This window comes from Homo sapiens, chromosome 3 (assembly GCF_000001405.40).
Source record: "Homo sapiens chromosome 3, GRCh38.p14 Primary Assembly".
Lineage (NCBI taxonomy): Eukaryota > Metazoa > Chordata > Mammalia > Primates > Hominidae > Homo > Homo sapiens.
In genome coordinates this window covers 146,847,018-146,919,106 of record NC_000003.12, presented here as the reverse complement: position 1 = coordinate 146,919,106, position 72,089 = coordinate 146,847,018, and positions in this window count along the sequence as shown.

The following is a 72,089-nucleotide window of genomic DNA, read 5'->3' as shown; positions in this document are numbered from 1 at the left end:
ATTCTTGTGCCTCAGCCTCCCAAGTAGCTGGAATTACAGGTACATGCGACCACACCTGACTAACTTTTTTGTATTTTTAGTAGAGACCAGGTTTCACAATGTTGGCCAAGTAACCCCAAGTGATCCGCCCACCTCAGCCTCCCAAAGTGCTGGGATTACAGGCATGAGTCACTGCCCCCAGCCCCAGCCCAATGGGTTTTAATAAATATATACCTCTGAAAGCCACACTCATATCAAGATATAGAATATTTTATTATCTAAAAAAATCACTCACCACTCATTTCCAACCAATCTTCTTTTCCAGGAAACTGATGCTTTGATTTCTACTGCCAGGGACTAATTTTGTTACAGTTTCATATCAATGGAATCGTACAGCATTTACTCCTGTGTTTGGTTATTTTACTCTGGATAATGTTTTGGGATTCATTCACATTGTTATGTGAATCAGTAATTGTCTCTTTTCTGTTGCTGAATAGTACAGATGCTCCTCAACTTATGATGGGGTTATATCCAGTAAACTCATCTTAAGTTGAAAAGAATGCATTTAATACACCTAGGCTATTGAACATCACTGCTTAGGCTTGCCTATCTTAAACATTCTCAGAACATTTACACTAGTCTACAGTTGGGTAACGTCACCTAATACAAAGTATATTTTATAATAAATCATTGAATCTTTCTTTTAGTTTATTAAATACTGTAGTGAAAGTGAAAAGCAGAATGGTTGTATGGGTACTCACCACTTAGGTACACAGCTGAAAGCACGCTGCTCCTGAAGATTGTTTGAAGCATTGAATAAAAATTAATTGCCGAATGACGGGATGCGACAGTGACAGGGTCATTAATTTCTCTTTGAATGAGGCTTGAGAATAGCTGACAGAAGCCATCAATACTTGACGGATTAGCAGGCATAGTGTTCTTCAGGACGATACCAAATTTTGACTACAGTTTTCTTATTTTCATTATATATTTCTCTATAGCAAGCATTAGCACCTGTAACTGCCTGTCAATTATGAGTCCCTCATACTTGGCATCCATTTTGTCTAACACCCATAAGCCACTGATGATAGTAGCAAATGCCTCTGCTAGTTTCCTTGTTGTGAGCTTTCTTGGTGCCTCAGGTGTAACTTCTTCTTGTGCTTCAATTTCTTCTTTCTTCCTCTAGTTCAATTAGCTCCTCACTGCAGAGCTCTTCAGCCTCAGTGCAAACAAACTCACGAATATCCTCTTCATCAATATCCAATTCTAGCTGGTTCCCAAGCACTAATATCTTGTTACTTACTATTTCATCAACAGCAGAATCTATATTAAAGCTTTTGCATATGTTCATATATGCATTCAAAACTTTCTTCCAAATGCCATCTATGCATTGCTGTGTGAATTCTTCCTATGCTGCAGCGATGTCCTGGATAACATTTAGAATGTGTAAACCTTTCCAGAAATCTAGGATCATTCAATCACATTCAGTTGTTTCAACAGCCTGTGCAAATGTATGCTTTGAATGCTGCTATTGCACCTTGGTCCATTGGTTGAATGAGTGTGATGATGTTCAGCTGCAAATATATAACCTTTACATCAGAATGTATGTTTCTGTTATGCTGTGGATACCCTGGAGCATTGTTTAAGATCAGAAGAATCATAAATGGGATGTTGTTTTTCCTACAATAATATCTTGCCTGCAGAATAAAACAGTTCAAAAACCAGTTTTCAAACAAAGCTGTTGTCATCCAATGTATGCTTGCTCACATTCTTGAATGCTCTAGGGTTCTCTGAGTGGTAGATTAGAAAAGGCTTGAATTTGAACCCTATGGTATTTCCCATTTCCATCCCAAAGCAAGGTCAAACAATCTCTCAATGTCTTGAATCCTCTCACTGTCTTGGACTCTTGAGGAATGTGTGTATCCACTGGCATACACTTCCAAAATAAGCTTGTTTTATTGATGTAAAATATTTGTTCTGGAAAGTATTTCTCATCCACAATTATTCTATGCTGCTCTTCCTTAAAAAGGTCAAGACCTTCAGTATCTGCACTTACTGCCTCATTGCTGACCTTCATATTAGGAAAATTATAAGCTACTTGAAGCAATGGAACCACTATGACTTGCTATAAACATTTGCTTATAAGTAGGACCATTGGCACACTCTTTTATTATATTGAAAGACACTGTCTTACTCTGGATTGTCAGAAGGCTTAGAGTATACTGTATTAGTTCATTTTCATGCTGCTGATAAAGACATACCCAACACTGGGAAATTTACAAAAGAAAGAGGTTTAATGGACTCACAGTTTCACATGGCTGGGGAGGCTTCACAATCATGGCAGAAAGTGAAAGGCACATCTCACATGGTAGCAGACAAAAGAAGAGAACTTGTGCGGGGGAACTCCCCTTTAGATCTCATGAGACTTATTCACTATTATGAGAATAGCTTGGGAAAGATGCACCCCCATGATTCAATTACCTCCCACTGGATCCTTCCCACAACATGTGGAAATTGTGAGAGCTACAATTCAAGATGAGATTTGGGTGGGGACACAGCCAAGCCATATCCTATATACTTCTGTTATCTGGTTTTCCATCCATGTGACAAGTAATTTTTTTCTTATCATTAGCTGGCCCAGCTTTTTTCTTTGTGTTGGCAGTGGATTTAACTGATGCTGATGATTTCATCGCATCATTGATCCACTTCTTGTCATGGTGGCGTGTGCCTGTAGTCCCAGCTACACGGGAGGCTGAGGCAAGGGAATCGCTTGAACCTGGGAGGTGGAGGCTGCAGTGAGCTGAAATCGGGCCACTGCACTCCAGCCTGGTGACAGAGCAAGACTCCGTCTCAAAAAAAAAAAAATGATGAACAAGATCGTAGATTGCAAAAGTCCTAACTCATGTGTGATGGCCATTATTGGTTTGCCAGCTTCATGCTGGGAAATTATCTCAAGTTTGTCTCAAGAGTAATTGCCTTCCTCTTCTTCTTCTTCCCACCAGAAGGAGGAGAAACAAACTGACATTTTGTAGACGAGATCAGATGCAAAAACACAAAACACAATATCCGAAAACTGCTGGCAACTCAGGACACTGTAGAGTATTGGTAGTCTGCCCTAGTGATTGTGTCACTGACTGGGAGCTATAACTCATGGTCACTACCCAGCATCACAAGAAAGAATATTGTACTGTATAATGCTAGCCTGGAGAAGATCAAAATTCAAAATTCCAAGTATGGTTTCTACTTTTGTATCATGGTAAAGTTGAAAAATCCATCACAGAGCAAGAACTGATGTGGGGAACTCTGATGTTAAATAATTGAACTAATCGCAATCAACAATTCTTGGCTCAGGTGAGTTGCAGCTTCTTGTCCCTAGGTATGCAGTTTCATCCAACCGCTATTAAATCACTATAGGAAGCCAGTCAGACATGATCTCCACTCATATTTATCTAGCCTGTTTGGTATGGTAGAACAGGGTTGTTATTGGAAACAGAAATGCCTAGCTCATGTATCCACATGTGAAGAGGTAAATTTCCACCCTCATCTCAGACCATATCTAAAAATTAACTCAAGTGAATAATAGACTTAAATATAATATCTTAAAAATACAAATTGTAGAAGGAAATATAGAAAATCTTTATGACCCGAATGAGGCAAAAATTTCTTATATACCAGCAAAGAACATGGTCCACAAAAGAAAAAAAATGCTAAATTTGACATAATAAATTTCTAAACTTTTGTACTTCAAAAAACACCATTAAAACCTAATAAGACAAGCCACATACTGGGAGAAAATATTTGCAAAACAAATATTAAGTTAAGAACTTGTATCAAGAATTTACAAAGACCTCATAGAACTCAAGAATACAACCCAATTAAGAAATGGGGAAAAATATGCCAAATGTATCACCCAAGAAATTACATGAATGGTTGAGAAGCACTCAGAAAGATGCTCAAATCATGTCATTAGGAAAATGCAAAATAAAACCACAATGAAATATCATTTCATACCCACTAGAATGGCTATAACCAATAAAGCAGACAAGAAAAAATTATTTTGGAGGATTTAGAAAATAGGGACCCTCATGCAACGCTGGTGACAATGTAAAATAATACAGCCATTTTGGAAAACAGTTCATCATTTTCTCAAAAAGTTAAACATAAAACTACCATATGTTTCAATAATTCTACTCCTATGTATATACCCAAGAGAAATTAAAAATATGTCTGTTCAAAGATGTGTGTGTGAATGTTCATAGCAGCATTATTTTTAATAGCAAAAAGTGAGGGAAAAGTGAAATACCCATCAACTAATGAATGAATGAACAAAATGTGCTATGCTCATACAACAGAATGCTATTCAGCAATAAAAAGTAATGAATTATCAATGCATGTTACATCATGGGAGGACCTAAAACATTACATTAAATGAAAGAAGTCAGACACAGGAGGCCACATAGCATAAGAGTGCATTCATATGAAATGTCCCGAAAAGGCAAATCTGTCAAGAGAGAAAGTTGATAGTGGTCGTCTGAGACTGTGGTTGAAAATGAGAACTAAATGTACATGAACATGAGTAATCTTTTTAGAGGAAAGAGAATGTTCTAAAACTGATTTATGGTGATGGCTGTTAAATTTTTACTTGAGTAAAATTCAAAAACCATTGAATCATTCACTTGATTTTTTTGATATGTAAAACATTCCTCAAGAAAACTGTTAAAAAATGAAAAACAGAACATCTGGGTTCAAAAGTTAGTTCCTTGTTTTACTAACATCTATCTTTCGGCAGGTTTAAAATAGTAAAATCTGTATCTACATCATACAGTTGGATGAGGTTGACATAAGATAAATATGTCATGGACCTTGAAAAGAATAGAAGTTTAATTAGTAATAATTATTATTGTTTGCAATACTATGAAATTATTTTTCTTTCCACCTTCTGTTCACATCTCTGAGGTCTCTAAAGTTCTGATTAAACGTTAATAAAGTAACTGGTAGACTATATACACACAGAAAGGTATTTGCTGGTAATTTTAGGCTAAGCTTATAGATTTTAAAACAACTGAAAGAAAATTAAAGGTATAAGAATTTTGTGTGATATCTACTTTTATCCTAGGATAGCCTATGTGCTAGTCCTCTCTGGAAGAGAAGAGTTGGAGCAGTGAGATGGATAAGATTTACTTGAGGGTCTGCCCTTGAGGTTAGATGGCACCTCACAGACTCCTCTTAAATCTTTTTACCTGGCTAGCACTGAGCAAATAGGAGTAAGTATGGTAGACCAATATGTGTAAAATCTAATTCAATTACATATGTTAATTTAATTAAAAGCTTTAAAATAGGTGATAATTTCCTTTAGCTGAGAAGAGATGATTATAAAATCCATAAAAGAATGAACTTTCACTTATAGTTATAAAATTTTTTTTTAATATTTTACATTTTGATTCATGAGAAAACATTAGTTCACATTAGTTCAATTCTATTGTCTGAGTTTTCCATACCTGCTACAATATAAACCTAGTTTTTAAAACGACACTTAGAGATTTGCATGGGAATATATTAATGTCTTCTTCCTCAGGCCTTTCCTAAACAGATTTTGTTTTCTTTAGCTTTCAACTTTTACTTTTAGGAAGTTTTCACAACCATCATTGGTACACTATTCATTGAATGACAATCCTCCCATTATCAAACTGTTTATTTTGAATCTCCAATATTCTTTAGTGGCCTTCCGTGGATTGCTTTGCCTGTATTATAGGCTTCTACTCTAGATATATATTTACTAATGTGCTAAATGGCACATTATTTTTCAGAATTTTCCTAAGCCATCAAATCTGTTAGCATTCCTCAGGGTCACACTTGATTTTTCTACCTTCTGCCATCTCTTTTCTAATATGGCACCATAAAATATAAGCTGCAAACTACTCTATTCCTTGCACTAATTAAAAATTTATTGTAAATCCCACATCTTCTAAGAGTCTCCCACCACTCCCCTTCACCCCACACGTAATCAGTCAAATGTATAAAGTGTTTCTTCTGAGGTCCCGTTCTTCTTGGATCTAATATTTATTGAGATTATTATGTGCAAGATATCAGGCTGAGCACATTGACTGCATTATCACATTTTTCTCACAATAATTTTAGGAAGTAGGAATGCTACTGACTTCATTTTGTGATAAGGAAATGGAGGCTTAGCAAGAATAAGCAACATGTATCTACGAGATCGTTTCTGACATGTGACTCTATTATGTTTAATGTGAGAACCACACTATCAACACAAAATAAACTGCCTAATTGTTCTTACAGGATGTTCTTGACGAAGTTCTCAGCCTCTGTTGGTTTAAACAAAAAATCTTTGTCCTCTGTGGTTAGACACAAGACAGGAAAAGCCAGAAATAATGAAATTCAGCAACCTCTGGGGTGCTGGGATGGAGACATTTCCATGAGGGGCTTCATTCAAAGAACAAGTTGGTAAATCGTCAGATATCCAAATTTAGGGGGGTGGCTCAAGCATGAGTGAAGAAAAAGTATCAAGTATCACTTGTTATATATTGGGGAGAAAGAATTGGGTAGGTTGCAAACCTCAAACTGAAAGAGACAGAACAGACTCTCACAGACAAGTGCCAAGACTAATTTTTCTCTGCATGCCTTCCAATACAAGTAAAAACTGTTGTCAAGTGGCTACTGCTCTCCAGGGTGAGGAATGGTTTTATCGACGGCAGCAGTGTTTGCAGTAAAAGTATCACTGAAAAGGATCCAAAGTTCTCACAGCTTGTTCCAATTTTTCATGCACGTAGCCTCCAAGTTTCAAATTTTCAATCGGTTTTTTGATGCTCTTTTCTAAAAGACCTCCAATTTAACTCAAAGAATATTCAAGAAAACAATAGCTTCAAGGGACTCCAAATACTTATGGTTACTCAGTTTCAATATAAAACATTTTGTCTTAGCTCTTAATTGGTTTGAATTATTTACAATCAGTTTGAATCAGTTGGAGCCAGTATCCAAACATAAAAAGAAAGTATCTATTTTGAACTTTCTTAACAGCTTTTTATTCCAACAGTTTTGAACCAACTTCAAACACTTCAATACAGTTTGAATCAATTAGCATGTACCTAAAAACACTTAATAAATAAGAAGTTGATAGGTTCTTTGAATTGCATTACTGATTTATTTCACTGGTATCCTAACTGAGTATATTATCCCACCACTCTAATTCACAGTGCAAGTTATTACCAAGTTAGTTTCTTTAAGATGCATTGTTCATTAAGGGCATATGAGGTACCAGGTACTTTGCTAGGTGCAGGTAACAGTTTTTTCCCCAAACATCAGCTTTGATTCCTCATAGGTTTCAGAACTAAAATACAAACTCATTGGCTCATCAAATTTTTGTCACATTCTAAATTTGGTCTTTATTTTCTTATAGTTTTATGTCAAACTCTTTATGATTTCTGTCTATTCTGACCTATTATCTATTCTTTAAACATACTTGAACTTTTTTCCCTTTGAACTCATAATTTGATTAGAATGGAAGGCCATTCTATAAGTATTTGCCCTGCCAGAGTTGTTCTTGATGAAGAGAACATTTATTGCATATTTAGTTGCCTACCATTGATTCCCCACTTCTTTTACTAATATATCCAGAGTTCATTTCATAGCAGCACTACCTATGTCACTCTTAATCCGTTTCCTGCCATAATAATTGGTTCATGGATAAATATATGACCCAATCAGAGTAATTAAAAAGTAATCCAGGATCTAGCCTGGAGGGAAAGGTATTCCGTTTTACTCTTGATTGAACCTGGAAGAATATGGTTAGTGTTACTCTGAATAAGAAAAGAGTCTAGCCAAGGAGGAGTAGACAGATGAAGAAAAAAGAAACCTGATGTCAGTATGTAATCCTTTAATCAAATATTTTCCACTATGAGAGGCAATATTTTTATCCCTTTTCCCCCAAAGACAATTTACATTGAATTTTCTTTTATCTATATTTGCCTCATCTGTTTATTTCATTCTGTACTTCTATAGAGGTAAGAGTTTAGGGCACTACCTATGCATGACATCTTATATGTTCTGCTCCTTCTTTTAAAATTTGTCTCCTCATCCACTAAAGAAATTCATTGGGAAATTTAGAATATGCTGTTTCCATAGGGATAATAGCTGTTTAAATGTATATGATATCTATTTTAAAGAAAGCAAATACATATAACAATATATTTTGCATCTTTCCTTATAAGAAAATACAGATTTGTATGTGTGTGTATGTGTGTGCTTTAAAAAGGCCAGTTGGTCTAAGAGGTTTCCTTTTAACTCTACGTACAAGTGCAAATCCAGTTAATTCTATTAATGACTAAAAGAACAATGAAAGCAAATTTGTAAATGGATTTTATGTCCTAGTATGTATAAAGCACTTTAAGAATGTCTCGTAGCTCTCAGAATCTTCCCTGACCTCAGATCAATGCTAGAGGTGATCTTTACGTTATGTCAACATTTCCACCAGTGATGTCACAGTCTATCTGCTGGGCCACCAAAAGAATGCCAGGGGAGAGAGTAGTTACTGGTAACTATTTTCTCGTAGTGTGTATCAAAATGGACAGCATTAAGGTGTCATCTACAAAGAGATCATCTTCCATACAAGAACCAGAGATTGATTTGCTGGGATAGTGTATTTCATCCACTAAAAAGAATTATTGTACTACATGACTTTTAAAAATACACTGTTTTCCTTCTGATATTTCTTTGAAAATTTCCTAACAGATAATTACAAAGCAAGAGTATAATGACTTTTAAACTTTTTGATTGTGTGTATGATAAAATGTACAGCTTTCCTGAATCATTCCAGTAAATTTTCCTAAATCATTCTTTTACTTCAGAGCAAAGTTGGCAAGGAAAAGTGTTCCTGATTAAAAAATAACCTACTGATGTTGTTATGTGGCCATTTTATGTTATATATGTTTTATATGTTAATAGGTTATATGGCCATTCTGTTATGTAGCCATTCTTGTGTGTGTGTGTGTGTGTGTGTATGTTTATGTGTAGTTGAGCTAAGTGTGGAAAACCTGTGTTTAAGATTTTTCTGACTTACAAACTCATTAATATTGTCATTAAAGACGAAAAAAAGGTTTTCTACTGAAACCTCAGTCATTTCTCTGACCACTGGTTTCTGAACAAAGAAACCTCATTGAACATGGAGCATCCTGAATCACCATCTTTTGACTCTTGCACATTTCAACTCCTGAAGGCAGAATTTATAAAGACACCTCACTGCTTTGTATACCCTACACTTGTCAGTTTCTAAATTTAATCTTTATGTAATTGACATTTATAACTAGCTTTCATTTTCAAGTTTAGAAGATACCTCCTGTAAACATATATGGAGAAGGTTTGAAAATTTTACCTTTCTGTTGCTGTTTATTTATTTTTAGAGGCAAAGTTTCACTCTGTGACCCAGGCTGGAGTACAGTGGCACAATCAGCTCCCTGCAGCCTTGAACTCCTGGGCTCAAGCAATCCTTCCACCTCAGCCTCCCAAGTTGCTGAGACTACAGGTGAGCACCATCTCGTCCCTCACCCGGCTAATTTTAAATTTTATTTTATTTTTTCAATTTTTTTATAGAGATGGGGGTCTCTCTATGTTGCCCAGTCTGGTCTCAAACTCCTAGCCTTAAGCCATTCTCTTGTCTTGGCATCCCAAAGTGCTGGGATTACAGACCTGAGCCACCATGCCCAGCTTGTTACTGTCTTCATTAAAACTTGCAAATTTCAGAGAAAAATATATTAATCAAGTCTCAGAATATCATCAAAATTATTAAGGCAAGCTGTCTTTCAAACTAAATTCCAAGACATTTTTCCTTTAAACTGCCTTAATTTGTTTTCTTTGTAAACCTGTACAACTTAATTAGAATGTGTTTGACTAAACATCTGGATAAATGTCACATTTTCCCAAATTGGCCTACATGGACAAAAAAGAAATATGTTATTAGTATATTACACAATAACTAAGTCGTATGTGGTTTTAAACAACAGCCAGGGGAAACATGCCTGTCATAAAAGCATCACATACATTACTTCTACTGCTTGGCTAGCAGATATTCAGACACCAGAGTTAAATATTTTTAAGTAGTTTCTCATGAGAACAATTTCTCCTGAGATAAATATATAAAAGAAGAACTAAATAGTGAAGAAAAACTAGTAATAATTTTGCAATAAATCTGTAATTTTTGTAAAAATTAGTAATAAGTTTGTATCTACTATTTATGATACTAAGTTTCTGTTTGCTGTTGAGTTCTGTTGAGGATTTGATGACATTAAAGAAGCCATTTGCCTATGGAATCGCTCTCATCCTTTCTCATATGCTAATCTCCCGGGAGAGTTCTTCTTCTGAACATCTTTCATCTCCAGTCTAATAGCCACAATAATATATATCACAGGGGATGCTTAGAAAAAAATATTGAGACAAGTATAAAAAAGTCTACCATAGAGTCTGACTTCTATCAAATTCTAACTTATTATTTTCTTTTTTCCTCTTTCTAACAAAAAAGATAATGAGAGAATTGCTGGCTATTTGGAAGAGAGAAAAATCATATAATTTCAAGACTTCTAAATTTAACAGTAATAAAGTAATTTTTTCTAGATTAATTGCTTCTGAGTTTTATGAATGTTTGAATTCATCAGTATTTATTGTTTTTACTGCAAAATTCCCATATCCTAGATGTTTTAACTTTAAGTAGAAAAATAAAATTTGATTCCCATGTTTTGTTTATAATATAATTTAATTAATGGAATTGCATTAAAATGGTGCACAATTTTAGGCAAAAAATACAATAAATATTAATGATATTGTTGTATGGAAGTAACATTAACTGACCTGAAGATACTATCAGTGAACATTTAGATTAGTTAACAAAGGGAATGAACATGAATGGGCTACCTTCTACGAACTACACCGTATGCTAGGTCTTGTGTAACCAGTATCTCCTATTAATCATTGTGGTAACTGTTTGCACTAGATGTTATTATATACATGGTAAGCCAAATATTTATTTCCTATTCTTTTCTTTTCTTTTCTTTTCTTTCTTTCTTTCTTTCTTTCTTTCTTTCTTTCCTTCTTTCTTTCTTTCTTTTTCTTTCTTTCCTTCCTTCCTTCTTCTTTCTTTCTTTCTTTCTTTCTTTCTTTCTTTCTTTCTTTCTTTCTTTCTTTCTTTCTTTCTTTCTTTCCTTTTCCTTCCTTCCTCCCTCCCTCTCTATCTCTCTCTCTCTTTCTTTTTTTTTTTTTTTTTTTGGCAGAGACTCACTCTGTCGCCCAGGCTGGAGTGCAGTGGCACAATCTTGGCTCACTGCAACCTCTGCCTCCCAGGTTCAAGCAATTCTCTGTCTCAGCCTACCGAGTAGCTGGGATTACAGGCACCCGCCAACATGCCCAGCTAATTTTTGTATTTTTAGTAGAGACAGGGTTTCACCATCTTGGCCAGGCTGGTCTTGAACTCCTGACCTCGTGATCTGCCCACCTCGGCCTCCCAAAGTGCTGGGATTACAGGCATGAGCCACGGCACCCAGCTGGTAAACCAAATATTTCAAGTTAGGAAGTTCGAGGCTTGAAGAGATGAACAATTTACGGAAAGGCACATGGGTAATAAGGGAGAAATCTGATTTCTAAACCAAGTTCCTTTCCTCCAAAGTCCATGCCTTTCTCAGCTACCCTGTCTCCACATAGGACCACAGAGTTCCTCACTGCCATTGCCTTAGAAGTGGTGATTCCCTTACCACGGGTGTTTGTGCAGATTTCCCCACCATGCAGATAATGAATGGGTTGAGAAGAGCTATATTGACCAATGACTACCATTTGAGTAACAGAGGTGTCTATATACTTGAGTTGTGAGGTATGTAAAGAATGGATTCTTCTATATATTCAATTTAAGTGGCAATTTGCTTCTAAAGCCAATACCCCAGAGCCCATTTAGCTTAAAATATGGCAAAATTATTTTACTAATGGTGATATTTCAACCACTGATGGTCTCCATTTTTCTCTATTACCCCTTTTGAACACTTGCTCTATATTGAATCCCGAGTGATCTCTTTAAATCTGATGACATATTTCTTTTGCTTCTTTGATGGCTTTCCTTTGCTGTGTTTGAAGACCCCAATTCTTCCTCTAACCTTCAAGGCACTCCATAAGCTGGTTCCCACATCTCACATCTGCAGCATCATCTCAAATCTCTCTTCCCCTGAGACCATGCCCTCTAGTTACACTGGCCTTATCTCAGATGCTTAAAATACATCAGGACTTACATGTATGCTTTCTCTCTCTCTAGAAAGATATTTCTTCCTTCCTCCAAATTTTTTGTTTAATTAATTGCTGTAGAGTACAGCTCTATATCTCAGCTCAAATATCACTTTAGGGGAAATCATCCCTGATCCTCTGTACCAGATCTTCTGTGTGCCTCCTTAACTCCATGCTCTTTTTCTTCATAGGACTTATAAGAATTTAAATCATATGTTTGTGCAATTATTTAACTAGTGTATACCCTCCTAAACTGTAAACTCCTTTAGACCAGTGTTTATTTTGCTCAGCATTATTCACTTTTGGATTACCTTGTTGTTTTGCTCAACATTATATCACCAAGCATGTAGTAGAGTACTAAGCATAGGTAATCAATAAATATTTGGGGAATAAATAACGCATATTCTTCTAAACTGCCTTCTTTTTCATTTTTCTTATTTGGATGGATATGATGGAACTTAAAAAAATACAAAAAGTTTAGTGATAGAGGACAAAGCACGTGGATAAATACTATGATCTGAATGTTTGTATGCCCCCAAAATTGATGTGTTGAAATTCTAACTTCCAATGTAATGGTAGTAGAAGGTGGAGCCTTTGAGAGACAATTAGGTTATGAGGTTGGAACTCTCAGGAATGGGATTGGTGCCCTCATAAGAAAAACTCTGGAGACCCAGACAGTCCCTTCCACCAGGTGAGGAAACAGCTAGAAGGCACTGCCCACAAGGAAGTGTGATACCATTGGCACCTTGATCTTGGACTTCCCAGCTTCCAGAACTGTGAGAAATAAATTTATGCTATTTATAAAATGCCTAGTTTTTGATATCTTTGTTATAGCAGCCCAAACAGACTAGAAAAATAAGCCTGTTGAAAAAAAGCAAAGATATTTGCATCTCATAATTTCATTTGCAAAAGAACACCTGTTACAGAGAAAATCATTAAGAGAGAGACAATGATTCTCTCTATACACGTTAGTTGACCTTTCTTTCCCCAATACCTCTGCATTTGCCCAATGGATTCAGTACAGAATGACCATGGCTGCATAAAAAAGAGATTATGAATGAGCTCAGCAACACCTATCCGTATTCAATGAGACTTCTCTGACAATTGCCACTAAGAAGTGCCCAACTTGCCACTAGCAAAAACTAAAGCTAAATTCCAAACCTGACCTCTGAATTACAGGGGATTATCTGTCCATCTGGTAGCAAAGTGGCTTCACTGGACAGTTTCATCATGAAGAGGACAGCAATTTATCCTCACTGGAATGGATATTTATTCTATTTAAATCTTTTCTTTTCCTCTTTGCTTTAGTTTTGCTAGCACTGACATCCATGAACTTACTAAAGACCTTATTCTCTACCATGATGTTTCACATAATGTTTCTGACTAAGGAACTCATTTAGTGAAAAGAGTCATGCAGCAATCTTCTCATACCTATGATATTTACTCCTCTTAAAATGTACTCTACCAAAGTCAGGTGTCCTTACAGAGCAATAAAACAGTAGAATTACTTGCTGAGAGCTGAAAGTCAAAATCTTGAAAATTTAGGCACTGTCATACAAAATTCAGGGCATGCTTTGAACCAACAGACATCCATAGCTCGTGTATATAGGTCCAAGAATTGAAAGATAGAAGTAAAAATGTCTTCTCTCTCGTAAAGTTAATATTTCCTTTAAGTTTTTTTTTTTTTATCTTTTGCTTTCTGTCCTGAAACTCTTGGGTTCTGCTAGTTTAAAAGTCTTCATTTAAAATAGAGAAATCATTTCAATAAAGGACTAAAAGTGATTTTGGGAATTGAAAGTTGTGATAGCCACTTGGCTGTTTAAGGTTTCTCCTGCCAACAGGCAAAGAAAAGGGTGCTCTGCTCTGTCATGACAGATATCCGTTATTATGAGGGAGAGAGAGAGCTCTTTGTATAGACCCCAAGAGATTATTTGTGATCTCCTTTATTTTAATATTTAGAAGACTGTATGTAAACCAATAAAGGGTAGTATTACTTAGAAATTAGACATTGAGAAACAAAGGTTTAGGTTTTAAGCTATCTTACTGGGGAAAATTCTGGCTAGCTTAGGCTAAAAGAACCACAGAATGGATAGTGGAGAAAGGAAATCATAAATGGAAAATACTGTCTGTGATCAATTACAGAAACTAGGATGCAACCAGCTATGCATACGTTTTGTTGCCTATTTTGTAATTTTACACACACACACACACATACACACCATTCTGTTCTTTTTACCTACCTTTTTTCTAATTATTTTAAATAATAAATATAGTGAATAAAACTGTGACTGAACTAGAAGAGCAATTAACATCAAATTAACATCCACAAAAATGGTTACAGTGAGTGATAAGATTTTTCTTCTATTTTTAGGGGAAAGAATGAAAATATCATCATTTATATGTGAGATAGTTGCATCATGACAGTAGAAATATTATTTTGCATTATTGTCACTATTTAGAAGTTTAAATATAGTAAGAGAGCATATGGATACTGAATAATAAATATTGGAAATTACTAGACATTATTCATTGGCACTTGAGCCTGCTTATATCCCTGTCTTCTATACTGTCCTTTGTACAAAGCTAGCGTTAAAATACTCTCTTGCCAGCTGGGTTCTGGTTACCTTCTATCAATAGGGACACTTGTGAAAGATGGGAAGGCTGTCAGTGATTTAACACCATTCCCTTCTGGCAGCACTCACTGAGCGACCATAAATTCCTGCAAAAGTACAGGTGGTTCCAGCATTTGTGCCAGGGTTCCAAATGTAGCCGAGTTAGTGGTAACATTGGATGATTCTGGGCCACTGAAGGTTATTGCAGGCTATTTTAATAGCTCTGGGGATCTGGCAGAGATCCATTGCTATTGTGAATTTGGACTCTTTAAGAGGCAATATCCTTCAAACAACAGAGACTTGTGAAGCAACTACAGAGAACATTGTGGGCTTAGACAAGCTTTTGATATTTTGCTATTGTGGAGACCTTAATATCTTTCTGTAGTAACTAATCTTTAGGAAACAGGACCTTCCTCTTTTTTCATTTTTCTGCCCTCTCACAAAAACATGTAAAATCATTTCTCATGTTATCTTTCTATTCAAAAACACTAGAATAGATTCTATTTTCCTTATCGGACATTGGTTCATTCTCTTCTTTCCTACCTCTTGATATTGCCCCCAAAACTTAGTAATTCATACTCATCTTTCATCTATCTACACACACTCCCTCTGTGATCTAATCCAGCCATAATCCTCCTCCAGATTCACATGTCCAGTTGCCCACTGAACATGTCCACTTGGATGTGTAATAGACATTTCAAACTTGCTGTCTACAAAAAATGAACTTTTGAACTTTCTTCTCACAAGTGTTTCCATCCTACAATCTTTCTGATCTCAGTTGATGGAAACCACCCTTTCATAACCTTAGATCCCTCTCCAAAACTTCTTTTTCATTCATATTTTATACCATCAGGGAAATCTATTTTTTTTCTGTCTTCAAAATATTTCTAGGACCACATCAATTTTTATCACAACCTCTGCTATCACCATGGTCCAAGCCTCCATTATCTTTCACCTGATTTACTGTAATTGTGTCCCAGATAGACCATCCTTCTATCATTATTCCAAATACTGCAGAATGCTACTTTAAAAATATTAGTGAGAGGTCCTATAACACCTTTGCTCAGAATCTGCCAATGATTCTCCTCCATTCAAAAGAAAATATAAATTTATTATAATAGATTACAAAATTTGCTTCACTCATATTAGTATCTCTTTGACCTGAATTCCTGAAAGTTTACTTTCAATCCACCATCCTGACCTTCTTGCTGTATTTTTTTTCTTTTTTCTCGCATGTGCCATGCTTTCTTTCACTTCAGAAAATTTGTTCTACCCATTCCTTCTGCCTCAAGCTCTCTTCCCCTACAACATCTACAAGGCTAACCCACTCACCTCTATTAAGTGTTCTCTCAATGTTACCTTCTTAACTAAGCCTATCCTTACTACCTGCGCCCTCTCCCAGCACTATAGATTCTATTTTCCTTACTTTTTTTCTCAATATGACATATATTTAAAGAATACTATACTTTTACTGTTTATTATTCATTGTCTCACACACAAGAATGTAAGTTTAACGAGGGCAAAGATTTATTTTTAACTTTTTTAAAAAAACCTTACATATCATCCCAAGTACCTGACATGTTCTAGGCATTCAGTGAATATTTGTTGAATGAAGAAATAAATTTCTTTCCTGGCATATCTTTTCTCCCCTAAATCTAGGAGAATTCTTTTAGAATAAAGACTGCTGAAATATAAAAGCAAAACAAGCTTCCTTTTTCTATCTTCTTAGCATATTCTTTCTCTTTTTCTCTCTCTCACACACACAAATACACACACAAACAGACATATTCAGGTACAGACAGACACATGTGCATGCAGACACACACAGAAGAAAAACATGCTAAGCATGACTTAAAATGTAGAAGGTTTATGTTGCAAGTGGGAGTAAAAAAATATTATGTGAAATTGACTTTCTGATGGCACAAGAAGTAGAATAAGGTTCTAAGCGCCACTTGAATCGTGCACAGTATGCTTTCATTATTATTCACCCTCAATTCTTCTCATACTCAAAGAAGGAAATTAAGATAATACCAAAACAATCATCCTACAAGAGAATGTTTTTATTTTTGGAGATGCTTTCAGCAGCTAATGAATGATATTACTTAATTTGCATCAGAGTAGATTATTATTCTGTATCTTGGAAACCTCTCTTAAATTTTTTTCAGAGCTTGTATCATATTGTGATAGTCAAGTGAATGATAGGAAGAAATAGTAATTTAATGGTACATTGCATCATTCTTCCTCTATGCTTCTCCATTATTTTTTCCTGCTCCATCAAAGAGCTTACACAGGTTTGGAATTTCCAAAAGAACATAGGTTATCGTGGAAGCAATTGCATTCTCACTATAGTTTAGTTACCAATGATTTTCTTTATATAATAAAGATAACAAATTTTGTCTGTCTATATCCATAAAATATGTTGGTTAAAATCCTTTTGAGAGAAATTAATCTAACAGACAGATGTAAAAATTTTCAGGACAGGCCTGGCGCTGTGGCTCACGCCTGTAATCCCAGCACTTTGGGAGGCTGAGGCAGGCGGATCATGAGATCAGGAGATCAAGACCATCCTGGCCAACATGATGAAACACCATCTCTACTAAAAAATGCAAAAAAATTTAGCCGGGTGTGGTGGCACATGCCTGTAGTCCCACCTACTCAGGAGGCTGAGGCAGGAGAATTGCTTGAATCCAGGAGGCGGAGGCTGCAGTGAGCCAAGATTGTGCCACTGCACTCCAGCCTGGCGACAGAGCTAGACTCCATCATCTAAAAAAAAAAAAAAAAAAAAAAAAAAGACTTTCAGGACAAATGTCTACTGTCTTGTGGATATGAATGTGAATTTCAAAGTTGGGAATATGGATGGATACTGAGAATGCCAATTCTCCTAGCAGTTGGCATAACGACTGTGTAAAGAGAAAGCTACTCAAGTTATCATATTTTCCCTTGACCTTGCCTGAGCTACACATTGTTAAACTCTCTAGAGGCCACCCGTAACCTAGGCTAGAAGGCAACAAAAGTAACCTGGTCACGAACAGGTTTATTTGTTTCAAGGTGGCCAGTATTGGTTTGGTTATGAAAGCCTAAATGGAATGTTTTGGTATTGTGTTGGGCTGTGTAGACTGGAGGGATGAAAGCAGAGGCTTAGGAACTACAAAGCAATTGACATATTACCCTCTACTTGGAAAAGGAAATACATATCTACATTATATAAAATACCTCTCTTTATTCCCCTTTCCCCTCCCTCCTTCTCTCACGTGTGACACCTACACATTAACAATAGGGATAAATGCACAGGCAGTATTGCCCACATTTAGCAGGTTGGCTGGCAATGTAGCACAGCTGAATTGTCATGGTCAGTTTCCAGAAGACTGAGATAGGCAACGTCTGACTCCCGAAAAAGGAAAAAATTCATAGTGTGGAAGAAAATGGAGAGCCCTAGGATAAAACAATAGCTTTACTGATAGACTGAACCATCAATGTCCAAGGATTAAAAGAAGATCAAAGTATATCTATTCTGTTGGGCACCTAAGGTGTTTCATATAGTTGCTCTTTATCTGGTAATTAGCAGTAATATCCAGGTATCCAGCTAAATTGGGGGTAATTACGGGTTTGTAATTATGGGGTTTAGAGTCAGACAGATCTAGGTTACTGTACTAGCCATGCCACTTTTTACCCTGTGATGTTTAATAGATTTTCTGACCTATCTAAGGTTTAATCTTTCATTTGTTAAATGCACACAATGGTAATATGTTTCTGATAGGTTTGCCATAAATATCAAGTAAGATAATGCATATAAAGAACATAACATGTTGCCTAGGTCATAGGAGAGGCATAATAAATATTAGCTTTATTGACCTTGACTATTACAAGTAATTACTTTCTAGGCATTTTGTTCTGAATTGGTTGGAAAGTGAGTCTTATTCTATTTTTTATTTCAGATATTTCCAGTAGTTTCTTTAAAGAGAGATATGCTAGTTAAGACTACATCCTGAAATCTGTGACCTCACAGAAAAATGTGTTTTGTATGTGAATTATATATGCATGCATAATTCTTTTCAAAATGAACCACTTCCCACTTCTGTCTAAATAAATCATAGTCAAAGTTTATTTCCTTTATAATCATGAAAGCATCCATCTGGAGCCCCAGTTAAGATTCTGATACTTTATAGGTAATCATAGAAATTCAGTAGCTCCTGGGAGATAAAAAATTAGGATAAAAATAACAAAAACCCCATTCTATGATCCCTAAAAAGAAAGCATGCCATAGAATGGTTTGTTCAGCTCAATGAGATATTCTCATTATTAGTCTAAAAATTATGAAATTGCCAGTGAGTGTCAAAAATAATCAAATACTAACAATCTGAAGTTTCAAACTAAATATCAGGTGTGTTTATACAAGTAAAGTTAACTACATTTCCTCTTTAGTGAATGCTAATTCTAAACACATACCTTACTTAAGCCATGTATTTATCCATGTCATGCCTAAGCTATCATGGGTGAGGTATGGTATGAGTGGGATTCTTGGGCGTAAATGATGGAAATCACTTTGGCTAACTAAACACAAAAGGGATTTCCTGGAAGGGCACATCATGGTATAGAAAGGAAGTCTTGGAAAACCAGGCTTAGGCAGAAAAGCCAAGACCCTGAAACTTGTCAACTTAAGATACACCATAATTTGGGACCCTCTGCGATCTCTGACATTAACTGTTGTGCTAACTACTCCACGTATCTGCCAGAAATAAGCTCAACTGGATCCTCTTTTTTCTCATACTCTCTAAGTTTGAAACTCTGGAATGGAATGTCTGATTAGCTGCTGTCACATCCTCTTACTCTACCTTCTGGAGATATAACAACTTCCTCACTCAGTCTTTTGTAATGGGCCACAGAGCCCTGCTTCCAACCCATGTTGTTATTCCTGCCAAAGAGGAAGTCTGTTTGTATGCTGGATACATGTACATAGTTCGCTAGAATTCTTTCTCTGGATTTATTGCTGTGTAACATTTTGTTAGGGTAGTAATCTGGGATTGACACAGACTGAAGAGGTTTTGCATTTTCCATTATTTTTGTTTATAAAAAGTACATATATTCATATATAAATATGAAAATAATGTATGAATTTACAATGATGAGCTAAAAATATAGTTTCTAACCATTAAAAGTTGTTAATTTAGAATTTTCCCATATTGCTTTTTCTCATTTTTACTATCAGTATCAATTGTTGGTACATATAGAATATTATGAAAGTAATATGAAGAACCATTTTTTTGTTGTTTCATTGTGCAAAACATACTTAAGGGAGTGCTACCACAGATGTTTTTTACATGTAAGAAAAGTCACACATTTGATCTTTGTGTAGAAGATACAGAAGATCATCAGTTTAACGAAAGGGAAACAAAAATCAATTTTCCCCCAATGCACTTGTATGAACTTAATCAAAATTGAAAAGTAAATAAGCATATTTCCTGATGGTCTTGCTTTCTGTAGGAGGTAAAATGTTTGCATTGTTGTTGGCAAATAAAATTATCTTTTATGACAAACGAATTCATCTTTTTCCAAGGTGAAGAATTCATTTCAGATTAACTTTAAACTTATATGCTATAGGAAAAGTTAAAACTTTATTAAGAGATATTATGACTATATTTAATCACAATTATTTCACACTGGGAATAAAACTGACTGAATTCAACTATCATGTATTTCCCATGATATTTCAGTCTTTGAAAGACTTTTGAGATCTCAGGGGCAGTGTATTCCTTACATGAGCACTTCTTAGCATATTATATTTCCCAATCTCAATTATCTCTCCCTTTACTCACTTAAAAGATGCCTGAGAAAACTCAGTTCTCAGAATACACATTTAAAAGGTGACCTATTCTTTCCGTCGAGTTAACAAATTAAAATCATTTTAATTTTGTCTCCTAAGCTTTGCTGTTTATAAATGCTTTCTTCTTTTCTATAGTCAAAAGGTTTTGTTTTGTTTTGTTTTTTAATCCCGCCCCCTTTTTGTTGGTACGTGGGAGGGGAAGGATGGTGTTTGAAGTAAACATGCTTTCAATGTTAAGGGCAAAATAATTTTATTGACGGACAATGGATTAGAAAGTTACAAAACATTATGAAAGCATAGCCGTAACACAGCAATTAGATATATAAAAAATACTGATGGTCCCTTAGGGCTCTGCTTAAAACACGGTGTTTTTCATTTAGAAAATGAAATAATTTAATTTATTAATTGAAGTAGCTGTACTGGTGAGGCACTTTTCCTGTAATTGGGATGGCTTTTACTCAATCATTAACAACTTGTTTAAAAGTATTCATCTGAAGATGGCTAATGGTCATATTGGAGGGTTAGTTCTTCACCATGAAACAGAACGAGGCAAAAGGGCCTGTACTGAGTATTGGTCTCTGATCTTGGTGCAGCTAGCATAATGTTCAATCACGTTTGGCCATTTTTTCCTATTTAATGCTTAAATGAAGCATATAAATTAGGTATTTGACTTCCCATTTCTGTGAGGAGGAAAACATTTATTTTAGAAAAACCAAAAACTCAAGTTCTAAGACTTTGATTTGTTTTCATTTCCCCTGCAGTCATTTCTACTGAGAACATCCTGTCACAGACACCGGACACATTGCCATGTAAGAGAAGCATTACCAGATACCAAAATGTTGGGTCGTTTTAATTACACAAATAACACAATATTTTTTTCCTAAACATAAGCATGAGTCCATGGTATTTACCTAATAAGAGAAAACTTGGTTGAAAGGGGAAGCTTTTAATATGGTTCCAGGTCTGGTGACAAGGTTATGCATAATAGTTTTTTTCTTCTGAAGAATAGGATAGAAAAACAAAATACAAAGATACCAAAATAGGGAATAAAGGTATCTGTATGTATTTCTGCTTTTGTCTTTAGGTAAATTTAATGTGAAAATATGTGTGTGTGTGTGTGTGTGTGTGTGAGAGAGAGAGAGAGAGAGAGAGCATATTAAATATATATTTTAAGTGACTTCTTTTGAGTTAGAAGAATTTTAGCAATTATTGATTCTCCCTAAGTTACCAATGTTTGCCACTTCATTTGTGTATTTAGAAACAGACAGGCTAAAAAAATGAAGAGAAAGAAAGAAACAAAACCCAACTGTGGCACCTAAGAAGGCAAAGAAGCAAATGGCATAAGACATCCATCTCTTCCCTTTTACTGCTTCCTTGATTCCCATTCTCCCAACTCTGATAAAAGCATTTTTACCTCACAATGGAAGTGAATGGTAAAATATATGGTATCAGCTAATGTGTAATCTTGATCTTGATCTACACCCGGGCCCATGACGTCACTGCTTGTGCAAGAAGAAAAGTCAAAGGTTTCACACCCTGTCTTACTGCATCATATGATAAGCATGAGGTGCCTCATGTTCTGACTGAGACAGCATTTTACTTCACCTCCCTCCTGATTCTGCCACTCAGGGCACTGGATGCAGGCACACTTCTTTGTTCGTTTGTGTAAGATCATACGTCCAGGCAAGACTTAATCATTATTGACTCATTTATTATATATCGATTAAAGAGACAAAATTTAATTAATCTTGAAAGCAGACTTGTACTTCCAGCCAGCTGATGGTGCAAAATTATCTAGGTCATTTGTTCAAAATAGAGAGTTCTATCAAAACCTTATTCAGACTGATTTTTACTTCAGCCATTTCCAAGATGAAATCATTATGAGAATAATCTGAAGAAGAAATTCCCAAACAATAGATATTTGTTACCCAAATTTCCAAAATAAACTAGTCTAGGAGTAAATATAATGACTCCAGAGTAATAAAATAGTATTTTTCTGGTGTTGCCACTATCCATAAGATTTCAGAAGTTTTGACATCTCTCAGATTTCTCCAACAGACTTCAAGCTGTCCCCATGGGGATCGCTGAAAGCATTTATTCAACTGATAAGCAGAGAGTACGATTTCCTCTTGCATACTCTTCTTGGATAACACAAGTAGTCCTCCATTTATCTTTTCTCCTACTCCAGCGATTGTGAGGATATGTCTTTCTTCTAATGCTCTGATGTTTCAGCTCTTATATAGTTATTTTTTTTTCTTCATTGTACACAGAGGCTGGATTGGTTTGCTACTTCAGTAATGTGACCACAGAGGTCAATAATTATCAAAATTATGGAAAGTACTACATTCTGCTACATAGGCTATGATTGCTTATATTTTTTCATGTTTTACAGAGATTTTAGGGAACCAGCTCTACTTTATTCTCTACTCAATTCTCTACTACCTGTCTTTAAGGGGTGAAACAGCTAACATCTGATCCATAGTCAAAAATTTTCATATTTTTTTGAAACTTAAAGCAAGTTTGTGTGCACTTAGCTCTTTTTTCCAAGAGATTTGTTCTTTCCTAGTAAGTTAATTAGCACTTTATGCAACCAGACCAACTTGAACAAACTCATTAAATTTGCTCAAATGTATCTGAATCCTAGGATGAATTCAACACAGTCTCTCAAGCTAAGATCTCTTCACCATACATGTACATATATTCCAATAATAATATTCCATTTGAGAACAGACTGTCTCCATTATTTTATATATAGTAGTCAGTGAATTGAATCCAAGTTAATTTTGTTCTTGGAATTATCCCTGATGTGCCATGACGTATATTTGGAACCAGCTGAACTTTCTAATAGAGGAACAATACGAGCATTACCTCTTAATATCATTTTGGATGGCATAGTGCCAAGGTCACTGATTGAGTTTCCTAGAGTTCTATTGCCAGAAGTAACCACACTGGCCATTGTCAAAAACTCTCAGGAGATTGAAGCACCAGTCGCATCATTTTGACTTGTAACAATAATCTACTTAAAAAGCACTTCTCTAAGAAATTCCTTTTTTTCACCATAATAAGCCTTAAGAGTCAGATTTGTTAGGCTCAGTTACTCCTAAGCCTTGTGTGTAACAATTAAGTAATGGCATATGTCCATGCTGGTCATTCTTACATATTTTCAATGCCATTACATATGAGTGATGCCTTGTCATTTTCACATATTCCGTGGAGATTACATACACATTGTGATGTTGGCTTAGTAAGAGTGCATATTTAAATGAGGCAACTTAGGGTGTGGGGGTGAGATTCCAGAAGCCCTGGTCATTGCATTTCCCAAGAACAATATTTTCTTTTATCTTTTTTGAAAAGCTGTGTCCTTTAAGCTTATGATAGTAAAATGAACCTTAAGATTTAGATATTTAGATCAATTTTATAAATTCTCAAAATTTTCCTCTGTGGAACTATATTAGTTGCCATGCAAACAAAGATTCTGATTAAGAAAACAAAAGGATGATGATTTTGTATTTTTATGATATTTATTGAATTCATTCTTCAGTGGATATTAATCTAATTTATTATAATAATAATACTCCTTTTATCATTCATATAATTATTCCCATATCAAATTTGTAACTTTCTTCTTATGCTCTGATTTTGGACTTATGAATTAGAGTTAGCAAAAGGCATCCCTTAGACTTCTACATGGATGGGATAAAATAAAGAAAACATGACAAAAAAATTTTTTGAGGAATTTCATGTGCATCAACTGTGGCAGGATTTCATGTTTGTTTGTTTTCCCTACTACAATAATATGAGCCAATTTCCTGAGAGAAAAAGTCTCATACAGTATGGTGGATTCTGGAAGTTCCAAAGTATTCACACACCAGGACAGAAATATCATCTCAAAATCTTCTCCAGTGGAAGCTGATTCATAAGACTAAGGAGGGTAAAATAAGAGTATACATGAGGGAAGAAAAGAAAAAGGTCCCTATTGAAAAAGGTCTACGGTAGGACAAGGAAGAAAAGAAACAGCCAGAAGGAAAATCTGTAAAAGATATCTCTGAGAAAGGTCACTTCAATTGATGTAGGTTTTTCTGTTATGAATTCCTTTTTATGTGCTTAGCTGTTAAATGTTAAATCTCCCATTTTAAAATGGACTTTAGTTTCACCATGGAATCAGGCCCTAACCCCTGCAAATGATGGTCAATCTCTACATATGTATTTCATTTTATGTCATGTGCTCTCTGCTCATGCTTCCTATTTTTCTTATTTGGTGCCCTGATATAAGGGCATTTATCTGTCTGAAATGTCATTGTTTGAATGTGTATTGATATCCTCTCGTGTAGGTGCCTCAGGGACATTCTTTTCTGATGGATGTTCCAGATGTCAGAGTTTACACCTGTTCCTAAGTGTAAAATGTATATGTTAACCAACAAAAATAAAGTTTTATAAGACTAAGATGATTGTAAACTGAGAAGCTCATGTAAGTGGATATAGCAAGGTGTAGGAATAGAAAACATCTCATTTGTTTGAAAAATATATAAGTTCTAGAAGAAGGCAAATATGACATTTAAAGGAAAGGTCTGGATTAAGTATCATATGTTTAAGAGACTAAATACAGTACCTTAAGTGAATTATGTACTATTTCCCAAAGTCCAAAAGATTATGACTTTTTTCTTTCTCAGTCATTAAATAGCACATGGTTTGGAGAAAGAGAAAAAAATAAATAAATATTTTCTAAGAAATGTCAATCCTTGAAACAAAGTAGAATTTAATAGCTTCATGAGATTTTTTATATTTAATGTGATCAGCAATGTAGTTAGTGGCAGTGTAATCATTAACAGAGAGAAGCCTAGATTATATTCCCCACTTATCACTTATTAGTATTAGTCATTCAAACATTCATTCTATTATTATTTAAGTCTTTATAATGTGCCATGCAGTGTTCTTAGAAAACACTTTAACTCTTTTTGCCTCTACGGCCTTATCTGTAAAATGGATAAAAATTTTCCCCAACTTAGTGAAGATAGGGGTTAAAAAGGTCTTTTGAACTTAAATAACAGATTTATAATTTTTTATACTGGGTAATATTTTCTATTTGGACCTGAATCATTCCCTCTTTTACTTCTCTTCTCTCTCTCTCTCTCTCATAGAAAATAAAAACAGAAGCAACAGTAAACAACCAAAATAACACAACCTAGAAAAGACATTCCTACAGAAATATATTATTTAGGAGAAGGAATTAAATGTAACTCCAGAAGACCAGTGAAAGATGCCTCCACAAAGCTCTGTGAAGGGCAACAAAGAAAATGAGAGATATAAAACCTTTTGAACTTTAAGATTTACTTACCCAATAATTATTTAATAATTATTTGAATTTTAGACTTCTGCCATTTTATTTTTTCCTTCTGAAATGAAGAACTGCTTGCATAAACTAAAAACTATTGTATAACATGATTTTAGTAAATGAATAAAAACTTCCATTTTAATTGTATATTTAATTGTACAAGATTAAAGGTTGGTACTATAACATATAATCTAATTTCACAACAAAATTAGACCACATATTTAGGAAGCCCATTTTGGGAAGAGGAGGATTTTTGTAAATAAGGGGTTTTAATTTCATTGTCCCATTAAGGTATGACAATTATAAATAGATGTATTTGTAAAATGTCAGTTAGAATCCTTTAAAACTGCAACATTAAAATATTTAGTATGTTTTTGTATGTCTATTCTAACGATCTATAATATTTAGTTTTTTCTATAAATAGCTGTAATCTAGGTTTATGCTTTATTTGAAATTTACTACATCTATATTTCTGAAAGTTTGAGATGGTTAGGCTACTGTTGCTGTTTTTAAATGTCTTGCAAGAGGAAAATGAGTACCTGATCCATAATCAGATAAACTATTACTAACATTTAATTTGAATTGGGAATAGTGATGATATAGTTTGAATATATGTCGCTGCCTAATCTCATGTTGAATTTTAATTTCTAGTGTTGGAAGTGGGGCCTGGTTGGAAGTATTTGGATTACGGAGGATGATCCTTCATGGTTTAGTGCTTTCCTCCTGACAGTGAGTGAGTTCTCAGGATATCCGTTTTTTTTTTTTTTTTAATGTGTGGCACCTCCTCCCCTGATCTCTTGCTCCCCTTTTTTGCCATGTCATGTGCCTGCTCCTGCTTCGCATTCCACCATGAGTAAAAGCTCCTGAGGCCTCCCGAGAAGTCAAGCAGTTGCTGGAACCATGCTTCCTGTACCACCTGGGGAACTGTGAGCCGATTCAACCTCTTTTCTTTATAAATTACCTAGTCTCAGGTATTTCTTTATAGCAATGCAAGAATGACCAAATATAATACAAGTAGCAGCAGGAACATTTAAAACAATGATGTGCCTTGATCAGTTGATTTCCTCTATGATACAGCCATGTTGCAGATTTAAAATTAACTACAATTTGATTATTTAATTGTATGGACATTTCATCCATTGCAGATTTTGGAGGCTCTGAATACATGGGTCTATAAGCACATATACACACACACACACACGCACAAGTTTGTGTGTGTTTGTTCTTTATTAGTTAAAATGGCTTGGTGAATTTTTGCCAATTATATTGATTATTATATAAAAGTTTTCTATCTTGCTAAGCTGCTTCTTTACTAGCCCTTTGACTACAGAGAGCAGAGTTTTGTTAGAACCTTTTTTTTTGTTGTTTGTACCCATTGCCATTTGTGGATTGCCAGCTTCTTAAGCTGGCATATACGAAACAAACGAACAAAAAAACCACAAAGAACTCAGCATCCTCTTTCCTTGGGTCCCAAGTTCCCTACTTGGTCTGCCTTTTTTCTAAACTTTTAGAGTCTTCTTATGCTTGTTTTCTATATACTGGCCAGAGCTATTAGTTATACTTAGTGGAAGGCATAAGGTAAAGTATGTTTACTCCCTCTTCCCAAAAGTGGAAATTCAAAAAGATTTTTAAAAGTTCACATTGTACCAACATTTTACGTGCCCATAACCCCATCTACTCAGGAGGCTGAAATGGGAGAATTGTTTGAGTCCAGAAGTTAGAGGCCAGCAGCCTGGGCAACATAGCAAGATCCCATATCTTTTATATATGTACATAAATTTATATTAATATATCTGTTTATATATTTTTATATATGAATATTATATAAAAATATTTATATACTTTATATTATACATATTATCTTCTGTATTTTATACAAAATATTAGTATACGTTTATATATAAATATATGTAAAATATAAATATATGTAATATATGTATTACACTTTAGTAATGGCTAACAATTATTCTCAATAACATTGGATAATACAGTTAATTATGCTCCTTAGTTCTATCTGTATCGTTTAAAGTTACAATGATTATCATAGAATATTTGAGTTAAAAATATCCTGAATGAACACTAGGTCCTTCAAATCAAACATTTAATAGCAGCTCTTCGATTAGAAATCAGGTTCTTAGCACCTAGTTCAGGGTTATTACTCTAATATCATAACAGCTTTCTTAGAATAGAATAGCAAACCTCATAAAATTTAGTAAATGCTAAATTCTTGCTTAAACTTAGAAAAAGATGTTCTGAGTACAATGCACGGTTAAACTTTCAAGTTTTTGCCTACTCAATCCAATTCTTCCATTAACTTTTTAAAAACTCATAGATATAAAAATACATATGCCTTTATCTATCTTGGGCTCATGTATTTTTAAAAAATACTCTTGCTAAGTATACTCCAAACTGCTATTTAGGATACTTAGAGGAAAATATCATACCAGAAATATGAGTTATCAGAATTACTAATGATATAAATACAATTAACCATATGATTTATAATCTATACTAGTCATATTTCTGAATGCTATTTTCTCTTTCACTATTCTACAAACCAAAATAGTTCAATAGACACTTAACTAATACATGTATCGAGTTTCTCCCACTATGGTCTTATCTTCCATGCAGGGTGATATAAAAAAATGTAAATCATTATTGTATACCACCCCTGCTCAAATTTCTCCAGTACTTTAGATACACACTTAAAACGCAATACAAATTTTTGTATATGCCTCTAAACTTTACTTGATTTTGGTCTTGCCTCCTTTGACACCACTTCTCCTACTCTGAGTGCCCCCCTACATGGTTACCATGTTGCCTCCATGCTTGTCTTCTCTCTTTTCTTGAACACATTTATCTTATTTCTATTTGAATGCTTTTGAACAAACTGTTATCTCACATTACCGCCTTTGCCAGAAAACTATGAAGGAGAAAAATCCAAGGTTGGCTATTGTGTGCTAGCGAGTAAATGAGTACAATCATTTCTGCTTCTTTATTTTCAGTCCTCTATTGTTATCAATTATCTATCATAAGCTATAAGAGAGATGTTTACTGAAATGTGTGAAGCTTCAGAATATAACTGAAGATAAATGCTAAATTATATATAATGTAATTTGTCTGCATAGAAAAGCAACATTGTGGATTGCATTTTCAACTATCCCACACACTATCATCAACAGAAAACAACGGTTAGGCATGGAGTTAAACCAGCCCATGCCAATTTTGTTATTTCATATGCTGCTCTCAAAGCAAAGGCTTTGGAAGAAATCCAAATGGAAATCCAATTCAATAGCACTCTGTATTCCAAAGGCTTTGTGGTGGGACCAGAAGTATAATACATGTGACTTGAGGGCACAATGTTCTAAGAAAAAATGACATATCTCACATCAAAGATGAGCTGATTATAACTAGTGGGATGCAAATTATAGTATGTTCATAGACATTCTGATAAATAAGAAAACAAAACATTATAACTTCATAAAACAATATACTCTATACACTCCAAATCTGAAATCACAATCTGATTTAATTTCAGCTTTTTTTTTGGACTTTATATGTTAAATTTTACTACTACTATTATCACAACTTGTTGCTTTGTTTTCTCTTCCTTGGATTACTTTTCTTCTCTTTCCTTTTATTGTAGACTAAACTCTCTCTATATATACATTTATTAACTGTAGCCACCATGTTGTGCAATAGCTCTCTTGAACATATTCCCCCAGGTAGCTACCATTTTACTTTCTGCTTCTATGAGTTCAACTTTATAAAAGCTTCACTTTATAAAGATCAACAAGGAAGCCATGTGAAAAATGGATTGGAGGCGAGAGGAAGTTCTGAGACCACATAAAATTAAATGTTGACAATTTTGAGACCTCACTAAGAGTCTAACTATATGGGTCTATAAGTCTCCTGTCTTATATAATGCTCCTGCACTTCTTTATTAATGCCTACATTGGTATTCCATTGCAATCATAAATGAAATGAACAACATCCAGGCTGAATCAATACCACGATTCCATTTGTAGGCCACATACATTTTTTTTTTTTTTTGAGACACAGTCTCGCTCTGTTATGTAGGCCACTCTTCCTTCTCATCTTCATGGTTCTTCCAAAAACCAAACATAATGAAGAAGATTAAAAGGAGAAGAAAGAAATGTTCTTTTTTATTAGGTGGAACTATTGGCAATTCTTAGGTAGCAATAACTGGCAGATTATTCCCCTCTGTCATGGCAGACATGAAGACTTTCAAACTTTTATGAAGTATGTGCTGTTAGAATTTTTATGGATCACCCTTGTCTATCTACCCCACAGTGCCTTTCAATATTACATATTCTCTGACGATAATGTGATAATCTTGAATTGACCTTTTGGAGTTTGTTCTCAACTAGTACCTCTGACAGAACATCACACAAAGTCTTCACCATGGCAAGTCATAATTTTTTTATAAGGGGGTAAGTAGGGTAGTACTTTCAGAATGACCTCATCCTAGCTAACTTCCACAGTACCCACTTGGTTCAAAGGACCTCAAACTTCCTTGTTTGTCAAATTGTAGAATTTTAGCCTGTTTCTACTGTGGCCTTTCTGCTCTTTGTATGGGTGTTCCAAGCCTCCTCCCAGCTTCAGACTTATATTATGAAATCCAGGCTGCAGTCTCTCTTTGCTGTCAAAACTCCAGGGGTGACAGAACAAGCTCTGCTAAGATATCACAACGCTCCCCACCCTGGTAGAAGCATGAGGCCCATTTCTGGTTTTCTGCAGCTAAGGAGTAAAAAGTCAGTTTCTTCTTGACTCCAATTTGTCTCAATTTCCAAGGGTTTTTTAGAGCCTTCAGATTTGCCATAGGGCCATCTGCAGGAGCGGAGGAAAATCCTGACAGCGGTCTTTACACCTACATTTCCTCACTTCAGGAAACGCTCTTCTCACCAATACATCTGTAGCCTTGATCTTTATAGGTTGCAAGTAAAAAATAGTACGGAGCCAGTTCAGCTTTCTTTTATCTGGCCACACCATAATGAATGTAGTACCTCTCTTTGGATTGTGGAATACTTAGCACCCAATATTATAAGCTTTGTGGTTTTATCCAAGATTATAAAATGACAGGAAAGCTCTATCATAAATGTTGTGCTAACTTTTATTTACTGGCTTTGAGATGACAAAGCAACTGTTTAATCAAAGTTATATGCCAAGTATGTGGTCTACACAACAGAGCGAGACTCTGTCCAAAAAAAAAAAAAAAAAAGTATGTGGCCTACAAATGGAATAGTGGTATTGATTCAGCCCGGATGTTGTTCATTTCATTTATGATTGCAATGGAATACCAATGTAGATGTTAAAAGAGAAGTGCAGGAGCATTATATAAGACAGGAGACTTATAGACATATATAGTTAGACTCTTAGTGAGGTCTCAGAATTGTCAACATTTAATTTTATGTGGTCTCAGAACTTCCTCTCCCCTCCAATCCATTTTTTACATGGCTTCCTTGTTGATCTTTATAAAGTGAAGCTTTTATAAAGTTGAACTCATAGAAGCAGAGAGTAAAATGGTAGCTACCTGGGGGAATATGTTCAAGAGAGCTATTGCACAACATGGTGGCTACAGTTATTAAAATGTATCACATATTTAAAAATGTCTAAGAGAATATATTTTAAGTGTTCTCACTACAAAGAATGATTAATATGTGAGGTAATGTGTATGCTGATTAGCTTTATTTAGCCATTCCACAATGTATACATATTTCAAAGCATTATTCTGTATACAGTAAGTATGTGCCTGTTTAATATGTTAATTAAAAATAAAGGGAAAAATATATAAAAATAAAATGAAGCTTTCATCATTTCAACTTTCTTCTTATACTTTCTAAAAACTTTTAGCAGCTCTTCATGTTCCCTTGGCTAATGTCCAACTTTATGCTTTATTCACTTGGATGTAAAATCCGTAATTATTAGAGCTAAACCTTCTTTACAGTCTTCTTTTTCTCCTATTCCCACCTATGTGATCCATTCTAGATCATTTATTACTTAAACACTCCTCCTTGAACTTATTTATACCTCATCTACACCTGGACTCCTTTTTCTCATTCTATCTAATCTATACTCATTCTTCAATAAAATCTTTACTATTATATTAATTACATCAACACAATAGGTGGTCCTTATTTAGAAACAGTAAGTTTTCTTTTCTGCATATAAGAAACAACTAGTTGGTTATATATTGTTTATTTTTTGTTTTCTCTTTTAATCATTAATAATTGAACCATAACCCTATTTAGAACACATGTAATAATTTGACTTCCCAACTGCATTGTAGTATCCTGTAAGACTGCCTTAAATGTGGAGAATGATGTCTTGTATGCAGTAGGTGCTTATTAAGACTTGTGTTTTTATTGATAAACATATGACAGAATTGATGAGCAGCCAAGGAAAGATAATTTCTACATCCTAAAACTTTAAAAAAAAAAAACTCTTAGTTGTAAGGATAAAATCAAAGTAATTTACCTTTTCTTTTAAGAAGCTTGTTCTTGGAGGATAAAAAAATCTGAAGAAAACAATCCATTAAAGAAGCTATATAAATTTGCCATGCACTATATTCTACTATTAACTATATCCAGTCTTGAATAAGTGGAACTCTTGGGTCAGTGCAAAAAGAGTTGGAAAGGCTCTTCTTTTTCTCATCCCCCTCCCCCTTTCTATTCCTCTTAATCCTTCTTCTCAACTTTCTTCTTGTCATCTTAATTTGATTTAGGTCACACTGTATAATAATTAGTTAACTTTGTCATTCAGGGCATCGTTATAATAGGCAAGGAGTCCCTCACTTATTTTCAAGACCATGGAGTGTATATCTAACCTTTTCTTATGCCTTCATACTATTGGCTAGAAAGAAGATTAATAAGGATCCTATACAGTTTGTTCCAGAACTCACCACACCCACTACATCGCCCTGGTCCAAATCTTCATAAAATTGCAATTGTTCTCACTGGTCCCACTCTTGGCCTCCTTCAATCCGTTCTAATGGCAGAAGCTGGTGTGAGGCTCTAAAACATAATTGATATAATTTTCCTTTACGGCTCAAACCTTCCATAATCTGCCATATTATTTAGATTAAAACCAGTGTTCTTACAATTAACTACAGAGTACTTTATGATTGCTTACTACTGTATACCCAACTCACTGTATGATTTCACCTCTTCTCCTACCCTTCTCCTCCTTTCTCTTTCACCATTAGCAGCTCCTTCATAGAGCTTTTGTACATGCTAACCCATCAGCTTGCAATGTCCCTCCCTAGTGACCTTTTCTCCCACTTTCTACAGGCGTCTTACTTTCTAAAATGTCTCCTTCCCTGGCCAGCCTATCAATAATTATATTCCACCCTTCTCAATTTTTTGTTTTTTTTGAGACAAGGTCTGAGTCTGTCAAGCAGGCTGGAGTACAGGGGCACCCTTCTTAATTTTTATACTGCTTTCCCAGGCTTGCTTTCTTCCATAGCTCATATATTTACTAATTTCTTTCGTTTACTTGTTTTTCTTCAATAGAATATATATTTCAAGCACAAGTGTGTTAAATTCACTGCTACATCCTCAGCATTTAGCATAGCATCTGTTACTGAGTAACTCAATACGTATTTGTTGAATGAAAGAATGAGCACCTGTATGAAGGCCACAGTCCTAAGGCAACTGAAGAGATACAACGTGTAAAACATAGACCACAGACTATAAGCTGTAGAGGAGATAAATATTTACGTAATGAAGACAAAACAAGTACAAAATGTTATGTTATAAAAAAGTATTGTGGCAGAGACTTCAATGACTATGAGTAGGACAATAGTAATAATTGTGCTTAATCCTGAAAGATGAGATTGTAATATATGAAAATGGAAGAAAGACTAGATTCTTGGCTAATTATAGAGCACAGGAAATTTTTTAAAGCAGTGATATAAAAGCATATTTTATATTTAAGCAGGGTCAATAATGCAGTTCGACAGAAGTGCAGCATATGAGAAAATAAGCCTGTTGGTAGAAATGTTAGCTTGGTGGCAGGCCAGAGAAATGTTGAATGTTCAATGAAGAGAATGAATAATAGTGTGTGGGTAGCAGAAAACCATGTAAGATTTTTCAGAAGGAAATTAAGATGGCCATGTGTGTGCTTTTAGCGTGTAAGTGGTAGTGAGGGAGAGAGCAAAGAGAGAGTGGAAACAGAGAATAGTCAGGAAATTATTAAAATATTTAGAGAAGAACGAGGGTAGTCGCAGTAAGGAACAGGAATGAAAGAGTGGATTCCAGAGATAAAGGAGAGTAGAATGGAAAGAACTTAGTGATTGATTTGTCCTTAATCTATGCAGACAATGACTGTGGCCAACTATGAATATGAGTGATAATTTTGATTGAAAAATGTGTAATATTTTTCTCTATCCTGAGATCTTATAGGTAATAGGGTGTGAAATATTTTAAAAGCAGAAAGGCCATGCATTTTTTCTTACTTATATACTAAGAATTCGAGTGGAAAAAAATTTGCTTCTAGTCTGAAATTTCCCAGTGATGTCAGAAGCTCAGCGATAGATTAATTTGTGCAACCCATGCCTATAACCACCAGATTCAAACAATGGTCTGGCACATATGGGAAGCCAGTCATCCTCATTGCCTCAATTCCACTAGGGAATGATAAAAGAAAAAAAAATTCTTAACATGAAACATTTTATGCTTGCAAGAGGATGATGAGCAACTCTTGATGAGAATAAAACCTCCAAAAATATGTCTCAAATTAGAACAGGAGAACTGCATAGTAGAAAATAAAATGCAGCAAACAAAAAAATAAACAAAGGTGATCAAAACATGCTTAGAATAGGCAAGCAGAAAACAAAGAGAAAGGGTTATGTTGGGGACACAGCAACATAATTGGATTCCTCTGCCAACCCTGGTAATTAAAATGGAGACACTCAGTACCTTAGTTGCGCTGCAATCCCATAATATGTTTGAGATTAACAACCCTCGAATCTTGGTTTTACTGCTATATTATTTGAATATACAATACGTATCTCTTGCCATTTTCAGAACACACAAATAAAGATTTTTGTAGGGCCATGAAGATTTAGAAAGAGCTAATGAGAAAGCCTGACTTGTGCTCTCCAGTCACTTCCTTTGCTGGGTCAATATTTTGGGCAAATTCGAACAGAAAACAAATGAAATAAGTAAATAGCAAGCTTTGCAGTGATTTAAAGCTCTGCTTGCCTATTTGGGAGAAGCATCAAGCTGCTGTTCTGTAGCTTTGCATGGCCTCTTCTCTGTTTTGCCAGTTGTTTTTTCTTTCTTTCTTTCTTTCTTTTTTTTAGAACTCGCCAGTGCCTTATAAAAATGAAAGACACATAAAACGTATTGTTGGCTTGAGCTGCCTGGAGAGGGCTCAGTTATTTGTGAGGGACCGTTATCTTTGTTGGTACAGCCCTGCATGCTTCAAATCCCCTGTGTTTCAGATCTGTGTCTATACCCATCTGTGGAAGGAAGTGAAGACTTGAGTCTCCTCACTGGCATGTGGCCTTAACTGGCTGATGCTCACAGGTAACCCACAGCCCATGTGCAGGAAACTGCACACACAAATAGCCCTTCTGCTGCTGAGAGGCTTTTCTGACTATGTAGATGGTAATCTCAGCCAAATTCCTGCTTGCAGAGTGATGAGCATCCCTCCAGGCTCCAGTAGAGGCACTTGACAAGGGCTGCATATGGATATTACAAAGGGAACAGGAAGTACACCCCAGTAATTAATATTATATCTTGTCCCCAAAGACATTCTGCTCCCTTTATATGTTAGTTGACTGATCATCTGACTCCTCTGAGAGGTAATGATGAAGTTAATATAAACACTGAGCTTTATACCTAATTTCTACTATTAAAAGCAGGGGAGGAGGGAGGGCAGATACACCACACAGACGCAGAAAGCTGACTGTTAATGCTTAAGAGAAATGTCAGTGATATTTGGTATGCAGTGGAAAGAGTCAGAAACCTGGTTTTTCTGGATGGTGAAGGTTGTTGCTGGTAAATCTGCTCATGGTGACAGGTATTACAAATAACCCGGAGAAAAGGGAAATTGAAAGAACTCAAAGAGAAAGAGTAGGAAGGTCCTGCAGTATTCTACTTCTGTTTCATCCCTACTAGTATCTTTTACAAAACAAAACCATGCCAACAAAAGCTCAGTGCTAATCCAGACCCACATAGTGTGAAATAGACTCCAGCTCTTAGTTCACTTACCTTGTTAGTGAGAGAGGAGGTGAGCAAAAGACCAAAGGTAAATCGGGGATTATTCTTAGCACAGTGCAGACATCTGTCTGTCTTTGCAGGCCATTGTGAGATGACAACTGGAAACTCATGCTTCAAAAAATGATTTAAATTATACATACCTCACATTTTGGCATTAAAATAATAGACATTCCTAAGGTAAATGTCTAGTCTAAGCATATGGAAAATCCTGTAATTCATGCTTTTAATCATTCACTTATTCAATGGATATTTTCTGCATACTTTGCTGCTGCATCAGTCACTGCTGGATTGTATAAGTGATGCCCACTGTTCTCAGAGGGTTTATAGACTAGACGATCAAGTATGTTGGATAATACTTGAGAAAAAAAGGAGACTATACACAGATGTGAATTTTGTTGGGCCAATAAAACATTAGAGCTATTGACTGGAGAGAACAAAAAGATGGATTATTTTTTAAAGAACAAAGATGGATTTCTTTCTTCCCGGAATCTCCCATGTTACACTGTTACAATTTCTAAAGAGCTATGTAAGATTACAGTGGTGAGAGAGCCCAGCCATAATATAGTTCCATGAATGCTGTCCCTGGGCTCAATATAATCTGCCCCTAAAGAGTCAAAACAGTCACTAGAAATCTGATTATTCCATTGTTTGTGGGAGAAAATTCCATCCTTTCTTCATGATTTAGTTTGGTTAAAAAATTCTGATTTATGACTTACTGGATTATCTCCAAATATTTCAAGGGGATCATGCTGTCTTTTGATCCTCGATGGCCAAATATTTTTAATTCTTGTACAATTAAGATAAAACAAGACAAGCTTGACTATGGGGATGAAGCTAGGCATTGAAAAAGAATACAATTGAGGGGGTGTCACAGCTCCCCCAAAATGGACAATCTTTGCATTCATATCGTCTGTATTAAAGATTCAATTTCTTCACCACCTATCACAAAAATAAAAATATATTTTGTATGTCACAAAAGTCAGACCAGCCTCTTTCAACTGTTTCTGTCAGTGGAAAATGCTTTTAATGAAAATAAAATGAACATGATTTCTTCTGAACCACAGAATTGTTTCAATGGCTCGTGGTGTCTAAGTATTAGAAATAAAGAACTAGAATTTTAGGATCTGAGAATTTCAGGGGGAAAATACGACCAAGTTTTGGTCTACATGTGTTCATCAGGGGTTATGCTTCACAGTGGATGCTCTGAGGGGAGAATGGGGAACAGATGCAGCTGTGGAGGGGAGCCAGCCTCTGCACAGGGACGCCGTTCCACATTGCTGGGGCTCGGCGGTGGTGAGTCTGGGAGCTGCACAGCATTATGGCGGGTGCAGTGGTTCAGTTGTTATTAGTGAGTGTCATTGTGCCCTGTTTGCAAGCACTCAAGTGTTCAGAGGAGGAATCAAGGGTACCAAATGGAGAAAAACAATACACAAGAGTCTAATATCTTTAAGTGGGTAAATTATCTTTTCCTTGAGAAAGCAGAAAATGTTAATGGCTAAGTCTACAAAGACATTTTATAATAGAAGTAAATAAAGAAACAAAAGATTGTTCCAGTACTTTTGTGTGCAATTAAAGCCTGTCATTCAGTACCCTAAATTAATCTAAGTACTCTGACGTAAATGTGTATGTCATAAAAGGTACATTTTGTCTTGAATTTTTTCTTTATATAAATAATTAACAACTGGATTTTTGTGTGTGTGTGCAGTGATATTTGACTTAATGTATTTATACTATGTCAATATTAGAGTGAAAATAATTATTTATTCATATTTATCTGTCTTTTCCCTTATACAACCTATTGAAACAGAACCATTTCGCCAATGAGACTAAATTTTATTAGTCAAAGTTTCTTTTGTTCCAGATGATAAAATGATTATCGATTTATAAAATTAGATGAGGTATAAGAGAGTCTGTCGGATAAGGGGTTGTCAGAAACAACAAAACTGAACGGGTTCAACAATGCTGACTCCATTTCCCTTCCTGTTTCCTCTGGCTTTTCCCAGGGACATCTAGAAAAGTTAAGCCTCCTTTTACCTCTAGGTTACTTCATGGCATGCTCAGAAAGGAAAGCCCTGAACTGCTCCTGTACCCAGCTACCCCATTAATAAAATGATAAAAAGCAATGAATAGAAGTCACCTCCCTGATAGCATGATGGAGTAGGTGTGATTGCCAAAATAATCTCTGAAGTACCATGTCTTTAACTGTTCTACAACTGACAAGTGGATTGACAGAAAAAAAATTGTTGAATTCGTACAATGAAGTGACATGACAAAGTAGAACAATCATAGAATTTGTTGTCAGAACTTTTAGGCCAGGCGCGATGGCTCACACCTGTAATCCCAGCACTTTGGGAGGCCTAGGTGGGTGGATCACCTGAGGTTAGGAGTTCAAGACCAGCCTGGCCAAGATAGTGAAACCCCATCTCTACTAAAAATACAAAAATTAGCCGGGTGTGGTAGAGGTTGCCTGTAATCTCAGCTACTCAGAAGACTGAGGCAGGAGAATCGCTTGAACCCGGGAGGTGAAGGTTGCAGTGAGCCAAGATTGTGCCACTGCACTCCAGCCTGGGCAACAGAGTGAGACTGCATCTCAAAAAAAAAAAAAAAAAGAACTTTTGGGTTCACGTATAGACATCACCATTCACCAGTTGTGAATGGCAGATCATCTAACCTCCCTGAGCCTCATAATCTAACTATAAGAAAGAATGATAATGTCTCTACCACCTATTTTAAAACAATTATGTGAGATCAAGGGGAAATGAATATATAAGCATATTTTTAATACAAAAGCATAAAGTTTGCTATTAATAATTATTTGCACATGGAAGGTTCTCAATATGTATATGTTGTATAAAGGAGTCAGTGTGTCATGAAAGTCATTCTAGATTAGGTAAGATTACCAGGATGGGTGCTTCTTAAAAAAAAAACTAAAAGACAAATAGTACAATCTATTTGTAAAATATTTGTTAGTATCTACTAATGCTGAACGTTTCTCATATTATATAACCCCCAGATTCTACTACTAAGCATATAACCAGAAGAAGTTATTGCTTACTTTTTATCAAAAGGTGCAAAAAAGATTTATAGCAGTGTTGTTTGCCAAGCCCCAAACTGGAAAATCCTCATCAACGGTAAAATGTGTAAATTAATTGTGATATGTTTATTGCAATGGAATACAGTACAGCAATGAGAATAAATGAGCTATAACTACATGAAAAAATAAGCAAATCTCACAGATATAAATTTAGTGAAGGAAGTCGTACACAAAAGATTATATACTTTAGGATTCTACTTGTATGATGTTCAAAAGCAGGTAAAACTAATCAGTGATAAAAGAAGTCAGAAAGTGGTAGTTGTTGCAGGGTTAGTAACAAGAGATTCTAGACGGCAATACTATCCTGTGTTTGGTTAAGGTTTGTTTACTTTATGAAAATGCACCAGCTTGTACACTTATGATAGGTACACTTTTCTATATGTCTGTTATACTTCAATAAAAATTTAAAACAATCTGGTTTTGGTGAAATTTGATTTTAACCCTTCCAGTTTTACCAAATTCATACTGATTCCCACAGAAAGCATCTTGAGTCCTCATGTTAAACCCATTTTTTATCAACAGGACAGACAAGTCAAATAAATTTACACAATATTATTTACCATGTTATACCTCTCATATATTTACATCTAAAAAGAATACCTTCAAGAAAAAAAAAGTCAAACACAAAAGTATGAATCACTAATTGTGGATTTCCACTAATCATTAAGGAAGATAATTTCAAGTGAAAAATCTTTTGACTTTCATAAAATTATACCACATAAGAGAAAACATATTCTTTTATAGACATATGACTATAAGAGACATATGACTCTTATAGTCATAAGACTACACTGCAAAAGTCAAAGTTAAGAGGAAGGAACAGGGAAGGAAAGATGCTAAGTTTAGAGAAGATGCTGCAGAGACTCTTCATACTCACTCTACAATAAATACCTGTCGAGCTTTCAGTTTGTGTTAAGCACTGTGTTTTGTTCCATGTTCTCATTGCATTTACAATGTGGCCATGGAAAAAATTAATTTTTTAAAGCAGCAAGTATAAATTACAACTTGGTTTTAGTTATAGGTGATATACAAGTTTACAACTGTGTAAATGATTCTATCACTTCCTGGATGTATTAAGTTCAGCAAGTTACTTAACCTCAGAAATGTTTCTGATTTCTCACATAGGAAATGGGAATAATAATCGTACCTACCTCATTGTGTTGTTATGAAGATTTAAACAGCTAATACTCATAAAGTGCTTAAAGTAGGGCTTGATGCATTGACATCTACACAGCACATTTCATCAATCTAAAAGGTATAGTTTAACATTTTGGATATTGGGCTACTATAATCAGTAATATGGTACATTCACTTAGCTAAGGTGTGATAGGTTGCATTATCTACACATGGTTGATCTTGGTTGTATATTTTTGGTGGCTTGATCAAACACTTCAAAGTTCATTTGAGGAAGAAATTAGAAGTTCTGATCATATCAGAAAACCTTAATTTGAAACTTTGTGGTAAAAATTAGTAAAGTACCTATGTAAACCTTCTACGAAGAAGAAGATTGCAGCAAACTCTCAAAAGAAAGTAACTGACTTTGAACTTGAAGCAAATTTTTGAGAAGTACATTACCAATGCTTTTTATAGTTTAAATAATATATTATATAAAATACATAGATATTGACTGCTTTGAGTTGAACTAAACTAGGAAAAGTTGTATTCTGAATGTAAATATTTTAGAAATATCTTTATTTCATATCAAATTTCCCTTTTATATATGCATAAGATGGATATATGGTAGAAATCTATGTCTAAATATTTCAAAGAAAGCTCTTTCAATAAAAGTAAAATAAAAATTCTGAATACTATAAAACATTGTGCCATCATTTAATTAGCATCTCCTTGTCTTTCCTAGTGACTACACATAAAATAAAATAAAATAAAATAAAATAAGTCTTACCATCAGCAGTGTCTTGGTTTCAATTAAGTATGGTAGATATTTGTCGAATAAATAAAATGGTGTGCAGAAAGCATAAAAGGAGAAATAGACTTTCTTAAAGAGGTCAAGGAAACTTCCCTAAGGAATGAATTTTTGACATATGACTGAGACCTAAAGAAATGGTAGAGATTGAACAAATGAAGTAGAGGAAAATTGTCCCTCAGGCACAAGAAGCGGGCTGTGCAAAGATCCTATATGGCAAGAGGGAGCACAACACTCAGGAAGGTATAGCTTAAAGGATAGTGGTCACATTACAACCTCATTTCAAGTTATTTTCCAGATTTAGTTTATTGTAAGTTGAAAGCGGCTTTTCCTTTACACATATTGAAAATCTATACAATCTCTTGAACTCTCATCCTGGTTTGGAAGCAAGTACCTTTCATCTGTATCACATTTTGGTTTTATTTTTCACTGAAAAGGGAAATCAGTGCTCATTAACTAGAAAGATACTTTGCAACTAATAAGTCTGCTTTGACTGTTTTAATGTCTGCACATGGCAGTTTACTCAATATGATGTTATAATGACAGCTTTTATAAAATTGAATAAATATTATTTGATTATAACAAATAATATAATGAATCTAGGCACAAAATAAGAAAAGCTATTGAATCACTGCATAACACAAGTTAAATCATAAATCATAATGAAATAATTTGAACTTAATTTGAATGTAATAACCCATTACATCTACATATTTTTCTCTCTTTTAATAGAGTGAGCTAATCATCTTCTCAAAACCTTTATATAATAACATTTATAAGGGCCAGAAAAGTATCCTGCTCTATAAACTCTAAAAACACCCATAACTAGGCATATGTACTTAAGGTAAATGCAATATATTGTGGATGAGGAATTATTTTAATGTGCTTCACTGTAATAGTAAAGAATGTAGAGATTTCAAGATGGCTGACAAGAAGCAGCTGGTGCATGCCACTCTATTGAAAAGGAAACAAAATGGCAAGTGAACACTAGCTGTTCAGGTCGATAATCCAAAAGGCCACACCGGGATTTATCAAGGAAGCAAAGGGACCCATGGAGAGCAGAGAGGAGCAAAGCAGGATAGCCATCCATCTAGGACTGACTGGTGCAGAACCAGGGGAAGCTCCCCACATTGGGGAAAGGGTCAGTGAGGAAGAGCCTCAGGGACTCATAATTCCACCACAGACCTTTGTAATCCTAGGCATAGGAGATATCCCCTGACCCCTCCCCAGGCCTCCACACTGACACAGAGATCTGCTTTGTGTCTGGGCAGAACTACTGCCCAAGCCCATAAGGAAACCCATGGGCCTGGGATCTCTGAGAACCCCAGTGCCAGCTGCCATAGCCCTACCAACAAGGAAGGACAGACTCTCTTACATGCCCCTGGGATAGGGGCTCCAACCATGGTGCTGAGGAGGGAGAGACTGCAAGCTCCACCTCCACTCCTCCTTGCCAGGCAAGGCCCACTGGCCTGGGACTCTAGCACAGCCATACCACCCCCATCTGATTACTCCAATTGGTTGGAGGCTCTGCATTTCTCTGGGGTGTATCTCCCAGAGGCAACTGATAAGTCCTCTGCCATTGCAGTTGCTGTAGTCCCTTATCCTGCTGCCCCCAGACTGGGGAGGGAACAAAAAGCCTGAACACTTTTGCAAGCCTCAAGCATACCAGCAGCCATCCTCTGAAGAGGCATCAAGACCGCTTTCAGTGTGCCCCTGCCCCTGCTGCTTCTTCCCAAACAGGCCTTTCTGCCCTCTGACTTCCAGCGCACTCAACCCTTGCCCCTCTACTGGGCATTTTGGCTGTGGCCTAGAGGCCTTCTGAAAAACCTTACTCCTATAGGCCTGTGATCTTCCCTCTCGCTCCCTCTGCCTATGTGCTCTGTTTCTCCCCACCTGATAGTTGAGCCGGTGACCTAGTGACCAGCCCACTCCTTCCCTTCACAGCCATCACCTAAGCCACTTTCCCTCCCATCCAGCCCCATCGGGACTCATGCATGCTGTCCAACAGGCCTTCTAGGGGCTAGGGAGTTAGAGAAGTACCTACTCCATTCCAATTCTGCTGGCACCTGACCATTTCCTCCAGGAGGCCTGAGCTTGGACAGACCCAACCAACTGACATCACCATGACCAACACACTGCAGCAAATGCCCAAAGGCAGAGCCTCTCCCACTGCTTTTACAAAAAAAAATCATGCTACAAGCTGTGTTCCCCAACTCCTATGGAATAGAAAGCACACGGCACCAAGTACTCCAAGGTCCAGCCCATCGCCTGAAACAACAGAAAGTACCTAACAGTAAAAACAACACCAGATACATATTCATCTGCTTGTGCTATTGCTGGCCCTCACCTGTAAGCACCCAATTGTATTGGACTTTACAGTTCAACCTACAGGTTAGTTTATCTACTGCTTTTTTACTGGCTTGAGGGTTGACCTGTATAAAACCAGACCAATATAAAACCTGTGGACAGAAATGCATAGGACCATAGAAGCAAACTGAAAAGACCCTACACAACATACTTTACAGTTACACTCTCTAGCAAGGGAGAGAAAAATGAAAGGAAAAAAAACAATAATATTGAGAAAGAAAAAAAATTCTATGTGCATTACAACAATTACAAAAAATTGAAGTGCCAGCATCTCCAAATGAGAAGAAACCAGTGTAAAAATCCTAGCACCACGAAAAATCTGAATGCTGTGATACCAGCAAAGGATCACAGTAGCTCTCTAGTAATGGTCTGAAACCAAAATAGAAACTCGGAAGTGTCAGATAAGGAATTCAAAGCACGGATTACCAGAAAAATCAATGATATTCAAGACAAGATTGAAAATCAATACAAAGAAACTACTAAAACAATTCAGAAAATGAAGGAAGAGATAAACACCTTTAAAAATCAATCAGAACTTCTGAAATTGAAAAATTCACTTAAGGAATATTAAAATACAGTCAAATGCCTAATCAATAGACTAGACCAAGCAGAAGAAAGAATTTCAGATCTTGAAGAACAGTCTTTCACAATCTTTCAAACTAACCTAGTTGGACAAAAATGAAGAGATTTTTTTTTTTTTTTGATGGAGTTTCCCTCTGTCGCCCAGGCTGGAGTGCAGTGATGCAATGTTGGCTCACTGCAAGCTCCATCTCCTGGGTTCACGCCATTCTCCTGCCTCAGCCTCCCGAGTAGCTGGGACCACAGGCGCCCACCACCCACCATGCCCGGCTAATTTTTTTGTATTTTTAGTAGAGACGGGGTTTCACCATGTTAGCCAGGATGGTCTTGATCTCCTGACCTCGTGATCGGCCCACCTCGGCCTCCAAAAGTGCTGGGATTACAGGCATGAGCCACTGTGCCTGGCCGAAAATAAAGAGAATGTTTTAAAAAAATAAACAAAGTCTTCAAGAAGACTTTGTAAAAAGACTCATGCAAAAAGTCGAAGTCTATAAATCATTGCCAGTCCTGGGAGAGAGGAACAAAAAAATTAACAAACTGGAAAACATGTTTGAGGGAATAATTCAATACAATTTTCCTAATCTTGCTAGAGATATAGACACCCAGGTACAAGAAATACAGAGAACACCTGCAAGGTATTATACAAAATGAGCATCATCAAGGCATACAGTCATCATCAGACTACTCTAAATCAACACTAAAAAAGAAAATCTTAAAGGAAGCCAGAAAAAAGGCAGATTACATACAAAAAGAACACCATTGGGCTAACAGTTAACTTTTCAGCAGAAACCCTACAAGGCAGAAGAGATTGGGGGCATATTTTTATCATTTTTAAAGAAAGGAAACAGCAACCAAGAATTTCATATCCTGCCAAACTAAGTTTCATAACTCCAGGAGAAAAAATCTTTCTCAGACAAGCAAGCATTAAGAGAATTTGTTACCACTAGGCTGGCCTTACAAGAGATCCTAAAGGGAGTTTGAAACATGGAAAAGAAAGAACAATATCTGCTACCATCAACCCAATACCAGAGCTCACAGACCCAATACAGCAACTACACAATAGAAATTACAAAGCAACCAGAACCAGAAATTAACACTTCACAATAGGATCAAAAACTTACATATCAATATTAACCTTGAATGCAAATAGTCTAAACACTTCACTTAAAAGGCACACAGTGGCAAGGTGGATTAAAACAACAACAAGACCAATCTATCTGCTATCCTCAAGATGTACATCTCACATGTAATGGCATCCATAGGCCAAAGAAAAATCTACCAGGCAAATGAAAATCAAAAGAGAGCAAGAATCACTATTCTTATATCAGATAAAATATACTTAAATCAACAATAGTAAAAACGAATAAAGAAGGGAATTTGTATTAGTCTGTTCTTGCATTGCCATAAAGAATTACCTGAGACTGGGTACTTTATAAATAAAAGAGGTTTAATTGACTAACAGTTCCATAGGCTGTACAAGAAGCGTGACTGGGGAGGCCTCAGGAAACTTACAATCATGCCAGAAGACAAAGGGGCAGCAGGTACATCTTCACATGGTCAGAGCAGGAGGAAGAGAGAGCAAAGGGGGAAGTTCTATTCACTTTTAAGCAACAAGATTTCCAAGAACTCACTATCACAAGAACATGAAGGGGGAAGTCTGCCCCCATGATTCAATCACCTCTCATAAGCCCCTCCTCCAACACTGGGTATTACAATTTGACATGATATTTGGGTGGGGAAACAGAGCCAAACCATATCAGCATCACATAATAATAAACGATTCGATTCAACAAGGAGACTTAACTATCTTAAATATATATGCACCCAACAATGCAGCAACGAGATTCATTTAAAAATTCCTTTTAGATCTACAAAAAGACTTAGACAGCCACACAATCATTGTGGGGGGATTTCAACTCCCAAGTGACAGCATGAGACAGATCATAGAGGCCAAAAACCAACAAATTCTGGAATTAAACGCAACATTTGACTAAGTAGACCTAATAGACATCTACAGAATACTTCCCCCAGGCACCACAGAATATACATTCTTCTCGTCTGTCCACAGGACATACTCTAAGATCAAGTACATGCTCAGCCATAAAGCAAGACTCAATATATTCAAGAAGATCAAAATCATACCAAACATACTCTTGGACCACAGTGGAAGAAAAACAGAAATCAAACCAAGAAGAACTCTCAAAACGACACAACACAGAAATTAAACAACTTGCTCCTGAATAATTTTTGTATGAAAAATGAAATGAAGTTAGATATCCAAAAAATTCTTTGAAATAAAAAATAAAAATACAACATACCAAAATCTCCAGAATGCAGCAAATGCAGTAGTAAGAGGAAAGTTTGTGCTGCTAAACACCTGTATCGAGAAGTTAGAAAGATCTCAAATCAATGATCTAAGATCAAAACTGTAGTAAGTAGAGAAAACAAGAAAGAGCTAATCTCAAAGCTAGCAGAAGAAAAGAAATAATTAACACCAGGGGAGAACTGAATGAAACTGAGACCCAGAAATTCATACAAAGAATCAACAAAACCAAAAATTGGTTCTTTGAAAAGATGAACAAGATCGATAGACTGCTAGCTAGACTAACAAAGAAAAAGAGAGAGAAGATAAAAAACACAATCATAAATGACAAGGGTAGCATTAAAATTGATTCTACAGAAATGAAATGATCCTCAGTGACTATTATGAACATCTCTATGCACACAAACTAGGACATCTAGAGGAAATGGATAAATTTCTTGATATATGAAACTTCCTTAAATAGATTCATGAATAAATTCAGACCCCGAATAGACCAATATAGAGTTCCAAAATTAAATTTGTAATTAAAATCATAACAACTAAAAAGAAGCCCTGGACCAGACAGATTCACTGCCAAATTCTACCAAACATACAAAGAAAAGTTGCTACCAATTCTACTAAAAGTGGTCCAAAAAAGCAAGGAGGAGGCACTCTTTTCTAACTCAGGCTATAAAGTTAACATCACCCTGAAACAAAAATAGTGCAAAAACACAACAACAAAAACAAAACTACAGGCCAGTATCTGTGTTGAACAGAGACGCAAAAAAAAAAAACAAAAAACAAACAAACAAACAAACAAAAAAAAACTCAACAAAATATTATCAAGCCAAATCCATCAGTACATCAAAAATTAGTACACCACAGTCAAGTAGGCTTTAATACTGGGTTGCAAGACCGGTTCAAAATACACAAATCAGTAAATGTGAATCACTACATAAACAGAATCAAAAGCAAAAACCATATGAACATCTCAATAGACACAGAAAAAGCTTTCTGTAAAATCTAACATCCTTTAATGATAAAAACCCTCAACAGATTAGGCATCAAAGAAGCATAGCTCAAAATAATAAGAGCATCTATGACAAACCTGCAGCCAACATCATACAGAATGGGCAAAAGCTTGAACCATTCCCCTTGAAAACTGGAAAAAGACAAGGATACCTTCTCTCACCACTCCTATTCAACATAGTACTAGAAGTTCTAGCCAGACAAAGAAACAAAAGGGATGCAAATAGGAAAAAAAGGAGTAAAACTGTCTTTCCTCACAGACTATGTAATTCCATACCTAGAAAACTCTAAAGACTCTTCTGAAAGTCTCCTGGAACTATTAAATAACTTCAGTAAAGTCTCAGGGTACAAAACCAATCTATAAAAATCAGTAGCATTTCTACACACCAATGACATCCAAACATTGAGCCAAATCAAGAAGCCAATTCCATTTACAATAACCATATAAAATTCCTAGGAATATATTTAACCAAGGAGATAAAAGATCTTTACAAGGAGAACTAGAAAACACTGCTGAAAGTAATCACGGATGACAAACACAAAGAGAAAAACATCTAATGCTCATGGATTGGAAGAATCAATATCATTAAAATGGTCATACTGCCCAAAGCAATCTACAGATTTAAGGCTGTTTCTATCAAACTACCAATGTCATTTTTCACAGAATTAAAAAAAACTATTTTAAAATTCATAAATTCACATGGAACCAAAAAAGAGCCTAAATAGCCAAGGCATTTCTTTCTTTCTTTTCTTTTTTTTTTTTCTTTTTTGAGACAGAGTTTTGCTCTTGTCGCCCATGCCTGGAGTGCAATGGTGCAATCCTGGATCACTGCAACCTCCGCCTTCTGGGTTCAAGCGATTCTCCTGCTTCAGCTTCCTGAAGTACCTGGGATTACAGGCACCTGCCACCATGCCCTGCTAAATTTTTTTTTTGTACTTTTAGTAGAGATAGGGTTTCACCACGTTGGCCAGACTGGTCTTGAACTCCTGACCTCAGGCGATCCACTCGCCTTGGCCTCCCAAAGTGCTGGGATTACAGGCATGAGCCACACGCCAGGCCACCAAGGCATTTCTAAGCAAAAAGAACAAAGCCTGAAGGTATCATATTACCTGACTTCATACAATATTATAAGGGAACAGTATTCACAACAGCATGATACTGATAAAAATATACGAAAACAAACCAAACAAACAGAAAAACAGGCACATGGACTGATGGAATGGAATAAATAACTCAGAAATAAAGCCGCATGCCTACTGCCATCTGATCTTCAACAAAGTTGACAAAAGTAAGCAACGGAGAAAGGACGCCCTATTCAATAAATGATGCTGAGATGACTGACCAGCCATATGCAGAAGACTAAAACTGGACCTCTACCTTTCATCATATGCAAAAGTTAGCTCAAGATAGATTAAGAATTTAAATATAAAACCTCAAGCTATATGAATCCTAGAAAAAGCTTAAGAAATGCCATTCTAGAGATCAGCCTTGGCAAATAATTTATGGCTATGACCTTAAAGGACACAAAAACAAAAATTGACAAGGGGTGCCTAATTAAAATAGAGATTCTGCACAACAAAAGAAACTATCAACAGAGGAAACAGATACCAAATACATTGGGAGAAATATTTGCAAGTTATGCATCTGAATAGGGTCTAATATCCAGAATCTACAAGGAACTTAATTCAACAAGCTAAAAGCAAATAAGCCCATTAAAAAGTGGACTAAAGACATGAACAGACACTTCTCAAAAGAAGACATACAAATGTCCTAGGAACATCTGAAAAATACTCCACATCATTAATCATCAGATAAATGCAAATTAAAACCACAACGAGATACCATCTCATATCAGTCAGAATAGCTGTTATCAAAAAATAATAGACGCTGGGAAGGTATGGAGAAAAGGGAATTCTTATACACTATTGGTGGGAATGTAAATTAGTTCAGCCACTGTGGAAAGCAGTCTGGAGATATCTCAAAAACTTAAAATGAAATTATCATTCAACCTAGCAATCCCATTGCTGGGTGTATACCCAAAGGAGAATAAATTATTCTGCCAAAAAGATGCACCAAACTAACATATTAATCACAGGACTATTCACAATGGCAAAGACTTGAAATCAACCTAGATGCCTATCCATTGTGGACTGGATAAAGATAATGTAGTACATATACACCACAAAATTATATAGAGCCACAAAAAGAGCAGAATCATGTCCATTACAGAAACACTGGTAGAGCTGGAGGCCATTATCCTCAGCAAATTAAAGCTGAAACAGAAAATTAAATACCACGTGATTTCACTTATAAGTGAGAGCTAAACATTGGGTGTATGTAGACATAAAGATGGGAATGATAGACACTGGGGACCCCAAAAGGGGAGAGAGAGGGAGCAGGGCAAGGACTGAAAAACTACCTGTTGGGTATTATGCTTACTACCGGGGTGATGGGATCAATCATACCGCAAACCTCAGCATCACACAATATGCCAATGTAACAAATCTGCATATGTACCCCCACCTCTAAAATAAATGTTGAAATTAAAAACTAACTAAATAATAATGAAAAGTATGGTGTTTATTATTTTTATTTTCAGATTTCTAAGTCACCATTGTTTATTTTATTCATTATTTTCTATCTTACATTCTTCCTTTTTTCCTGTTCATTTTTTATTCCTTGGTGATTTAAAAAGTAAATAGTCCGTATTAATTCTCCTAGAGTTTACATTTATAATTTTGAAACACAGCTCATTCTTCAGTTATATTGTCAAAATTACAGAAATGGTTGATTTCTCCTTTCTATAAATGAAGAAAACAACTTTTAAATTTTGGTTCACGTTGACAGTTATTTTTACCTAGATTATTTTTCCTACTGGTAAGAATTATTTTTCCACAACTACTTTACCTTTACTCTAAGATTCCATTAAAATTTCCATTACAAACTTGACTTTCTTCAATCTTTTGACTTTTCTAATAAACAAAACATGAATATAATAATATACACTGCATAAATGGACAGTGAATGTGTTTTAATTTTTACCAGTGTTCTGTGGGAAAATATTGACCACTTATTTTAAACTATTGATGGCTATCTTTTAGGTCATTTCCATCTTCTTGTTCCAAATTTAATGAACCTGTTGATACTGCTCAAAGTAGTCTTTGAGGTTTATTTGTGGTACTTTCTAATAAAACACACAGAGAAGATAGTAAAAGAAGTAAATATTCATTAACAACTTTTATGTCAGGTAGAATTTAAGTATTTTTAACATGCATAATAAACATTTTATCATAGACAAGATAAATTTTAGAAAAGTTGATCAGGTAGTATTTTTGGCCTAAAAGACCTCAGCAATTAAATTAAATTGGAAATTTGTAGATAAAATATAATCATTCTGCAAATTAGCAAAAAAAAATGCTTAAAAAAATGAATTTGCGGTCATTTTATGTAATTTTGGTTCCATGAGCTCTTATCACTGTTGTTGCCAAAGTATTTCTTATGTTGAACAGAGCTTCGTATTATGCCAATCTTACTTAAGGTAAGACCAACCATTTTCTTTTTGGCTTCCTTTTTGCTACGTTTATTAAGGAGCTCATTCTTACTGATCAATATGTTGATATATCAAGAGTCAAATATCCCTGATTATTCTTGCTAATTTTATTTTAGAGAGTATATTTTCCTCTTTGGGAATGATTTTTAATACTTTCTTTTTGTTCGGAAACTATATTTTCTTTGGAATCACATCTTTTTATAATGCATTTTTTTAATTCATTATTTTGGTTTATCATTGGTTGAACTGCAATGTGCTTTTTTATTAACTTTTTTCATTGGGTAGTATCGCATATACTTTCTCAGGTCTCAAATATGTAAAGTTGTCTTTTCATTAATTTTCCATAAGGTTGAAAATTTAGGTGTATGAAATTTTGGGTCATGCCATATTCTTTATCAAGGATTCTTAGACATTGCCATATATTCTGGAGTTTTTTTTGTAGAACATAATGTGAGGGTAATTTGACCAGTGATTTCTATTCAGGAGAATTCTTATTTTATTCGTATGCCATAAAATGTTTTTTTTTAACACATTAAATTCAAAAACTTGACCAGGGCAAACCCAACACCTTTCCCAGTTTGTAAAAGTGAAGTTAGTTCAAAAGCAATGTGTGCTGTGTTGTTTATGTCATTAATTTATCTTGCTGAATTATAACTACCTGTTGACCTTTCTCCCTGTCTCATAGGCTTCACTTACCACTTTAGCCACATTAACACTGTCTTTTTAAGTGCTGTATCTTTAACATGTTGCACAGTGCTTGATACACCATAGCTCTCTATAATATTTGTTGAGAGAATGAGTAATCAAACAAATATGAAATCTTTCTTAAATTCCAGAATTTGACAACATTTCTTTAACTGAAGTTCAATTCAAGCCATGGGATAGACATATGTAGGAATGAGAATTAAGAGTCTACATATTTTTAAAGAAAAAATTGAGAAAAGATTAAAATATTGGTGCAAAAATTTAAAACATTATTCCACATAACACATTAAGTGTCAAATATTATGAAGGAATTCCAGTTGCCTTATCTTTAGTGCATCTATTGACCCTATCATAGGTGTCTACTTCATTAGGGTAACTTTTAGTGATTTCTGATGGTATAATTATTTCTAGTAGGCATTGTCTTTTCTGCAAGTACCTTGTATTTTGGATGCAAGTACACACATACTTTTCCAGTTTGCCTCTGTGAGGAGGCAAAATTTACTCTCAACACACCGCAAGTAAAAATTCAAATTTAGTTACATGTGGGTAGGCTTGGGTTCCAATTTCTGATAGGTCACTCTCCCCCAACAACCACCGAGTTATGTGTAGAAGGAACAATTCCATGCCATATTCCAGGAGAATGACCAGATTATGTCCATAGTTTCTGAGTTTATATGAAGGCTTTGTGCCTTTCAAGATATGAGGGGCTCATCTTGAACCCTTATTTGGGAATCAAACCTGTGCTCTCACCCCTTAAAGTTTAAATAATTGTTGGAAATCAGTAAGCCCACCTTGAGTTCAGCGCTATCTTAATGCATTGGCTTTGTGCTCTTTGTTTCCCGCATGTGACAACTTCTTAAAGTTTTTTTCTTTGAGTTCAACCATATAATATTTAATAGTTCTCATTTATACAGCATTTCTATGTTTTGGAGGAAAAGTTCACTCTGCTATGTTAACCGGACACGTATTCATCTTTGTATTTCCAGGGCCTTCCTAAATCTGTGGACCAGAGTCACTTCTCACTGTTTCCTAAATTAATCATTTAATAAATGAATAAAGCAGACGTGAATGCCCTATAATAGTCACAATGCTGATGTTCATTGAGAAGGTGGACGATGGAACCCCAAGTGTTCCAGAAAAAATAATAAGGAATAATGGGAAGGGTAAGAATATAAAACAGCCGACAACCCAACACTAAGGAATAATTTCTGTGACTTGCAAAAAGTGCCTGAGACCTGATTTCTGTAGGGAAATTTTTTAAAAGTCACCATTGTGACCCTAGTTTTGCCATGCTGATGCTTTACTATTTTATTTTATTAAGGTTCTGTAGCTCTTCACTAAATACACACCATAAAAATTCTGCCCAAACAAAAAAAGATGTCATCAAAAATAAATAGTGAAAATACTATCTAATGCAAATTTCTGGTAGCAAATTTCTGTCTATGACACTCCTAGCTTGACAAATTTGGATCATACTACAGATGGATAATTTTTTGGCAATAATGTTAGTTTTCTCCCAAATAGAAGCTATGTGTTCACCGCTTTCCAGATGTACAACTCCCTCTGGTTAATTCTTACAAAAATGTCTTTCATTGTTCAAAGAAAAAAAAAACCAGTTTGAACAAGTTTCTTTGTGTCTTTATTGTTTCATTTGATAAAAGTCGGTTTATCTATCTAACACATGCATTGCATTCTCACAGCACCTTGTGGCAACATAGCTTTTTTTTTTCTTTAATCTGCATTTGCTAAATTTAGTATGAACGGCAGGATAATCCTTGCTAGGAAAGTGGATTATAAAGATAAAAGAAAGAAGCATTAAGTTCTTTCCTCAACCAGTTCCAAATGTGCCTTTATGCCTATAATATCCCATAAACACCAGGACAACTGCACCAGCTGCTCTTGACTCTCGGGGGGCATGATATTTCCTCTCATTCTGGCACCAGCCACCACCCCAAAGGAAAGAAACTCTCACAAGCCAGAAGTAGGAGGCGGAGCTTTCACCGGTGTTACAGATAAAACACTACGACCTGATAGCTCTCTGCTGACAATGACTTGCTATAAAAAATAAAAAAGTAAAATATAAAATACATTAAATCCAGACATTAAAAACAGGTTTTGGATATTTTAAAAAATTATCGTATTCTGATATTTTATAACTGTTATACCTATGACTCTTGGCAATGCTGCACTTACTTAGTGGGAGTGAGAACAAAGGGATTTAAGTCCCTAGGTGGACTGATTAATACGTGGCTTACTCACTTCCATTAGTACAAGCTCTTTCTTTTGTGTTATTGCATTTTTGTACAGCTAAAACAATGCATTAGCTTATGTTCAAACCAGAAACACCACTCAAGTGCTGTAAAAATAGGAAATGTACATTGTGCTTTATTTTATGGGTTTTATTTTACTCTATCAAATGGTGAGACTGGAAATTTTCTTCTCTTAAAACAAACATAAAACAAAACTACACTTTCAAGAAAGCCTGATAAGTGTTGTCCTGAGCATCTTTATTCCAACATCCCTGAGTATTGGCCACAAATTACTATGTTACTGTCTGATATTGGAAAAAAAAAATACCCCACAACCTCCACCAGGAAATGGATGTACATCATTCCATGCTTAAGGAGCTACAATATGATGATTGCCCAAAGGGAATTCCAAATCTCATGGCAATTTTTTCTGTCTTCACAAATATTCACATCAACTCTTTGTTGAATTCCCATAATGAACACACACACACACACACACACACACACACACACACACACACACACCCCACCATGTTCCCCAGTGGAAAGACTGAGCTGGCTATGTGCTGGTGGAGGGTAGGAAAATCACGACTCATTGAGTCCTCATGAATAAGATCATATGTTGGCACCTCTTGACCTCTCTAAAGCAGGCAGAAGAAGCTTCAGAAAAGTTTCCAGAAGAAAATCTAGATTCATATGTTGGCCCTGACACTGAGGAGTTTTGATGTTGGTATTTATTTATTTTTTAACCTGTGTGTCTTTATCTGTAAAATGAATACAATAACCTTTGCCATTTCTTACTCAATGGTTTTTTGTCATCATCAGGTGAGATAATGTATTTAGAAATATAGAAATTGTTTATAAAATTTAATAATCCTATTTGTGGAAAGTTTATATTTGGTACATGCAGCAAACACTTAATGCCTTTCTATGTGCTAGTCACTGTTCTAAGTGATTTAAGTATTTAACTCATTTAATCCTCTCAATCTCTGTATGAAGTAAATGATTATCAACCCCATTTGACATAGCAGTAAACTGAGACACTGAGAGACAGAGTAACTCATTCATGCTATTAATACCTATACTATATCAATGTTTTATGGATGTCACTGATTGAACTAGTGCCATACGTATGCTATGCTGTAATTATGCTATGAGATCAATAGACTGATATATAAATTGGTTGAACTATAATATTTTAAAGAGAGATTCCAAATATAAGCCCTTAAAATACAGTGCAAGCCAATCCTAGGAAAAAGTTAGAAGAGAGAAATCAAAACATTTACATTGTCTAAATGGAAACAGTGAACTCTGGGCATGGAGAAACAAAGGATAATAATAGTGATCTGCTCCTGCATAAAGTTATGCCCTTCCACTGTCCTTTGTTAGTATCATTATCATAGTACATGTAAGCAATAGCAGAAAACCAAAATGTGGCAAAGAAGTATTTGAGATATGATACATCCTATTGGTGGGAGCAGGATAATGAGATGAATATGTTATTAAATTAAACTGAGCAGGGGAAGGATGAGAATAGGAAGAAGTAAGTATTACCAAATTGCTCAGATAACTCAGAAAGAGCTCATATAATGCATTAGAGCAATTCTACTCATAAAGTACTATTTGACTAGACCACCAAGTCCTTAAGAGCTGACTTTTAAGTAGGCAATGACAACAACAAATACTTTATGGGGAAGGTAGAAATTTAGATGCATTTACAGGGTGTGTCATGGGGTATACATGACTTCCCTTCAGCTACTTTCTGTCTTTATTATGACGACTTTCTTAGAGGGTCTACCATTGCTTCCAAGTTACCAATTTCTTAATCACAAAACATTAGTTTCTAGCATACACTCCAGTTGCCAGAGGGACAGATGACTTTGCTGAGGGGGCAGAGATACTTTGTTTGTTATCTATCACTGAGTAACAAATTACACCAAAACTTAGTGGCTTAAAAAACACCATTTGTTACTTCACAGTTCCTGTGGGTCAGGAATCTGGGCACATTTATCTGGGTATGTCTGGCTCAGGGCTTCTCACAAGATTGCAATCAAGGTGTTAGCCAGGATTTCAGTCATTTTAAAACTCATGTGGGGAAAGAGCTGCTTCCAAGCTTGCTCACATGGCTGTTGGCAGGATTTAGTTCTTCATGGCTGTTGGGCTAAGAGCCTCAGTTCCTAACTGGCTATTAGTTAAAGGCTGCCTCTAGTTTATTGCCACATGGGCCTGTTCATAATGCAGCTCAAACATGACAGTCAGCTTTCTAGGAAACAGCTTGGACAGGGGATGAATGAGGTCATCCACATTTAGGCTTCCACAAGTGAGGTATAGAGGCAAGGTTGTTTAAATATTGGTAAAATAAAAGGTTAAGAGCCCCAGTCATATTGGCTTATTCCTGTAATCCCATCACTTAGGAAGGCCAAGGCAGGAGGATTGCTTGTGGCTAGGAGTTTGAGACTTGCCTGGGCAACATAGCAAGACCCTGTAATCCCAGCACTTTGGGAGGCCAAGGCAGAAGGATTGCTTGAGGATAGGAGTTTGAGACTAGCCTGGGCAACATAGCAAGACCTAATCTCTACAATAAATAAATAAATAAATAAATAAATAAATAAATAAATAAATATTAAGCTTGGCATGGTAGCATGCACCTGTAGTTCCAGCCACTTGAAAGGCTGAGGTGGGAGCCTCATTTGAGCCCAGAAGTTCAGGGTTGCAGTGAGCTATGATCATGCCACTGCACTCCAGCCTGGGCAACACAGTGAGACCCTATCACAAGAAACAAAATGGTTAAGAGAAAACAGTGAAAGAAAATAGCTGAACTCAAGTTTCAAGTTAAGGGGAAGGTCTTTGGAAACTAGAAAGTTCAGGAACTGGTAGTGTTTGGTGAGCCCTTTGTGTGAATGTTGAATTCACTGTAATCATTGGCAGGAATTGGAATGGACAGGAAGATGGTGAAAGTCAAAGGGAAGGGTCCATAAATTGAGGAGAGTGTGCTTGAATATGATATTAGAAAGGAAGGAACAAGAATCCTGACCTCACTCAGGCCTTATAACATACGGATTGTGAGAGATTAAGTGGCCTCTGCTTGGGTGGGCTGCAAGAGAAGTAGTGACCATTATGGAGAGCTTAGGTTATTTCAGGCAGAAAGGTTGAAGGTTATTAATTGAGATTGTTGAAGATGTAGAGGAGCTTCCTTATCATAAATTATTAACTCTAGAATTGCCCAAACTTCCTATCAAACTGGTCTAATTGATAAAATGTTATAGTAAATCTTCTTCCTTCCATGTATTGCTTCTCTTGTGTCTCATATACTCCTTTAAAGTACTCCACACATACTCTTTTATTTCAGGCTTGTGTGCTGGGGAACTCAAGCTAAGACAAAGGTAAAGGGAAACATAATACTGTTTATTCAAAGGGGTTTGTGTGTGTGGATGTATAATATACATGATACATACCAGTAAATGTTAACAAATTACAATCAAACAAAAAATTTAAGATATGAATTTTCCTGTTTCTAGTAATCACCATCATCATCATCACCATCATCATCATCATCATCATCACCGTCATCATCACCATCATCATCATCATCATCACCATCATCGTCATCACCATCATCATCATCACCATCATCATCATCATCATCTCCCTCTGAAATTCACTGTACGGTAACAAGCTATATGATTTACTCTTGGATGCTTACAGGAAGAGGCCAAGAGGCCAGACTGAAGGGGAGAATGAAGATGTTTGTCTTCACCCAATCAACATTGATTTCATTAAGAAGACTAAATTTTTTTTCTTTAAATTTCCATATTCTATACAGAAATCCTTAAGATTACTAGAAGTTTTAAAAGACATATCAACACCTTCTATACACAAAAGTTGAAATTATATATTTTTATTAGCAATGAGAACATTTTTAAAAAGATAACAATGGGTACACAATTTATAATCAGGGGAGAATTATAGTTCCGAGAGTGTATTAGGTTACTAGGGCTACTATAAACAATCATCACATTTTGGATGGCTTTAAAAAGCAGAAATAAATTTTTTCATCATCTGGAAACTAAAAGTCTGAAATCAAGGTGTTGCCAGGGTTATGCTCCTTCTGAAGTTTCTAGAGGTGAAATCTTCCATGCCCTTCCTAGCTTCTGGTGGTTTCCAGTAATCCTTGGCATTCATCAGCTTGTGGCTATATCACTCCAGCATCTGCCTCTGTTTTCACATGGCTGTCTTCCCTCTGTGTGTCTCTGTGTCTCCAAATCTCTCTTTCTCGATAAAGATAACAAGTCATTGAATTTGGGGCCTAACCTAATCTAGTATGCCGTTACCTTGACTTGATTATATCTTAAAAGTTTCTATTTCCAAATAAGGTTAAAGTCACATGTATCCAGGTTTATAATTTCAACACAGGTTTTTTAGGAAATGTAATTCAACCAACTACAGTGTATTATCAAATAATTCTTGGAATTTTGACACTAATTCCTACAAATTAATATTTCTACTAAAAAATAAAAAGGACAAGGTAACAAATGCAGAATATTTTTACTTAGGTAAGCCGTAAAATCTCATGACCTGGGACCAGTTACTTAGAAAATGCAAAGAAGTCATTTCCCTAACCACAATTACGATAGTTCTTTTTTCCACGAAGTTTCTCAGCCTTTAATTGTGATATATTCCTTTTTTAGAAAGCGTTATACAGTCAATGATTGTATGCACAAGAACAGACTAAAACTAGGCATATCCTTAGCCCTGCTGATGTTTTAGCTTTGCTTTGGTGTTCACATTTCTGGAGTTGAAAACACCGTAGGTGTCTGATCAGTTGAGGAAAACGCAAAGAAGAGGGGCACTGCATCAGAGTTGTTTTCCTACTTCAAGTGACTAGATTCTGAGCTTTCCCACCATCTCAAGGTTCTCTGAGGTGGAATGCTTAGCATCCAAACAACATGCAAACGCATACTATGAAACAATAAGCTTCTCCTTTACCGTAAACGCCACTGGGAATAAAAAAATGGACTTTCTATGTTGGCAAATGACTCTGGTACAAAGATATGTGAAAGCCAAGAGATTTTCCCCCCTAGCCTTCATCACTGCAAATATGTGCTGTCATGTAGACCAGCTCTGAGGTCTAAAACATAAGACTGTCTGTGAGACTGGCTAGCTACTGAAAGTACAAAAGGTGAAAGTCTTTTTACATAGTCTAATTAAACACATACTAGGTTTTTTCTTTTTTTTAAGACCATCACCTTTTATTAATTTTAAACCACTTCTGTGAAGTATTTCCCAAGGCATTATTATGAAAGGGGACTTGACTTAGTTCATTTATGCCACACAAATAATATTACCAAATTTGGGATGTTTTCAATTTTTAACCATCTTTGTCCTTTTTGATGGCCTTTTTCCTACATTCTTTATAATAATTTATTTTTCTTTAACAAAATTCAACATGATTAATTTTAGTGTCAAGAAATTGTTATTAGAACTTGTAACATATATATGAATATATGACACAATCCTGTTGTATTTTTCTTTACTACATTGTGTGGACTCACTTTCTTCTCTTCATGTGCATTACTGTAGTCTTTCTCTAAAACCAAGTTAGTTTACAAATGGATCAAAGAATGTCCTTTTCCTACAGGTGTTTTTAGGTCCACTCTTCTATTATTAGTCCATTTTGTCAACCAGCATTGTCTCAAACTATGTAATTGTCACATTGAACTTTCTGTATATCAGTTCTCAACTGACTCCCCATCTTCTAACACACAAACCTCAAACTCACATTTGCTGCAAAACCTGCTACTAGTCCCTCAATTCTCACTTCTATTGAATTAATTATTGATGCTTTTGGTTTATGCATGATTACCTGCGATCACACCTACTTGTTTCTCAAAGATTCTGTCCAAAACACATTTCTCAAATAATTTCTGAACCTAAAAATGAAAGCCACTTCAAGATAATTCCTCTGTTTACGATTTTAGCTTTACTATCTGGCCTTTAATTTTTCACCTGTAAAATTAGTGATTAGATTATTTCTACTCAAGTTTATGTCTTTTGTGGTCTTTTAAACTTGACACAAGCTCTATTTGCTAAGTGCTACTATAAATTAATCTTATAAAAACTCGGTAAGAAATTCTATTTGATATAAAAATATACTTATTTAATCTCATAATTTACAATGCGGCTCGAATATTTCAAGTAAAAAGACAATGCAAAGATAAATTTAATAAATAAGAATACATACTTTTCCAAAAGCATATATTTGAGGACCTTCGTTTACACTGTGACCTCACCTGTTGCTGGCCTGTAGCTAAGGGTAAACTATTCAATTTAAATTTCATGTTTAAACAATGATTTTTGTTCATAGTAATTGATGAGTGATGGGCTATTTTATTTTTAAAGCCAAGTGGGAAAATACCATCTAATTAAACAATCTAGACAAAAAAGTTGTAATCTGTAAAAGAAGAAAATCTACAAAATTAGTTTTCTTTTTTCCTTTTATTGCCATATTAAAAAAGGGAATCAGGGGATCTTAGAGCCAAGGAGCAAAGGGGAAAGGCCCAGATATTTTGGCTGATGAGAGGATGTGTAATGCTAAAAATACAATGAATAAATAGAAATTGAAGACTATCCATTATTATCCTAATGCTTTCAGTAAATACTTAAAATAAGTACTCATAATGCAGAACCTTTTCAGCAGCTGAACTAAATAAAATATGTTTTACTTTATGATAATCTGAAACCAGAGGGTCAGTCCAAAAGTGATTTAGTATCAGTATAGGATTTAATTGTAGTAAATATTCAGTCCTCCATTTTTAAGTATATGAATTAGGTCTGATTAAAGCTAATAAAGAAGAAAAAGCGAGAAAAATATTCAATTCTAGATATTTACTAAAGAAAGATCTTGCTAAATAAGATTTATCTGCTTAACTTGTAACATTGCTTAAGTTCAATTGTTTAATTAAAATACTAACTTTTAAATAAGAAAGATGGGAGTAATATATTAACTTGTATCTCAGCTAAGTCTCTAACCCTTAAGTTGTGTTATTCACATAGTGTGATGGTGACCACTCAAGATAGTAAACAAATTTATTCATTGAATCAATCATATTGATTCAACAAAAATTTATTGTTTACCTAGATATTGTCAGAGTTGAATCTTAAAACATGAATAAATAAATAATACTTATTTATTAACATGCATGGCATTCTGCTAGCCACCATGAGTATATCTCTCTATGTGACAGCTTATAATTCTCTAGATTCATGGTATTATGGACTGAATTCCCAAGGCCCCCACTCATTCATATTAAACCCCTAATGTCATTACCTCAGAATATGACTATATTTGTAGATAAGGCCTTTAAAAAGGTGATTAAAATAAACAATTAAATTGGGCCTTAATCCACTCTGACTGGTGTCCTTATATGAAGAGGACATTCTGACCCTCAAAGGGACACCAGGGGTGCATGAGCACAGAGAAAAGACCATGTAAACACACAGAGTGGGCCGCCATCTGAAAGCCAAGGACAGAGGTCTCAGAAGAAATCAAACTTGAAGACACCTTGACCTGGACTTCCAGCCTTCAGAACTATGAGAAAATAAATTTCTGTTTTTTAAGTCACCCAGTCTATGATTTTTTGTTATGGCATTAACACACATAGGTCAATCTACAGGAGTTGCTTCCAAAATCTTTCCATTTACAACATTGTATCACTGGGTCTTTTAGCTCCAGGGAATAACTGAAAAAAAATGTATCTTCTCATTTCTTGTTTCAGCTCTTTGGTGACCCATTATACTATAAAAATATGCTACCAGGCCGGGTGCGATGGCTCATGCCTGTAATCCCAGCACTTTGGGAGGCCAAGGCGGGCGGATCACCAGGTCAGGAGATCGAGACCATCTTGGCCAACATGGTGAAACCCGGTCTCCACTAAAAATACAAAAATTAGCTGGGCGTGGTGGCACGTGCTTGTAATCCCAGCTACTTGGGAAGCTGAGGCAGGAGAATCGCTTGAACCCGAGAGGTGGAAGTTGCAGTGAGCCAAGATTGCGCCACTGCACTCCAGCCTGGCGAGAGAGAGAGACTCCGTCTCAAAACAAAACAAAACAAAAAACAAATATGCTACCAAGGAAGGCATTTCTACTCTGGCTTACCTCTACTCTGCCTTCTGAACTTCAGTTTTGTTTTCACCAGGTTGATTTTTCAGGCACTATGTTGGATTTCACTGGCAGCCAAATCAGTAGGCATCATAGCTGAGAACTAAAGTTGTTGAACTTCAGATCATCCCAGTGAACTAGCTTTCCACCAGCTGCTATGGGCTGTACAGAACCAGGAATGCGCTGAGGTGACCCTACACAGTGGTGTGATCCTGACTGTGATACCCCTTGAAGTTTGGACTGTAGGCACCTTACTCTCTTCACTTGAGTTCCACCGCTGTTGATGCTACATCCCCCCTAAGCATTTCTTGGCATTCCTTCAGAGCATTTATAGTTTTGTTGGGAGTACACAGGAGATAGTTAGAAGAGATTAGAAAAATGTGTTAGCTTTGAAAAAAGTGCTAAATGAATGATCAGAGTTCTTCATGAGCTCAGGATATAGTTTACTTTGCCTCAACGCTATAAAAATAACTTCATAGAGAATGAGGAGCTTGAAGGATATATAGGATTTTAATAATGCCTGCAAGCTGGTATCTTGAAATCAAACACTGTAAAAAGATGGATAATAAGTACTATTGTATATAATTTAGAAACTTTAGCGAAAACATGAGTTAGAAGCCTGGCTATAGCACTTACCAACTGTGTAGCATGGAGCAAATTACAGCTTCTCTGAACTTCCATTTCCTCATGGGTTTGTTTAGATGATTAGAAATAACCTACATAAAATGACTTACTTTGTGCCAGGCAAATGGCCTGGACTCACTAAGTGGTTCTACACTTATTATCATTGTTTCTTGATTAATGCAAATCTAACCACCATCATCTCAGCAGGCCTTATTTTAGCACTCACATGACAGACATCAGAAATCAAAATTGACCTTAACAATGATTTAGTCCAGTCTCCTCATTTTCCAGAGAAAATTAATGCCCAGAGAAATTAAATGACTTGCCCTAGGTTATAGGGCCAGTTGGCAGCAGTGACAGCATCAGCCACAGAACATATGATTTCTTACTCTGGTTCGGAATACTTTTCATTTCAGATCACTTCATTAATAGCGGTACCCATATCTTAAGCATGTATTTTTAAATGTGTACTAATTACATATGAACAGTCAATGAACTGCAATAGATGGAATTAAATTAAGTCTAAGTGTCGTGCTAGTGCTACAAATTTACATTTAGAACAACTCGGATGTACAAGTAATTGAAGGTTCTTGGTTGTCTCTTACAAGTCTAATCTTCCTCATAAGCCCTGACCCTGACAAACAGAGAAGGAATTTATAGTGGAGATTTTAACTGGTTAATTAATAGTATTTTACACTCTGGTTTAATTTTTTTTTTTTTTCAGGAAACGGATTTGTTTTACAGATTGCCACTTGTAAGTCCCAAAGTGGCAAATGAGAATGTGGGGAGGGGACACAAGGGGACCACTTGCCCTTGCAGAAGTGGAGAAGAGATGGGGGACTCCTGGGGTGTCCTTTGGGCCCCTGGATCCTCCCAATCTTTGCTGTAGGAGGTCCAGTTTATTTATTTATTTACTTATTTTTGGAGAGAGAGTCTCACTCTGTCACCCACGCTGGAGTGCAGTGGCATGATATTGGCTCACTGCAACCTCCACCTTCTGGGTTCAAGTGATTCCTTTGCCTCAGTAGCTGGGATTACAGGCGTGCGCCACCACACCCGGCTAATTTTTGTATTTTTAGTGGAGACCGGGTTTCACCACGTTGGTCAGGCTCCTCTTGAACTCCTGACCTCAGGTGATCTACCCGCCTCAGCCTCCCAAAGTGCTAGGATTACAGGTGTGAGCCACTGTGCCCGGCCGACATCTGGTTCATTCCTGAGATTCTTATGCTATGTTCTGAGCTGCAGCAAACATTTTTGACTTGTTCTATTGGATACTTCAGGAGTTGGTTGTGCTCTGCTTTTATTTTCTAAATCACCCTCCATTAGATGCCCAACAAGGCTGTTCATGCTGTGGCTTCAGCACTGTGACTGCCTTGTCTCTTGTCAGGGTGATCCCAGGAATGCTTCCCAGCTCTGGGCTCAGCTCTCTTCCATCTCTTCCAGGGGACATGTGGGCACTTCAGAGTCCCGTCCTTGTCCCCGTTCACAAGGGCAGCTCTGAACCTTCTCTCAACATTCTCTCTCTGCTTAAAAATGCCATATCGTCATTTTATTTTTCTGTGCCATGGCTGACCTATGTTGACGCAAACACCACACAATGAAGCTATCTTTTCAGAGATCAAAACAGAGGTGGGCAAAAACCTTTCCCTTCAATTAGCTCCACACCTCTGACTCTGGGATTTCAGAAGAGCAGGTGAAAGCTGTGCTCTCTATGTTTTACTCCTTGCTTTTTTCTCCACTTTGGTGACTTTCTTCCCAGACCTCACTGGACCATAAACATTTTTCATTACCTTTCCTCTCTGTCTACCCAAAACTCCTCTTCAATTATTATTTTATGTGCCTTCTCTGCACTTTGGGTAATGTTAAATATCTACAATTTGAGTCAGATGGGCTAGGTTCTTGATAGAGCAAGCTCAGGCTTCTAAAAAGTAGTGTTTAATTAGGGCAAATAATATATTGGTTTACTATTCCACAAATATTTTTCTCATTACAATACTTAACTTTTCTGTAGACCTAAATTGGTCTATGTCAATAAGTTGCTTAAAACTCTTCAAAAGCATTTCCTTTTCACGTAGAATAAAATACAAACTTTCTACCACAACTTGAAGGGTCTGGCCTCCCCTCCTCCTCCATCTTCCAAACTCACCTCAACCCCTCTCCCCCAGTTCATTGCACCCTAAAAATACATATTAAATCAAGGAAGCTGCTTCACCCTTCAGGATCTTTTTTCTCATCTATTTTTTTGACTTTTTTTCACATCCAGTTTCTTCTCATCCTTTAGGTCTAGGCTGAAAAGTCATCTCCCAGTGAGGAATTTCTTAGGCTTCTTGTTGAAAGATTTTGAAAATTACTTCCCACTCCCTCCAACAGCTTGCTTCTAGCACAGCACCTTGGTTATTTCCCACATAGTGCTTAAGACAATCTGAAACTATTTTTTTCATTAGCCTGCTTGTTCATTGTCTGTTTCCTGAGCGTACAGAAAATATGCGGAATCAAAGATTATCCTTATCTTGTTCACCATTTTATGCCTAGAACTTTAATAAATAGTGCCTGAGTAACAGTAGGTGCTCAATATATAAGTAATAAATAAGTAGTTGGGGGATGAATGAGTATATGTGGATCTAATAGGAGTCATTATGAGGTGGACATTTCTTTATGTCCCTAAATTATTTATACTTTTGAGAATACTATGAAGGACATAATTGATAAAGAATGATGATATATAAGAACTATCAAAATCCTGTGATAATTTTAGATGATTAAGAAGATTGTCTTCCATAAAAGACTAATATGTATTAAAAAATGAAAAAAACAACTTTAGAACTTAGACTATATTTCAAACTAGGATTTTATTATCTAATTACTTTATCCATTTTACTATTGCACATTTTGTAATATTTCTGCTCTTCATTGTATTTTCTTTTGTATAGAACATCTATTATCTTCATTGTACAAACCTTCTGAACAAGCTCTTGATAAAGTAATCAAATATTCTGTTTCCTATCTATATAAGACATGCAAATGCATACACATTTATGGACATTTTTATTAAAAACGAAACACTAAAATGGCATAAAGATTGGCTAGTCTATCCAGGTATGTTAGGACTGTAATACAAGATAATTGCTGCCGGATGTTGTTGGTACCTTGTAATGGTCACGTCAAAGCAGTTCTCTTTTCATTTAAAGCCAATAGAAAAATAGCTGAGCAATGGCTGCTTCTTCATTATTTATTTTTGTTCCTCCTTGTTTTTCTTCTTCTCTTTTTCTTCTAAGAAACAAATTTTTAAAACCATGTTATTTAAAAATCAATTATATTACTCAATTGAAATATAGTAAGAAAGAATTTTGTAACTAGACTTGCATTGTAATTTTCATTTAATTGTCCCTTATTTAGAATTAAACCTTGGTTTTTCTTCTATAGCTCAGTTACCTATTTAGAAAGTAATTTTAGGCTGGGCACGATGGCTCACACCTGTAATCCCAGCACTTTGGGAGGCCGAGGCAGGCGGATCACGAGGTCAGGAGATCGAGACCATCCTGCCTAACACGGTGAAACTCCGTCTGTACTAAAAATACAAAAAATTAGCGGGGTGTGGTGGCACGCTCCTATAGTCACAGCTACTCGGGAGACTGGGGCAAGACAATCGCTTGAAACCGGGAGGCAGAGGTTGCAGTGAGCAGAGATTGCACCACTGCACTCCAGCCTGGTGAGAGAGCGAGACCCCGTCTTAAAATAATAATAATAATAATAATTTTATTGTGTGGTAGAAACTATTCATTTTTTTTTATTTTAACTAACCATTGCTTCAGGAGTTTTAGATTTATAGTTTCAATCTTGAAACAACAGATTTTACATCATCAGGTTGCATTGGAAGTTAATAATTTTAATCACTTTAATTTAGCTCTCTTACTGTTTAAGTTTCTGTAGCGTTTTCTACTGGTGTTTTCCTGTCTTTGCTTCTTCCTCTCCAACCTACCCCTAAATTAAATCCCAACTTTATCTTTGTTCCCTGCATGATTTAACAGAACTGAAATTTAAATGGAAAAAAGTTAACATATCAAAGCAGAAGCTCACCCTATTCTGTCACAGTATTTATTTATTAAGGAAAACGTATTACATCTCTGTCTTTTATTTTTAGGTGTCCTCTAGCTCTGCATTCACCTCCCACAACCTTGTTCAAAAAGACAATATCTAGATATTAGGGTTTTGATTATAAATATCACTTGTCATTTACATTTTATTTCCAATCTATACTGATTAAAACAAAAAAAGTTGCTCTTTATTTACTTTCAAAATATAAACATTTATTTATTTTATGAATAACACATCAAGTATTAATTTTTTCACAATCCTCTATGGTCAATTTAACGAGAAGATGAGTCATATTTACTACCTTCAATGAACATACAAACTATGGTATTTATAGACTAACTCTTTAGCTCTTTATTATGTATCTTTTGTATTTGAGGTTTTACTAATTTTATTCATGATTTGTTTAATTCAGGCAAAACATTGACAGATAACGAGAACAGGCAAAGCAAAGTAGATTGCTTTGGTACTTGGAAGATTTTCTTTAAAAAAATTAAAATTACTGTATATATTGAAGCTCTACTTTAATATGTTATTTTATTATAAAAGTTCCACATTTTTTAGAAGTTTGCTCGTGGTTGATGAAATCTTTAATTATATCAAGAACATACTTAGTTATTTTTTTCAGTAATTGAATAGTAGAGGCATTGACTAATGAAAATGTTAGATTTATCTTTTTATTCAGAAATAATCGTTACATTTGAGATTAATAATAATCTGATTATATTTTTTTCTTCAGTCCTAATATTTTTCCTCTTCTCCCTCTTCTGTCTTTTTCTTTTTCTCTTGTCCTTCTCCTCCTTCTTCTTCCTCTTCTTTTTTCCTTCTCTTTCTCCTCCTCCTCCTTTCTCCTTTTCCTTCATCTTCATTGTCTTTTTTTTTTAGCACACACACCCTATTTTGGGCTGTTTACAATGAGGAAGACAGTTCCTGTATATACCCTGACTTAGTATTTGTCAGTAGACCTTGGCAATTACCTGCACTGCTTTTACTCTTAGTCTCTTGAATATGGAGAAGTTCCTGCTGGGTTACTCACTATTGCTTTAGTGCTCTGTATAGAGAAGTTTTTTTTTCCATATAGTTTATGTTAACTAGATAAAAGATAAGATAAAATATATTGAAATAATAAAAATTCATTTTGTTGTATTTATGTTCTTGTATTTTGAATAGTTTATGGCTGTTTTTGATGGGATCATATACAATTGTTAAAGCAAATTTTTGAAAATAGGTAACAAAAACTATAATTGCTCATTGGAAAGTTCAATTAATACACAAGTATATAATAAAAAAGCCAAATTTCTTTACTTGTTATCTTTAATTGCTCTCCCAAAGGGCATTACTGAGAAGTTGCTGTGTAAACTTTCATAATTTCTCATCGAATAGACATAGACACTTCATACAAATATGCACAAATATACAAATGTATATTTTCAAGCCAAAACTGCATCATAGAATACATGTGGTTCTTAAACCTCACTTTATAAATTAATAATTTTTATGAATATTTATATTCTTTATTTAAAAGTTAAATTACTAGAATAAGTAACATAGATATAACATTATGTTATGATTATTGATATATTCTTTTTTATTTTACTACTGAATGGAGAAGTAAAGCAAAAACCAAAACCTAGGCATGATTCAGGAGAAATTGTATTAAATTGCAATTTTTGAGATGTATTTAAAATCCTAGCATTTGAGAGTTTGTTGCCTGAGTTGACAAATATGTGATGGGGGTGGCAAGATGCTGATCTAGTTGTTTTCTGAGAACCTGTCTGATAGCTTTCTTTGATTCTGTGATAAAGGGTGCCCATATAATAATGGTAGGGATAGTAGCAACAGTAGAATAAATGAGCTGACCTTCATTAAAATATAATTCTGTCTTTAAATGAGATAGAAGTTTATTTTTCTTTCATATACAATTCCAAGCTGATGTAGTGGCTTCTAATCATCAAAGTTTTCAAAGACTTAAGTTCTCTCTAGTTGCTCTACTATCCTCAACAGACAACTTCCATCTTATGGTCCAAGAAGGCTGTTCCGACTCCTGTGGTCATAGCTACATTCTAGCCAGCCAGATGAATTATAAGGGAAATGGAATGCCAGTTCCCTTATTTTAAAGGAATAGCCAAAATTTGCACACACCTTTTCTGATATATTCCATTGGCCAGAACTTTATCACATGGTTTCACCTGACTTCAAGCAAAGCTGGAATATAAAGTATTGCTCTGTGTGGCTATATGATTAGCCAAAAATTATTTGCAAAAAAAATGAAGATTGGATATGGGGGACAAGGGATATCATGGGTAGCCAAAAATGAATACCTTTTAATACTCATGAAGTCTATGATTTTATAAAGAAAAATGGTGTCTTAAAGATTTGTGGATTAAAAATGAACCTATCCTCTCTTACCCTGTTAATTTATCTCTTATGTCAATTATAATTTGGCTCTTTTTTTCCTTCGCATATGCCACCCACCCAATTAATAGAAAGAGTATAATTGTAAGATAAAATAATTGTAGCTCTGTCTTTCCTGCTCTTCTTAGTTAAATCACTTAACTTCATTTTGTCTGAGTTTTCCCACCTGTTCAGTGCTGAAAATAATGCTTGTGCTATTTCTATAAATTATTCATAGGAAACTATTATACCGGACAAAATAATGATAATTACAAATATATTTGATATGTAAATCATGCTATGCTTAAGTAAGTAATTATAGCTCCCAATTATCTATTGCCTACTATAGACCAGGCAGTCTCTTAGATCCTTTAAATGTATCTCATTTAATTAGTATCTACAACAACCATATGATGTATTTCATAGTTTTTCTGTTTTAGAGTTAAGAAAACTGAGGCTCAATAGTAATTAAATGATTGACCCACAATGCCAGTTCCACCATTCTCGGGCTTTGGTATTTCAGGTTCTTGGAGTTTTCCAGTCTTTACACTTTTAAGTAAAAGACTAGAATATCCATCTGACTTGTTTAAGTAACTGTACAAAATTACATCAGATACTCATGAAAAGAAAACGAAATCAGGACTTTTTCTAAGACTGATAATACTACAATCAGATAATTTGGTTCCTTCTACTGAGGGTTATCCTTGTCATACTATTTTTCTCCTCATTTTATGACTGGCAAGTGATATTGCTTAACATTTACTGCACTCATTTTTAACTTGAATTGTTATCTCTCTCAGTCCACTGGTTTGCGAAGTCAGTATTGAAACCCAAGGGTAGCTTGGTATGCGCTTGGTCTGGTTGAGTGAATGTTGGGGCCTATAAAGACATGGAAGTTTATATACTGTAACTATATAATGAATAGATGAGGCAAAGAGATATAGAAAAAATTGTAAACTTTTAAACAGATTTGCAAGAAAAGATGTATCAACTCAAGAACTTTCATGCTTTCCATACTTTTTTAAAAAGAAAAAATCCATTATTTAAAATGTACAGGACTTCTGCTCATCTTAAATTTTTATAGCATAATTAAAACATCAACAATCAGGTTAAAACATTTCAATTTATAGGTTTTTTAAGTTGCAGATTGTCTTTTGAAATATAGGACACCCTATATCTTTTGAGCAGTATTGACCAAAAAAAAGTTGTTTAAAATCTTTTCTGCTTTTTTACCAACTACTGATTTCTACGAAGAAATTGGGGTTACAAACAAATTGTGAATTCTCAGCCTGGTTTTCCTGCTGACATGTAAGAACCATCTGTAGTACTCTTCCAAGTGTCAGGGGTGTCACCATAGTGTCACACAAGGGTTCTTAGCGTAGAGCAAACATACTTTCCACAAACTCAGCTGCTTAATCTGTTTGCAGGTTGAATTGTGGGACAGGATAGATGGCTGTGGGTGCTGGGAGGAGAAACACAGCATTTCTAGAGTTTCTCAACTGAAAAAAAAAAAGCCTAATTTTTTCATCAATAAATTTTGCTGGATTTTTTTTACTTATGTTGCTGGCTCCAGAATCTTACTTTAACCATAATGAAAAATAATTATGCTAAGAAATGAAAGGCCTCAGTGAATTTTTAAAAATAATTTAATTGTCTTTTCATTAAAATTATTCTGGTCCTTGTCAACTTTACCTGTGATATTTTTTCTCTAAATTCTTTGTTGGACCATAACTGTCAAGGCAAAATTGGACATATCTGAACAATATAAATATTTGTTGATTGAAAAAAATGAATTCTCATTTCTAAGGAGTATTACCTTGTAAGGTGGACAATGTGCACTTACATGGAAACCCAGAGACATTTTCATTATGGCTAATGACAGTGTACCTAGATGGAGGGGAATTACAGGCCTTCAACCACCAGTTCATCTTCATGAGAGTAATGTTTATTCAGAATAATAAATCTAAAGTCTGTGAAACCTTTAAAGTTATGCTTAAATGTGACTCTGTGACCACTGATGAATGACTACAGTTGTTTCATGCCTTGCTAAACATATTTGACTTTCCACAAGCAATAGATTCTGAAAGGAGAGGTATTCAACATGGATTCTAGGAAGGTACACATATTAATTCTGTTGATTCTAGCTAAAACTTGTGTTCAGTTGAAGGGTGACATTAACAGAGTTTTGTGATCCTGTCTTGCATCTCATGAGTGCTGATCAGCTGGTAGGTACCGGTGGCATTTTCTCTACATCAGCATCTGCAGTATGCTTTCGCTTTGTTCCTGATAACGAGAATTAGGGCTTTCTAGCCCTTTCAGAGATTCTGTGAGATTATATACTTTAAAAAAATTTTTGTCTAAATTAATCACACCAGATTCTGTTATTTGCAAATAAGAACCCAGACGCTTCGTTAAAAAGCTTAGAGAAAAAATAAGATTCATTCATTCATTGGATTATTTATTTATTTCCATTTATTCATGTTCTCTTTCTTGAATAAATAATTAATTCATTTAAAGTGTTTATTGAGCACCAGTTACATGCAGGCTATTTTATTAGTTTTGTAGGAGGTGAAAAAAATAAATAAATTAAGCTCGGTATGGTGGCTCATGCCTGTAATCCCAGCACTTTGGGAGGCTGAGGCAGGCAGATCAGGAGGTCAGGAGATCGAGACCATCCTGGCCAACATGGTGAAACCCCCTCTCTACTAAAAATACAAAAATTAGCCAGGCATGGTGGTGCATGCCTGTAATCCCAGCTACT